Source organism: Tyto alba, unplaced genomic scaffold (assembly GCF_018691265.1).
Source record: "Tyto alba isolate M040663 unplaced genomic scaffold, T.alba_DEE_v4.0 Super-Scaffold_14, whole genome shotgun sequence".
NCBI classification, from domain to species: domain Eukaryota; kingdom Metazoa; phylum Chordata; class Aves; order Strigiformes; family Tytonidae; genus Tyto; species Tyto alba.
Window position 1 is genome coordinate 15,432,678 of NW_024881276.1, and position 72,089 is coordinate 15,504,766.

The 72,089-nt window shown below is 45.0% G+C and overlaps 1 protein-coding gene across 1 annotated transcript; it reads left to right on the top strand.

The window, feature by feature from the left end:
- Window positions 1-12,394: 12,394 nt before the first annotated feature.
- PTCHD1 (patched domain containing 1) lies at window positions 12,395-46,707 on the top strand. Its single transcript, XM_042788716.1, has 3 exons — window positions 12,395-13,039; window positions 26,222-26,882; window positions 45,049-46,707. Exons 1-3 carry the CDS (start codon window positions 12,611-12,613, stop codon window positions 46,701-46,703), a joined length of 2,745 nt encoding a protein of 914 aa, XP_042644650.1. The 5' UTR covers window positions 12,395-12,610; the 3' UTR covers window positions 46,704-46,707.
- Window positions 46,708-72,089: the final 25,382 nt, after the last annotated feature.

Below are 72,089 nucleotides of genomic sequence, written 5' to 3' on the forward strand. Positions count from 1 at the left end.
TTCCATGGCATTACACTTGCCTGTCTTCTCTGCAGCACTATCCACCTGTAGGAAAAATAAAGCGAAGAACAGAACCTGACCCCTTCCTTTTGGACAGAAATACTCTGTTGCTTCGTATCTGATACGCCGGCTGGGTAACACCCCTATGCTCAATGCAACCTCACACCAGCTGCTTTCTCAGCTAAGGAGCTGAAGCGTCCGATCCAGAGGTTTGGACTCATTTTCCCAAAAGGACACACGAAGCCAGTCCCTACAGCCGCGATCGCGCCGCACGCTGCCGCTGAGGCCACGCGTGTCCCCTGCCCGCCCCCGGCGGCCGTTTGCAGGCGGGAAAGCACCGCCCGGCAGCCCGCGCCCCCCCCCCACCCCCCCACCCCGGCGCTCTCCGCCTCGCGAGTAACTTCCACGCCCGCGAACTCAAAGTGGGGGCCGAGAACGGGAGCCGGGAGGACGGCGCTCACGCCTGGCCCGAGCCGCCCAGCTTGGCCCACGCCGCAGGGCCGGGTCACCTCAGGAGACGCCACCCGCCCCCTCCGCCACGAAATGGCGCCTCGGCGCCGTGAGGCCTCACACACACACACCCCCCCACCCCCCTCCACCGCCCGCCCCTCCGCACCGCCGCCCGCCCCGGCCGCGGCCCCGGGCCCCGCGCCCCGCCAGAGCGCTGCGCAACACCGCCGCCCCGTGGCCGCCGCCGCCGCCCGGCCGCCTCCGCGGCGAGGCGGGAGCCGCTGCCGCCTTCCCCACCCCCGACACCCTCCCCTCCGTCGTCTTTCTCTTCTCCACCCTGAAGGGAAAAAGGCGCGGGGGTGCCCGCTGTCGGTGCGGAAGGCGGGCACGGCCCGCCGCAGCCCCGGGCGGCGGAGGCTCTGGGAGCTTACAGGGGGTCTGAGGAGAGGAGGTGTGGGGAGGAGGAGAGGGAAACAGAGGGCAGAGTAAAGGAGAACCAGGGAGGGCGGAAAACTCGGGATCTGATAGAGAAACAGGGCACAACAACACCTGGCACGCCAGCCCGGCCAGAGCGGGGATGTTGCCTCACCACAGGGCCAGGATTTGGCTGAGCATGTCAGCAGGACACCAGTGAACTCTTTCCTGGGCTCCTTCCAAGAACTGGAGGCAAAGGGAATCCGCAACACCAAAGTCAGCGTAGATGGAAGGCACTTTTTTCTTTACAAGAACTAATCGATTTTTTTTTTTTTTTTCCTTTTCTCCCAGGTAATCCTCCACGTTCACAGCCTGTGGTGGCTGATGCATCGGCAGGCTGGTGGCATCCCTGACGACCACTGAAAGCAGCAGAGCCTCAGTAATGGCAAATGGGAAGAAATTACAAAGCTTTACCAAGAGCCAGGGGAGTTTAGCAAACTCTGCCAACCCTGCACTCCACCTTACTGAAGGCTTCCCCTTCTCGTTACTTTTTTTCTCACGTCTGTGATCTTGATTGTGCCAAAGCCTGGCCACTCTTTATATCCTCCTGCCTTACCTCCATTCTCCAGCTGCAGCCAGTTTCACCTCTGCCCAGGCCTTTCCAAGCCACCTGGACCTCTGGCTACAGATCAGTGACCCAGGGATTAGTGTCACTTATCTTGATTTTCTCCTCACTCCCAGCCCTGACAAGAAGACAGATAACAAATTTCAGAAGCCAAGGCTGAGTTCACTCACCTTACTGCAGTTCTTCCCCACTCAGGCCCTTTCCTCCCATACTTTTACCCAGAGAAAATCGTGCTTCCCAGATCTTGAGAGTATCAGAGAGTACTTGAGTATCAGAGTCCTTAGGCAGTCAGATGTAGTAGTGAGAGATAAGGACAAAATCTGATTTGCAAGAGTGCATACAGCTACATAACTCATGAATCTTTCCTCTTCTTTTCCTCTTTCCTCTTCGTTCCAGTCACAGCTTCCTTCCAGCATCTACGGCAAATGACGCAGGTTCTGGCCTCCAGGGAACAGATTCATTCCATATGCAACTCTTGTCTCCTTCCTTAATTGATCCTGGACACCTAAAAAGGAAGGGCTTAATCTTAAAAAAAGCTAATGTCCTATCACGTGCACACTGAGGCCAAATTAAGGTTGTATTGGCATCTCAAATTAGGTGTTCTGAACATTTCAGTGCTTGACTCTGAAACCTGAATGCTCTTTAAATATATATCTGTATATAAATTCTGCAACCCCAGGGGCAGATTTTCAAACAAATTACTTCCCCTCCCCCACATGAATTCCTGCATGCAGTCTCATCTCAAAGGACCCATTGGCAGATTTGAACTCTTTAATATACACACTTTGACCTTACAAGCCAAGAGGGAAACTTTCCATGGGATGATGAAACTGTGAAACTTTACTGTGATTGTCACTATTCTTCTCTGGCAACAGAAGAGACCCGGGAATACAAAGAGGGGTGATGTATGGGTATGGTTACAAACACATCTCTCAGTTCATTTTCCACTCTTGTGAGTAATGTGTTCCCCAAGCCTGGGATTCACTCTCTTACTGTTATATCCCACCTGCTGGTCCTAGTTCCCCTCTGTACCATTATTCCCCATCAGCTTCTTAAGATTTCTGTATCTCCATGCACCTCTGTTTCTCTTCATTCCAGTCAGACAAATTCACCTTCCATGATATCAGGGGAGGATGCATTAAAAAAAAAAAAAAAAACAAAAAACAAAAAACAGTAAAACAACCTCCCTGAATTTAGCTAAATTGCCAGGGACCAGAGCAGCCCCTAGCTTCCAAAAAAAGCAATTGCAAAGACCCAAACTGAGCATGCTAAATACAGTGTGGTTTAAGCAGCCATCTCTGAGGAACCATCTGCTAAGCATGCGCAAATAGTGACTTTTGAGATTATTATGATTTAGTGAATTTGGGAAGAATTTTACAGGAACAGCAAGAGGAGGCTCTAAGTACTGCCGTGACATAAATATTGCGGAATAATGAAATACTGGTTTTAGTCTTAGGAGTAACATTCATTGCCCATGAACCAAAATGTAAGCTTGCACCAGCCTTGAGGAAAAAAAAAATACTCTTAATGACTTCCTTAAATGTATTTTAAATTTAATTGAAATATAAAACAGTCTTTCCTTGTATGATATTCCCATGCAGTCAAAATAAAGTGTGTTCTTTCAGGTGCAAAGCCAAACTCAATTAGTATTATACACAAACTAGAATATACCCTGCATTCTGGTCAGAAGCAAGCTGATGATTCATACTGCCATGGTCTGCACGTTCATATTTGCTAGGAAAACCAGTGTACGGCCTCATAAGGGGTTTTGATCCAAAAATAGGCACATACACGATTTTAAACATTTGCCTTAGAAAATTAAGTTTTGACACTCTGCTTTAATTGTGTGTCATCTAATGCTGATGGGCACTTACCCAGGTAGAACACCAGCTCCTCTATTAAAATGCAAAATAACATGTTACAGTAATAATTCTATATTCATGAGCAGGAAGCACTGTGTGGAATGCAGCTTTCATAGAAAGAAAACCCCAAAACCCTATAAAGATCAAATGTACATCATACTGTAGGATAATTCCCTGCTTCTGATTTTATCTCAGGAACATCAGGAACAATCAGAAGATCGAGCCACTCCTATGAGAAGCATGTAAGAGAAAAAGGAATCTGATGTTTTCTTACTTTGAATACACACCTGCTTCAATATCTCATGCTTCTGAACTAAAAACGTACACCTTAAGAATAAGTGCTCTCTATCAAATGCTGTATGCATTTCACCTGCTTATAAAATGTACACCTGTGACTTACTGCAGTGGGTTTCTTCCAGCACTGTAGATTCCGTGCATCGTCATGAGAGATTTTTAGTGCTTAAAAATAAAACCAGGCAGACTGTTGTCTTACCCTAAACACAGCCCTCAAAGAAATCTCCAGCTACTGTCCCGTGTATTCTTTACATGGCAACATGGGGTAAGCAAGTAACAGGACATTTTTAAGGACTATTCAAATATGGGTGTGGTACATTTTTAGTCATCACATGTAGCATAAGGGATGTATGAATGGCAAATCCCCTACTTTAAAATAATGTGGCTGTTCTGGTTGGCTTGCTTGGTTTGCTACTTAAAGGTCCTAACTGGTCCTCTTCTACTATTTTCTCCTGCCTGTGGCCAATCCCTGACTTCATTCATGGGTACTTACAGCAATGCAGGAGAAAGATGTGTTTGTGACAGACAGAAAGGACAGCAGCAGGTCAAAGCACAACAGAGAAACACCACTGAGGTAGACCCACACTCTTGTCAAGCATGTACCTGGTGCAGTTGCCTGGTGAATGTCGAGAAGGTACTGGGGCAGGGCTGTGACAATGTCCACGCGGGATCCATATTTTTTGGGAAGCTGAAAATGGGCTGGTTAAAGAGTAATTAAAACTCACTTCTCCTTTACTTTTCATTGTATTACTTGGCTCATTCTGACATTTAATAACAGTTGATAAAGTGTAACAAAGATAGCATTAAGAATGATCTTACAAATAAGGGTTCTCTGGTCCAAATACTCTACAATTCCACATTGCTATATCACACTGTATTTCCTGAGTGCTGTTAAACTGCTGAATATACTCATTCCACGCCCAGTGAGATGCAGACAACCTTTATCATCCCAGATTTAAAGATGGGGAAACTGAGGCAAGGGGAGACTAACAGTGAATTGCCTGTGACCATACAGCAGTGGTAGAACCTGATTCCTGGAGGTTTCAGTCCTTGGTCCATTGTCTGTGCTGCATCCTGTAAATGACGCAAAATTTCTGTGATATTGTCTAAAATCTAGTCAATCTGATACCAGTTCATACACACATTCTGAAAGGCTGGAACAAAATTAAGATATTTTTTTTTAAAAATGTCCTTTACTGAAGGTCTCTTACTTTGTAGCCAACTACACTGTCAATATGACTCAATATGCAATCTAGATGCAGGTGGAAGAACGTGACAGAGCAGTATGAAGACAATTCTGAGTCAGAGTGTGCTGTCCCAAAGCTGTACATCTGTAATTTATATTTAGATAATTGTCTTTACTAACAGCTTTAGAGACACAAAGCCTAGCCAACAGCTATAAAGGGGACATAAGTCAGAATGTGAAGAAGTAAAGCAGGGGGAAAATAGGCTGATCAGCCCTGTCTCTACATCTTGGCTGCTCTTCCAGGGACTACCACCAAACCCGTTTTCTCTTCTTGTAGGTGAGCTAGGGAGGATCTGTCCTCAGTGCTCAGTAATAGATGTCTCTGCATCTGCAAATATTTTTCTTATACTTCACCAGATGTGGATGCATAACACCTAACCTAGCTTTTGGCTATATCCTAGAGTCACAGGAAATTGTGCTGCCTGACAGAGACCTCAAGGACACCTAGCCCATTTTTCTACCCCAAGGTGGGATTAGCAATGCTTCCATCACACCTTACACATTTATCCAGCTTGCTTTTAAAATCTTCCAGTACTGGAAAGCCTACGCCCTTCCCAGATGACCCTAGTGCTCCACATTACTATTAGAAAGATGTTAGTCTTAGAAAGCTTTTGTAGGATCTGACTTAAATGGCGCCTGCTTTCATTTAAGCCTGTCTAGGTAAATATATATAAAAATAAGCATTTGCAAACATGCCGTATATGTGTACATGTGTGTGTGCATTCACATACACGTGCATATATGTGTGCATATGTATGTATTTATTCCTAAATTTGAAATTGGATGCTAACCTATTTCAATACCTCCATGGGTTTCCTTCTGCCTTCACTTGCAACTTAACTGTTTTGCCCAGTTTTGAATGAAGGCACATAAACAGGAGAGAAATATTCACACTATTCTAGGAGTTACACTCTGCCAAAGTCCCAGTGTCTCCAGACACAGTTGCTAAACTCCCAGTTAATGTTTTATTTTATGCTAAATCTTGTTTGTCTCTTAAAGCAGTGCTTTACTCTTAAAGCAAAGAAGCTATACATTTCATACACTTAACTGGGATACTTAAATTATAAATTCCTATTTTCCTAAAATAATTTATCCACAAACGATACCTCTTTTTTCTTTTGGTCCATTGACTCCTGAATAATGTAATTGTTTTTCTAGTATCATCAGGGTTATTCTAATAAGAACTTCGTATTGTGTGCACATGATAGCATGTACACACCTATGCTTCTTCATTGGCTTACAGACTTTTTTTCCCAAAGAATAGATTGTTTAAGTCTTTCCTCTCCTTCTTTGGACAAATTCATGATCTTGACAAAATTTGTGCATTTGCTTTTTTTTAGGAAGCTGCATCATCAAGTTATCTGATACAACTGTGTTCAATTAACATCAACCAGACTGGGACACCAGGCAGATTTATTGTGCTGTCTTGTCTGCTTGTTTTGTTTCTTAAAATGTAGTATGAAAGCTGTAAATTAACTCATCTGCTTATATTAGCTGTAACATTTCAGTACATCTGGACCATTTAGACTGCATTTCACAATAATCCGTCTTTCTGCAAGGAAGGACTTTTTGTCAGGCCATTATTGTTTATGGTGAAGGAAGGACCCTTCCCTAAGACTGACAGAAGTGTCAACAATCACTGTGTTAAAATAAACAGGTGAGAGGCCATGTTTAATAATCTGGTCAGTCACAAATATCAGATGGCCTAGCCAAAATATAGCCAGGGAGCAATGATCCAAAGGGTTCAGACTAAGGAGTAAATCTAGATCTAACATAATACGGGAGAACCCTAATAAAAGCAGAGCTGTGTTTTTGTGCAGCCTATGCCAATATGCGAGGGAACAGAACTATCCTTCCCCTCTGCTTTCATACAAGCAGTGAAAGAAAAAAAAAAAAAAAAAAAAAAGCACAGGCTCCGTTACATTCCAGTTTGTTTTTTCAATCTGTTCATGTTAATGGTACAATCGGGGATCTCCAGTTTTTATGTCATCACTGCCAGCAGCAGGCTAATGGAGCATCTCAGAGACAGACCACAGAACTGCAGTTCCAGCCACACAGGGCACTTCCCTCTTTTTATTACACTCTATAAAAGATGTCACACACGCTTTCTCTTAGCAGTCCTCATGAATCAGCAAAGAGCTGCCGAAGAGTGACCATCAGGGCACTCGGGAAAGAATCAGGTGCCAGCTGTCAAAGTATTTCTTGGTGATTTACATTCGTTTTATATATCTCTGTAGCCAGTAGGAGGAACAGGCCAGCAAGGAACATTTACGTATTTGTATTTTACAGGACAGTCTGCAAAAAAAGAGACGTTGTCATGCAGGAGTAGGAGGGAGGCTTTTTTTCTTTTTAGCTGATGCAAAAAGATATTCCAGTTCCTGTGACTTCTCCCAACATCTGCATTAGCAAGTCCAATTAGAGTATGTATGTCCTGTCACGGGTGGCAGAACGTCAGGGCACTGGGGAGTGCAACGCCAAAGTGCACGCACGGCCATAGCTTTGCTTTATCTTTACCTCTCTCTTCCATTCTGTTTGGTGAACACTAGGGGCTTACACATGCTGAAGGAAAAATTTCAACGCGATTGATTTTGTCAGTAGCCTGTTTCAGGAGGTAAGAAATCAGCCATCTTGAATTCTGGCAATGAAATCTGTGGATGGAGATTGCAAAATGTGTGGCCATCCCTTGGCAGGGTATTGCTTCATGGTTTGTACTTTGGGCTAAGAAGGAAGCTGCTGCTCAGATAACTCCACCCTTCATGCCCCAAGGAGCTTGTTCAGAAAGAGATCACACAGGCTAAAAATCCTGCTTTGAACCTCTATTTCATTTTTGCTTTCTCTGGTTGCAGAGTTTAAAAATCACATTAGTTTTGGGGTACTCAAATTGTGATCATGCTCTTCATGCCCACGATGCCCCACTCGTTGGTGCTAGCTAAGAGAAGTTGGGACTGAGGAGACAAAAAGAGAAAAGTGAACATTTTCATTGACTAAATATAAACTCTTAACTGCACTGAGACCGGCTTACAATTTCCCATGTTTGCTTCTAGAAAGCCCTTTTCAGTATAAGCAAATTGCCATCCTTGAGGGAGAAGGGCTGCATGTGTCAGTGTAAGGAGTGATACTTTCGGGAAATCTCCCTCCTGTGATGGGACCCAGGCTGGAAATAAGGAGACCCCCCTCTGCTTCACTTTTCTGTTAACTGCAAATGGACGAAAGCTGTAAGTTGTGAGGTTCCCTCACCAATCAGCAATGGGAGATTAACTTTATCGTTAACCTTGTCTGTGCCCTCACCAATTTAATTGGCATTGGCCCAGGTCCCAGACCTAAGGCCAAGAAATACAGAGCAGAGCTCGGTCGGGTGATGCAATGAGAGCTACTGCTCCTCCCAGCTGTCCTGGGCTGGACACATGTCGTTTCGATCCCTCGGCGCAAAGCACAATGTCTTTGCACGTCACCAGCCAGGCTTTCAGCAGGTATAAATAAGCGTTACACAGAGAACTCCAGTAAAGAAGGTTTTGCATCCCTTAAGAATCTAGCCATAATTATTAAACTCTCCTGGAAAATTTTCTTTTTAGTTCCCTTTAAAAAAAAAAAAAAAAGGGCTTTGTTACCCATCTTCTCACTGTGGGTAACCTCATTCTCTCCAAGCTCCAGCTGGAACCTGCATCACACATTGCTCAGCTCTCTGTTGCAAAAATCATTCCCCATTCGCAGCACTAAATCCCCTGCACACACTCCTAAAATATCTTCTCTGGTTCCTCATGCCTAACTAAACAACGCAAAATCCTGATTCTCTGCATACCTCCCACAGCCATCCCAGCTGCTCCTGCCACCTTTCCTTTCCCCTAGGCCCTCTTCACTCATCTGAAGTTACTCATCAGGAATCCCCTCCTCCATCACTCCTCTCAGCTTTTTCTTTCACTGGACCCCTTTTGGGGAGGTAGGGGGAAGAGGTTATTTTAAATAAAACTTTGTCCACTTCTTCCTCTCACATTAGTTTTAAAAGTTGCCATTGTCACAAGATTTGAGCAGATGCACAGAGAGATGCTCGTTTCTGGCTGTTCACACCATCCCGCTTTGTGCTCGCAGGGAGCCTGCGCTGTGGGGTGCCTGGCCCACCCAGGCCGTGCAGACCCTGGGAGCGGCAGCGTGGCCTCCTGCCAAGCCACCAGACCCCTCGGCCCTGAGAGCTCCTGAGCGTGGGTCAAGGCAGCCTCTTTGCACAGGTCTGCGAGTTAACAAATGTTTCACAGCGGAGAGGTCTGCTCTTTGAACCCTGTGCAAATGCCATCTTTATGAGTCACATCTTCCCCATCTCCCTTTCATGCTCTGTCCCCAAAAGTAGCTGCCCTGAGGCATCTGCTTTGAAAGGACATAATCATATTGTCCTCCCCCTCATTATCCCTCTTCCTAGCATCTGCACCTCATTGTATGGTCATCTCTTCCCATCGTTGTCTTCTTAATTTAGTTTGGAAACTCTCTAGAGCAATGAGACATCATTATCTATTTTGTAAAGAACCATTCAGACCTGTAGCAGAGAAGCACGCTTACGTGATAGAAATCCTACCCTTCCATTTCCTCCAAAAGATAGGCAGAGCTGATTGATGCTCAGCAGGTGAATGCACACCACCCAGCACGTGCTACCAGCAAGAGCTCCCGTTACTGGAGCTTTCCCCTAAAACAGAGGCGAGAGCTCAGCCGTGCTTTGCTCCTCACGACAGAGTATTGCAGGAGGCCTCTGGCAGCTCCACTCCTGACAACTGTATTACCACAGAACATATTTTGATACAACCGTATTACCACAGAACATATTTTGATATGCAGTTTTTAGAGGGCCAGAGCAGTGACGGTCACTAACAAGGTGACTTCACTATCTGCAGAGCTGTGAGTAGGCAGAAGGTTTCCTCTCTGGTTTGGTAACATCCACGTGGCGCTTACGGCACTTTAACGTTCTCACCCAGTGCGGCTACAGCACACACAAGCTGAGCTGTTTCCAGCTGCACATGTCAAGCTGCCTCACATCCCACCCCTGTATGTCCCTCCCCTACGGACAACCCCGTGGTCAAAAGCAGGGCGATTCCCTGCGCCAAGGGGAGGCAGAATTATGTGGGGTGAAAACCCACAACTACCTTTGGAAAGGTATGATTTCCACCACACGTAACAGTCCACTCTATGGCTGGTTACAACAGGCAATGAAAAAGACATCGGTCTGGAAAGACAGAGGAACATCCACCAGAACCGCTGGTACATCGTGTTTCCTCTCTGCCCCCACAAAATGGATGTATTCTTCCTGGGGTCACCTATAGCTTACCCAATATTAATGTGCTGAGAACTGGGCTGGATGTCAGATCCTCAAACTAGTTTTCCTGAGGTATCCTGGAAAACTGCGTATCAGCCACTCGATGGTTACTAAAATAATTAATAATTCCCTTCATTTTTAATAATAATAAAATGTTAACTGGAGATCAAAACAAAAACAAAACAAAAAACCCCCACCACAATATAAGCACAGATGATCCTGTCAGCAGCAATGACAAAAGCTCCTTGCTTGTTGCTAATGACATAAAGCATTAGGCACTTCCCAACGCTTTCCCCTCACCGACAAGGACGTGGCACAGCCCACACTGGGGTCCGTGTACAGCTGGGAACAGGCACAGGAGACCCAGGCTCTGAGGCTGGACCCGATACCAATCCACACCCAGACTTGAGCCCAATCCTCTCCCGTGTCTGTGCTTCTGCTTGTATTTCCATCTTCGAGGTATTCCAATTTTTTTTTTTTTTTTTAACTTAAGCTGATGTAGGAGTGATAGAAGCAGCGGGGTGCGGAACCGTGCAGGGGCACGGCAGTACTCCAAACCCCAGTACCCCTGGGCTGGGCGCTCTCGGCACAGCCACGCTGGCCCCGTTGGGCACCAAACCCAGGGGAACCGGGGGCCACGGGGACCTTACTGGCCGTACCTCGGCACTGCTCCATCAAGCCCTTCGCTCACTCACCCCATCCCAAGCGGTGAAACATGGAAAAGAGTTTAGCATTCAAGCTGCGTGACCTAGCTGCGAGTGAGGAGACAAGAATGATGTCAAGGAGGTTTTGTGCATGAAGCGTCTGTGAAAAAACATTAGCTTAGGTCAGACACTACCGAAATGTAAAAGGAAGGATGACTGTCAGCCTATCGATAACCAAAACAGGGAGCTGCTGCCGCTTCGTGCAGCAACAGGTGTAACAGCTGTCAGACAGAAACTTGCTTTTCGCCGATTTGTAAAGCCGCCGGCCCGGGCAGCGACGGGGCTGCGAGCGCCAGCACCTCCGGTCCGCGGCGGGAGCCCCTCTGCCCGCCGACGCCGGCAGCCGCAGCCCGCACGGCCGGCCCCGCTCGTTTCTGGCACCTGAACCGCGCAAGCCGTGGTTTTTAAACACGAGCCCGTCCCCCCGCGATCGCGCCCCGCGACGGGTGTACCGACAGGTACAGGTGGGCAGCGCGCTCAGCCGCACGCCGCCGTGGGCTGCCGGCTCGCGCTCAGGGCAGCGGCGGCGCGCTCCCACCGCGCGGCCCCGGCAGCAGCGGCGTGGGGTGGTGGGGGGGGGTGAGGACCGGCGGCCGGCCGGGGCTCCCCACGCGAGGCGCTGCCGGGGCGGCCCCGGGGACAGTGCCGGGCGGCCGGGAACGGCGAGGCGGGCCGGGGCAGCCCCGCCGCCGGCTCCCGGTTTCCCTAATGGGCATGTGCGAGCGCCGCACATGCCCACTCGGGCCGCGCGGGGCCGGGCCGCGCTGCCGGCGCCGCCGCGGTAGGCTGCGCGGCGGGAGCGCGGGGCGCGCCGTCGGGCACCCCCCGGGGCGCGTCCCGCCCCCGCCGCCGGGGGAAGCGCCCAGACGTTTCTGGCGGCGGGTTCCCCCAGCCCAAGCGCCCCCCCCTCCTCCCCGCGAAACACGCCCGACACCCCCCTCCACGCCGCTTGGGGGCGCGGGGGGGTGCGTGTGTGTGTGTGTGTAGGGCCGCTCCGCGCCCCGCCGCCCGCCCGTCGGGGGCGCGGGCAGCCTGCGCTCCCCGGCCGTCCCGGGGGCGGCGGCCCGGGCGGGGCGGGGATGTGGCGGCGCGGCGGCGGTGCCGGCGGCGGGCGGAGCCGGCGGGGCGGGGCGCGCCGCGGCGTCCCGAGCGCGGCCCGCGGGGCGGCCCCGGCGGGAGGCGCCGCGCTGCGCCCCGCCGCCCCGTGCTAGGCGCCGCCCGGCGTGGCCCCGCGCCCCTGGGCGGAGGGCGGCGGCGGCGGCGGGGGCGCCGCGGAGGGCTTTCCGCGCCCGCCCCGCCTGCCGCGGTCGGGGGATTAGTCAGCAGTCTGCGGGCAGCCCCGCTCCCGCGCAAACTCCGCGGCGGGGGCGGGGAGCGGCGAGCGGCGCCTGCCCCTTCCCGCGGCGGGGCCGCGGCGGCGGCGGCGGCGGCGGGGCTGCCCCCCCCCCCCCCCCCCCCCCCCCACCCGCGGCGGTCCGCGCCGCCGCTCCGCGGCCGCGGCGAGGGACGGCGCGTTGGCAAGTCGGGCAACGAGGCGGTGGGAAACTCCTCTCGGGCACGGCGGCGTTGCAGGAGGACGGGCGCCCCAGCCGCTCCACGCACGCACACAGGCGCGCACACACACACACACACACGCACGCACACGCACACGCGCGGCGGCGGCCCCCGGCCCCTCGCAGCCGCGGCCGGCGGGGAGGCGGCGCCCGGCGGGGCTGCCCCATGGTCTTGCGGGGGCCGTGGGGGAGCTGCGGGGGCCCCGGCGCGGCGCTCGCCCTCCTGCGCGCCCTCCGCACTAGGATGTTGCGGCAGGTCTTGCACAGGGGGCTGGGGACGTCCTTCTCCCGGCTCGGCCACTTCGTCGCCAGCCACCCGGTGTTCTTCGCCTCGGCGCCCGTGCTCATCTCCATCCTGCTGGGCGCCAGCTTCAGCCGCTACCAGGTGGAGGAGAGCGTGGAGCACCTCCTGGCCCCCACGCACAGCCTGGCCAAGATCGAGAGGAACCTGGTGGACAGCCTCTTCCCGGTGAACCGCTCCAAGCACCGGCTCTACTCCGACCTGCAGACGCCGGGGAGGTACGGCCGGGTGATCATCACCTCCTTCCGCAAGGCCAACATGCTGGACCAGCACCACACCGATCTCATCCTCAAGGTAACCGCGGCGGGTCCCCGGCCCCGGGCACCGACACCCCGCCTGGCCCGGCGCCTCGCATCCCGCCCCGCTCCCCGCCAGCCCCGCACGGACCCACGCGTGGGTGCCGGCCTCTGCCCCCCGCCCGCCATAGCCGCCCGGTCACCCCCCTGCAACAGTTGGGATGCCAGCCCGCCGCGGGGAGCCGGCACCGCGTCCCCGGCAGCGCCACGGGCTCCGCTGCCTTCCCACACATGCACACGCACGCACACTTTATTTTTAATTTTTTTTTTTTTTCCCCCCACCCCGTTTGGGTTTTATTTGCTTTGACTGAGCGAGAAGGGCAGGCTGCTTGCTTAATTTTTCGTTGCCTCTCTACTCGCCTTGCAGTCGTGCTCCCGAGTTAAGGCGACCCGGGTCTTTGATAAACTCAGAACTTCAAAAACAGTTCGGTACCAAGCTGCCAAGCAGCCGAGAATGTTTCTGGGGGCTGCTGCTGTGTCTGGACTGCACTTCTGCCTGGAGAGGGGTAGCACAAAACCTCCTTCTCACTGCTCATGAAGACAAATGACATAACTCAGCTGATTATTTTTAGCGGGTAGTATTTTTTTTTTCCCTTCCACTCCCAACCCACCATCACAGAAAATGCTGTTTTCGTAGATGAAGAAAAATCCAGCTCAGCTGTAGGTTGCAGGCACGGCACAGCCTGTGCTGCCGGTTCAAGTTAGAGCGGACAGCATCCTCCCTGTCACTTGAGCGGCACGGAGAGTGCGAGTCACAGTCTGACAGGACATCTCACCGTACTGTATGTCATAACATGTCGGAAATCTGCATTTGTTGAAACTGGTACTCTAGTTTACACCCCAGTATTTTTGAACGATCTTGAAAGGGAAGACAGGGAGGACAGATGCAGAAACTGTGTGTTAAGAGGCTCAAGTTCACCCAGGAAAAAGGAAAGGAACGTTTACAAATAACCAGAGGTGTGGCAAGCTCAGTCCTGCATGTTTTCACTCTTGCTGTATGGAAACCCCGGAGCCTCAGCATTGCTTTTTTTTTTTTTTTTTTTTTTCCTGCTTGAATGTCAAACTGTCAGGCCATACAAAAGCCAATGTTAATTCTTTTTAATAGTTTCAGGGAGTGTGTCTTCTAAAATGAGAAGATAGATGCAAATACCTACTGTATGTGGGGAGACCTCACTCTTTACTAAAGAAGGAAATAACTGTTACAGTGGATTTATTTATATTTTTTTTCCACTGTAGCCACATACAGAACTATAGTACAAGAGGCAATCAGCATTTTATGTTTTTCTTTTTTTGCTGTTGACATATTACCCAACGGTAATCAGCAAACAGATTTAATGAGCATCGACTCACTAAGTACAGTAACAGGAATGTTACTGGCAAACGAGAAAACTCCAGAGAGAGGATTTTCATTCCTTCATTTTCTTGTACCGTGAATTGCATTCACATCCAGTATGTGCCCATTTACTCAGTCATAGGATAATAATGATAATGGATTTTTTCTCTGTACTGCTTTCTCTAGAGATCTGTAGTTTTACCAATAGCATAGTGACACACAAATAAATGGTACTCAGAATCTTTCCACAAGCAAACTTCTGCATAAGATTTATCACATCAGCGGAAGAGCTATAACTTAGAAAGTTCTGTCAGTATTTAACACTGCCTCATTTTTAATAGACAGAATTTGCTAACAAAATGATTATTTTTCATTTAGTGAGATAATGAACACTATTGCCTTTTGACTGTTTACTCTTACTGTTAATCTGACATTGTCAGGCATATTTGATGCATTATTTCCAACTCTTTACTTATCTAATTAATTCCAGTATGTCTTGTACAGAATAGATTATGTCCTTTGTTCTAATTATTCTTCTGTTTGTGGGTAGAGCCAGACTCAGGCAGCTGCCTATCCAACCCTGTGGATGGCCCTGTGGGTCAAAGCACGGCAAAATAGGAGGGAGGGCTCCTAGATCCCAATATTGTTATATCTGTGGTGATGCAGGGCTACAGCATTTTATGTCAGCAGGGCTCACCAAGGGAAGGAGAAAAGGAAAGGAGGCTATCAGGGTTTTCTTATAGATATATGCAGTTGCATGAAGGGGAGAATAGAGAAGAGGCAGCCCGAGCCCCAGTCCAGAGCCAACCAACTCAAAGTGCTGTGCTTGTAAATAAATGTCATGCGTGAAACCATGGAGTAATCCCACCTACATTCCTGAAGATGCTGCTGTGTAGGCACAGTCAGGGCAGAGAACCTGGTACGGCAGCATTTGCTTACCTTTCCTTTTCTGGAGAAGGATGACCTCCCCGAGGGAGAGGTTTTTGCTGTAGAAGAGGCATCAGGTTGGACACGGGCTCCTCCCGCGTGGTGGTTGCTGCATCTCCACCCCTTCAGCAGGAGGATGGCTGCCCCAGGCAGGTGCCGGCTGCTCTTGCAGCACCTCATCTGGGTTTCCTTACTCACCGTATTCCCCCTCATCAGCCAAGGAGGGAAGGGAGCAGGCCTTGAACAGCTACAGCTACCTTAGTCATGTGGCAAAGGCAGGAGAAGATTTCCTCTGCGTTTGGCAGAGGAAGAAGTCAGCTTCCATTACTGTCCCTTTAGTAAAGGGATACGGAGTTTTGGGGTCTGAGCAGATGAAATTGAAACGTGGCTAGTATTGTCAAAAGTTAATCACTAACACCCGAATCAATTCATTAGTTAATGAAATAACTTCTTTGGTGGCATCTTGAAAATACTGTGGTTAGCTTAGCGCAATGCCTCGTGGGCACGTTACCGGCCCGAGAAACTTGCCGTTGCCACTACTGCACGATACCCCGTTGGCTGGCTGGGAAGAGACTTAGGGAAGGGCTCAGCCCCACGACTGCCTCGTGCCCAGATCTGAAGCGGCGCTCCCAGAGCTGGAGCTGCCGTAGGACATCCCGCTGGCTGCTCGCGTGACAGTGGCAGGTCTTGCTGAGTGTACAAGCTGCTCAACACAAGGTCTCTCCTGCTCATCAGCAGGGAGGCGCGTGGCTGTCTTATATAATGGTTTGGACTTTTATTTTTGTATAAATCTCCATTCGTGGTTCGCATAACTCCCCATAAATGCTTAAACCATTCTAGGCCTGCTATCCCTGTTGCATTTCCAGCTGGCATAGTCATTTGCAGAAGAAAGGGAGAAACCTAAACATATCCTGATCTCTGGCCTCGAATAGATGATCCAATAAAAAGCCTCAGTAGAGTCTCAGATATACAAGAGATGCATGCCGAGACTGAGGTACCGTGGGAGGGCAATAACTAAATTTTACTAGCTACTGTACCTGCTCTATAGCTGAGCACAGTGCACTGGCATTCTATGCTGTTGGTGTGCAGGACCGATCTTCCTCAAGATTTTGCTCTTTCAAGAGACAGAGAGTTAGGAAGAGAAAACACCTAACTGAAGAATGTGTGGGTTTTACCCCTGTATTTCCAAGAAGTGCTTGGAGAAGCAAAGATAATTGGGATATTTGGTGTGGACCATCATGCAGAAGTTCAGATGATTATGTAAAGTCTGTAGAAATCCTCCAAGCCTAGAATCCCACCTAAAAATAGTGTTAGAGCAGCCCCCTACCATTTCACAGTGGTATTTCCGCTTGCAGCGAGGAGCTTGGTAGGTTGAAGGCATACAGACAGACTCACTGGAAATACAGACCTAGACAGATTTTTGAAGCCCAGGAAATATATTCTGATTTAGCCAGAATTTGAGACACCCATCCTCATGAGCCTGTTCATTCCTTTATACTTACAGTGAGTTAACAGTATTACACTATGAAAGGCTTTTTTTTTTTTCTTTTTTTAAATGTAAGGTTTCCTTTTTTTCACAGAATATCCTCTCTTCTACTTACGTTATTGTGTTTATAACAATAACACAGCAATAATATTTTTTTGGCAAAATCTCCACTTAAGATGACAAGATGCAAAGATGAAAAGGGATTGAAATGTAACATGCCTTACTGAAGGGGATTGTATTTGCAGTTTGCCTCTGAAAATCTGTAGATAAGGGTTTGCGTTTTTTTAAAGAAACCTCTCCTAACTACATATTTTCAGACAGTGCTCATACCTTGCCCCTCTCATCTAGATCTATTGATGGCCAGTTTATATAACTGATTAAATATCTATTCGAACATGCAAGCAGATAGTAAAATTGGGTATTTCCGTTTAAGGGCACATTTATTTAAGAACTGCGTAACTTCTGATTACTGCAGAACAAAACAGTTTAACTTCAAAATTTTGTAGACCTCATACTTGTTGGGGTTTTATTTCCTCTCTCTGCTCCTTAATTATTATGTCCCTGTTAATGTGCCTGCCTGCATGCTCTGTCTACAGTCTTCCCAGATTTCCGCACTTATTTTCTATGTGTGAGGAAACTGATGGAGGAAATAACCATATTTATGTTCCCTTGTCTGTGGTATTTCCAGTTGCTTTGGTGAACAAACACGGCATACTTAAGCCGTTATTTTCAAAGTTGGTGGAAGTGGGTTTTGCTGTTCAGCACAGCCAAAAGCTGTGTCTGTTGCCATCCTGGCTAACGCAAGGCACCCTTTATTTTAAAACTTTGACTACTTCTGAATACCTGCACACAGTCAGTCAACTGTGGATGTGTCAATAGATATAGTAGGTCTTCACCTTCTCTAGGTAGCTCCAGCACTAAAAACACTTATAGGGAAACAGTCAACAGAACAAATAGTGAATTCTGCTAACAACAACAACAACAAAAAAAGGATGAAGTCATGTCTTTAGAGCAAAGCTGTAAGATGAGGGGAAGAGTCCTAATACAAGAAAAACAAGGGTGTGAAAGCAGCAGAAGTGCAAGCCTGTTGTCATAGCAGCACAATGCTGCAGGGCTAAAATGTATCTTATGCGAAAACAGATGAGAATTAAGATACGCAGGTAAGATCTGGGCACAGCCAGGGAAGAAGGAAGATAAATGGCACGCTGCAAGGACAGCGCGGAAGCGCGTGCAGAAACCCCCCTGAGCTCCCGGTGTCAGCAGCAGCAGCTCCTCGTCGTGCTTCCCGTGCGCCAGAGGGTTCGATCTCTCCCGCGAGCACCGGCCGGCGGCTGGAGCACAATTCCTGAAGTTGCCTGTGCCTGGGAGGTCGGGCACATCCCGCTGGTCCCCGCCGGGCCGGACGGGGCCCCTCCGCTCTCCCTCCTGCCTCGCGCCGTGGAGCGATGCTCCCCTGTGGCCCGAGCTGCTGCCAGCCGGGCAGCCCGCCCTGGGAGCGCCCAGCGCCCCGTGTTGCGTCGCCTTTCCTGCCTTGGGAGGTCAGACCTCGCCTCCTGTCTGACAGAGCCCCGCGGGGGCAGATTTTCTCCGTACGCGGCTAGATGTGCGTGACGGGGGACGTCACCCCTGCAGGGAAAGCGCCGCAAGCAGGCAGGGCAGGCGTGGGAGGCCAGGGAGCTCCGTGCACCACAGGCCACCCAGGCCGGGCCACCAGTGCCCCAGGCAGTGCCGTAAGGCTTGGGGAGAGCTGCCGGGGCTCCCCAGCGACCACGTTTGGGCTTCCCGGTAGCTGGGGCCGGGCCCTGCCTTTAAGTTGGGGTTTACACCAGAACCCCCTTATCTCCTGTTGGAAGGGAGAGCGAGGAGCCGAGTCGCTGTGAACGCTGTTGAGGTTCCCCTGCAGCGCGGAGGGGACCCTCAGCCACGCTTCTGCTGGAGGAGCCTTTGGCAAGAGCTTCCACCGTGTCTCCAGCCCCCTGAGAAGCAGTGTAAGGCTGGAGGGGTGTTTATGGAGAGGTCTGGGGCACGTGGAGAAGGCCACCAGTAGTGGAGTTGATGCAAGATCAGCCGCAGGAGCAAAGTTTTCCTCTTTTTTTTTCCCCCATCACGAAAAATCAATCTGGGAGCCACACACCAGGCTGTGCAGAGGGGTTTCTGCTGCCCAGGTGTCCCGTCCTCTGGCAGCGGTTGGCCCAAAAACCAGAGTGGGCTTCTCTTGGTGAGATAAATTCAGGCAGAATTACCAGAGCGATTGTCAGAATTAAGACAGTATTGGTTAGAAAAGCTTTTCCACTTCAGGTTAGAAAAGAAAAATCATATCTAGCAATTTTCCGTAGTTACCGAGAAGGCAGATGGAAATGTAAATGCAGGCACATCTGCCACTTCGAGCACTAATAGTTGTCCCTCAGTTGATGACTTGTAGTTCGAGCAGTTTTTAGATTTTATTTACATGAAAATTGTTTGGAGAAAATATAATTCACCATGTTTTGGACAGCTGAAAACATTAGTTGTAAAAATACATAGCTTGCATAATTTGCATCTCAGTGTCTCTTCAGGAAACCTGATTGTAGGACTGCTAGAAAAAGAGCCCAGCTACCCATAGTGATCCTCGTGGCACACTCTCCAGCTGCAACTTCTGATGTTTATCCCGAGCCCATGGGATCTGTTGGCTTCCTCTATCGGCTGCGTGCATGCTTTCCATCCCTCAGCCAGGCTGGCTTGGCCAGGGCCCCGCTGCCCACCAGCCCCCTTTGGAACCTCTGCCCTGGACCCATGGGCTCAGACTGACAGCAGGGCACAGCCCTGTTCAGAGGCTCCCTTGCTTCCCTCTCTGCACCTTCTTCTGGTGAAAAGACACTCTTAATAGTTTAATTCTGCCCCTGTCTGTGGCCCGTACTGTGCTTTCTCTCATGAATTAAGGTGGGAACTGTGCAGGTCTTTTCCCTCTCGTAACTGTTTTATACTTTGACTGAGGCCATCTCTTGAAGTGAATAAAAAAGCATTCGGCAAAGATACAAATTGCCAGAGATTACTGTGATCATAGAAAAAGTGGAGAAATTTATAGCTATCCATTAAAGGCTTTTTCTCCTCTTTGTTTTCCTTGGCACAAGTTACCTGTAAAAATTACCAAAAGAATAAACCAGCTTCACATGAAAATGAAGCCTATATTTAAAATTATTGTCTTCATTCTGCTTTCTAGTTTTTCAGTCTTGAACCCAAACAAGTGATGAGATTTTAAGCAGTAATAGATAATGAGTTCATTCTTCACTTTATTTTTGAGCCTTCTCAGGCTTTCTTCCATAACAATGAGATCAGATTTTTTGGTTGTTCGTTTTTTTTATAAAAGCTGAGGTTTTGGTTTGGTTTTTTTTTTTTTTTTAAATCTCAATACTTCAGGCTCCAGGGCTCAGAGAAAAACCAGACTTGGTGAAAATGACAGTAAAAGAATTGTAAGAGTTGTCAACACTGACTGGAGTGAAACTCATTTTTAATTTGTACCATCAGATGTAAACTGAAGGACTAAATAGAGTCAAATAATAGCAGCAACAGCAACAAAAGTAATATAGCATTGCAAAGAACTTGCTCCTGAGTAAAACATGTCCCTCTATGTGCCAGATCATTTGCAGTACAGGAGGACATCCATATATCTAGCCAGTTTTGTCTGGTTGGCCATTCATCAACTGTATGTCAAGTAACAAAGCATTGTCATGTCCTTACGATGAGTGATGTCCCCTATAAAACACCTCACGTCACTGCTCAGAAGCAAAACCAAACTAATTTTTGAGGATTATATGATAAGCAAGATGTAGTTGTACACATCCTTAATACTAAAAATGGTGGCTGAGACTGATCCAGCTCCCACAGGAGTCGGGATGTCTTTCCATGAGCTAGGAATAGGCACTTGGCAAGACTGAAGTGTCCTGTTGTGTGTTGCTGTTGCTCTCACCGTGGAGTTTCCCTGGGAGCAAAGCTGTGCCGCCAGCGAGGCGAGACCCGTGTGGGACAGCAGTGCCCGTCGCTGGGTCCTCGTGCCTCGTTCCCTTTGCCCGTAGCTTTGATGGGGGTAGCAGTTTATGTAATGTGGGCTTAAAGGATTTCTGGGATCGGACCGTTTTGCAAATGAATCAGCAGTTTCTAAGCCCTCCCTGCTGGGATGGGATCTGTTTGCTTCACAGGGAGGCTGCAGACCTCTTTGTTACCTGATTAAATTGACTAAATTCTGGTAATACCTGCTCACTTCTGAATTAAAGAAAGAACTTCTCAACAAAGCAAAGGGGCTAGAGGTTTTCCTCACCCCTTCTTGCAGCTCCCTCCATCTTTTGCATGGACTTAAAAATAAAATCAAGCTTTCCTTTCTGTCCCGAATATACGTCTCTAAGTACAACCCCTTTGCCTTCAGGTTCAGCTTTGCTGCCGCTGCTGGAAGTTGTGCCAAGCTCCGCAGGGGAAAGAGCTGTCTTGCAGAGCCTGGTGCAGGGCTTGGCCATCCCAGGGCAGCCGAACGGAGCCGACTGGGGGGTCTCTGGTTCCCAGTGCCTGCCTTTCCGTGCTGATGGCAGAGGTAGGAGGACCGGCAGCCAAAACCAGCTTGAAGGAATCGTTGCAGCCACGGCTCTCAGAGGCCCTGGAGCAAGTGGATTAGCCCAGGATAAGTGAAAGGATTTTAGCTTTTGCTTCCTGGCATCCCCGCCTGGGCCCACAGGCAAAACCAGCCGGCACCAGGGCAGTGGGATCCGAAAGGTAGCTTGGTGTAGAGGTGTGAGACCAGCACAGCGCTCCCCTGGAGGTATTTGCAGAAAGGGATTTGTCTGCTAGATGAAGGCATCTTTCCTCTGTTTAAAATAAATAACTGAGTGAACATGGAACTTAGAGTAAACAAAAACCAAGACCAAGATGTTACCAAATGCAAATGGCTAAAGGCTAAAGGAAGAGAAAACTCTGTTCTAGAAATCTCTGGCGTGGTACAGGACACACATAAACACTACTGTCAGAAGGGAAAGGGGAATTGCAAGTGATGGTCACTGTTTAAACAACAATGAAAGAGAGAGGTGGAAGTTATTATTTTTCGTGCCTGAGCGCTTTCAGGGACAGCACGCCACTGTGGCAAGGGAGCTTAGGCGACGCTGTGCAGTTCTCATGCTGCAGTGCTCTGGCATCTCAGCAGTAAACTGCTTTTTGGTTCCTTGCACTGTTAGCTAGCTGAAAAAGCTGTGAGTGATGAGCAAGCAGTGCATGTCTCCCTTCAAGAAAAACCATTCATTCAGCTTTTGTTATTCCTTTAAGTCTCCCCTTCACCTACTAGGATCGGTAAGGATAAGAAAACAGCTGGATAAATGAGAATCTGGTGGTCAGTTGTTTGTTTGTCCCAGTATTAGGTACGAGGTTTATTCAGAATATGGTTACTTGCTATTAAAATCTGCTGCACTGAGGAGTGCAATATGCATTATGCATTAGCATATTGCTAATGTTGTCCCCATCACACAGCAGCCTTTACCATCTCTTGTTAACAAACTGAAGTTTTCTGGGGGACCTCCTGGTGTACTATAGGTGAGCCAAATCACAGACCGTGTAATCCCTTGAACTCGTAGGAGGTGCCCTTGTAACCCCTTGGACCTTCTGTTTTCTGTGGAAGCCAGTCACCCGGGGCTATGGGTGCGGGCTCTGGATGCGAGTGGAAAAATCTGTGTGGCCGCAGTGGAATCCCCAGCATGGCAGCAGAGAGGAGAGTGCCGTGGGACTGCAGCTCTCGGTGGGGAGGAGGCAGCAGCCCCACGACACACACACGGACTGCCACAGGCGAGCAAAGGGAGAGAAACAGCCTGCAGCCATGCTGCAGCACACCCCCGCCCAGCCCTGTGGCGACAGAGGTATTTCTTTCCTAGGATCTGGTCTGAAAAAGCAAAGTGCAGGTAAAGTGACGTGTTTGTCTTGAGGATCAGGGTCTGAGTCAGGCTTCCCAGAGCTGAATCCTTGGGTGTGCTGAGGCAGTGTTCGGCATACTTCGCTGGGATGGAGGGAATGGCAGGTTTTCCTCCTCTTTGGCTGTCTGCCTCCAATTCGAGACCAAACGATGTGGCCACCGGCAAAGCTCAGAGTACATCTCATAGCTGCTCTAAACTGCACGAGCTTGCAGCCGGCTCTGGGGGCTGCTCAGCTGCTGGGATGTGCCAGGATGCAGAGCTGGCTGCCTGCTCCCCTCTCCTCCCCAAAACCCCATCGCTGGGAGGCGCCTGGTCCAGCTCAGCACGGCCTTGCAGGAAGCACCTGGGGCCACCACTGTGGAACAGGCTCCTGAGGCTGAAATTATCATTTCCAAGAAGAAGTGAGTGTTTTAGGTATGACATTTAGCTTCTAGCCTTTCACTAAAGATGAAGTAACAGCTGTGACAGATGAGGTTATTTTATAACCTAAATATTGAAAGAAAGTGCCTCAGATGTAGAAGGAAGCAAATGCAGCAGCGAGGCAGGGCAGGTAAAGAGAAACATGTTATTTGATAGAAGTTGCATGACAGTTTAGTTTCTTCTGGATTGTGTCACTCGATGGATCCTCTCTGAAGGAGTTGTATTGTGAAAATAACACAGGCAGGAAATTCCATCTATTCCTCCTGGTTGTCTTCTATTCCTCCTAGCTGTGCTTCTGTATATAACATCTGATTTTACAACTGCCGTCAATGAAAACCATACAGTAGCTTCTATTGTGAAATATTTAAAATCAGGTATCTGTCTTCGATTCAGTGAATCAGGGCAAATTTTCCCCAAACTGTAATAACATAAATTTGAATTCATACCCCAAAACAGCTCTTGCAAAGTGGAGCTTTGCAGACACAAATGGGAAAGACGGGAAGAATTCCCCAAACAGATTAATTTCTTTGGCATGTTCCTGCAAATCTTCTAAGTAGTTTCATTTTAGAAGAAAGTTGTGCAAAAGCCCCTAATTTTGGGGGCTTTTGTTATTTGTTCTCTCTCCACGTTGGGGAATTTTACTTCTCACCACGGCCAGGTATGGTGTTCTTGCAGTACTGTGAAAAGATTTGTTAGTTCAGTTAATTTCTCAAACCTGTCTTTCTAATGTCAACACTGAACTGTTGTTCTGTTGAAAATAAAAGCTACTTAAATGTGGAAAAATACACCTCCAAGCTGCTAGAGAAACATTTTGAGAACATAGGAATTTTGTAATCTTTGCCTACATGATGTCATATCATCCTGAGGAACAGAGGCAACATAACTAAATTTATGCCCGTCACAGTGTAATGGGTGTACATCAAACATTATGCAGTGTAATCACAAAACAATCAGATTCATAGTATCAAGTAAATGAGGGTTTTCTCTGCAAATAGGTCTGAAATGCCACACAAAAGTCACTGTGGCTGTTTAATTTCAACAAATGCAGGATTTTAGCTGTGATTATTAGACATTTTGTCCATTGTCACTAGATGAGTATATAAGCTTTACTGCTCTCGTGTACCTTGTCTTCTATTTTTTTAAACAGTGTTTGTCTTCAGAAAGGAGCTTGTTCCATTAAATATCACCTATCCCAGCCTCTTTAGTAGGCATAAGAGCCTCCTGCCTTCTTTGGATTGCAGCAGGAAACAGCATGTGCAAGTAGGAAAGAAAAAGCAATCGTGTCCCCGTAGCCAGTTCTCTGTGTCTCCCTCAAAATCTGAAGGCAGATAAAAACTATTCCTCTTTTAAGGAAAATAAGTTAGAGTTGTTCTTAATTTGGCTTTTCAGCTCCCTGGAAGAGCTTTGCAAGCGAAGGAGGGCTTCTCCTTCCCTTTCACCAGCCCTGCTTTTGTCACACCACCTTTGCAGTACTCCTATGACCATTTCCCTCAGTGTAAAAGGGACCGAAGGATGAATCTGTGCAGTTCCTCAGAGCAGATCCGGTGGTTTGCTCCCCCCATGGCAGCAGACGTGGCAGTCCACACCGCCCAGTCGCTGGGGCGGCCGCGTCCATGGGGTCGTGGGGACCAGGCAGCAGGAGGGGTGCGCACCCCTCTGCCGCGTCCCTGCTCACACCTCGAGAGCATCGTGTATCTCACCGAGCCGTGCACAAAGCACACACGCAGCAGTGTGCAGGGGCCTCCGGCATTTGGGGTGTCGGGTACCCCCTGTGCCACTTAGAAGAGCAGAGAAAGCCCCTTCCTTAACTTTGTGGCTACCCACCATGAAGGACATCACAGCCACAGGGGAAGTCTGCTCAGACTTTTGGCAGTGGGTAAGATGGTCTTGGCCTCAGCAACATCCTTACAGAAGGTCTTGATACTCTTTACACAACTAGAGCGGCACAGAAGTTAAATGGTGATGGTGGTGGGTAAGGCCTGCACATTTTGCAAGGAAAATTTGCAGAAAAACAGCTTGGACTTTGCTAAGGCTCCCAACATAAGCAGACTCAGTATTTTGCTTCTGAAAGATACTGCAACCCGAGCCTATTAGGGCCATTTCCTTGCCATCTTTTAGATTTCTTGTTACTTCTGTGTTAACTAAAATGGATCCAGAAAAGTTTGCAAGAGTTTTCTATATTTTTTCAAGAAGAGAGGGTAATTTTTCTGCCCTTCTGATTTTAAAAATAATTGCACTTTGGGTCAGAGCTCAGGGATGGCAAATTTCAGAAGGGTGCAAAACAACTTACACAGGAGGCTGCACTAAGAGCTGCTAGACCAAACAATAAGCGGTAATAACCTGCAGGCCCTAAAATTAGGGGGCCTTCCCTGATTGACAGAACATCTCAGAGAAGGAGAGAAAACCAGTGTCAGTCTCTGCCACTGCTTCCCGCTCTCAGACTTGCCGAGGATTTGATGGGGAAAAGAGGGGAAAAGAGGTCAAATTAATTAATGCCAGCCATCATATTACTGCTATGCCGACAATCTCTACACTTAGGAGGTGCAGCTGTGGCTCGTCCTTTACTCTGAGCGAGTGCTAGTCCCCCACCGCTGCCGGCTGCCAGGCTGCCGGTGCATCCCGCAGAGGTGGCATCCCTGGTCACCTTGCTCTTCTGCCTTCTGCACCTGAAGTTTATCTGTCGAGAGAGTAATTTGGCAATCCCAAGCGCAACAGTGTCCCCAGACACGGTTGGACTGTTGCTCTCCCTTTTATGTTTGCCCAGATCACTTGAAAGTGGAGGTCCAGGCCTTTTGAGTTTGCTTATACATTAGAGAGGCCAACGACAACGACAGATGCATGTGGCACAGATGCAACTCGCAACACACCCAAGTCACCAGCAAAGGACGTAAGGGAATAATACTGCTATTTTAATGCATGTTTCCTTTTTTTTTTGTTCAATGTGTGCTATTAATACTGCAGTCACCAGAACTTTTGTTGTTGTTGCTGAGATCAACTAGGAAAGGAACGGAGGTGAGGAGCCGCTGTTGTTCTGGCTGCTACTGTGCGAGATGAACTGATGAATAACGTGTGTGATTTCTCTTTCCCTTGTAGTTGCACTCTGCTGTGACCAGGATCCAAGTTCAAAGACCTGGTTTCAATTACACGTTTGCCCATATATGTATCCTGAACAATGACAAGACATGCATAGTGGACGACATAGTGCATGTACTGGAGGAGTTAAAGGCTGCTCGTTCTTCTAATCGAACTAATTTTGCAATCACTTATCCGATTACTCACTTAAAGGATGGCAGGGAAGTGTATAATGGGCATCAGCTTGGTGGGGTTACTGTGCACAGCAAAGACCGGGTGAAGTCTGCAGAAGCCATTCAGCTCACCTACTACTTGCAGGCAATCAACTCCTTGAATGACATGGTGGCAGAGAAGTGGGAATCCATTTTTTGTGACACTGTTGAACTTTTCCAGAAATCCAACAGGAAAGTCAAAATGTATCCTTTCACTTCTTCTTCGCTGAAGGAGGATTTCCAGAAGACGAGCAGGGTGTCAGAACGCTACCTGATCACAAGCTTGGTCCTTGTGGTCACCTTGGCCATTCTCTGCTGCTCCATGCAGGATTGTGTCCGCAGCAAACCCTGGCTTGGCCTGCTGGGATTGCTGACCGTGACCCTTGCCACCCTGACTGCAGCTGGGATCATCAATCTCACTGGTGGGAAATACAATTCCACCTTCCTGGGAATCCCCTTCGTCATGTTAGGTAACTATCTCCTATCTCCTCTCTCTTTTGTGTGTTTGTGCCTCCCTGACGCATTTCCCAGCAAGCAGAGAAGCATCACTGCATGGCTCCTGGTGCCTCCTCCCTGCAACGCTGCCCCGTGCCAAATCCACATGGCCTCTTTTCCTAAGATGTTTGTACCGTGCCAGGACATTAAAATCATGCTTGGGGCTCCGGTGTGGCGTAGCACCCTGCCGTAGGACGTGGTGACGAGCAACATGGGCGTGCAAAGGCCGTGCCTTGTGCAGAGGGGGAGCCCAGCTGCTGCTTTTTCGTGGATGTTTGATTCTGGTTTTGGTAGCCAGCGTTGGAGGGAAACCTTTGCAGAGGTCCCTGTGCCTCAGTGACGGCGTCAGCCGTGATGGCAAATCAAAGGGGCTGCGTGCGTTGGGCATCCAGAGAGCGCTGGCTCCTTTGGAGAGCAGCGCGGTGCTGTCCCGGCTTGGCGGGCGCCCGCCTGTGGGATCAGGGCCGTGCTCGGTTCTGGGTTGCGTTTCCCCTGCAGCCCCTGGGTTGGCTGAGCGAGCGTAGGGAGGGTTTCACAACCCTGGGGGGGCAGAGCTTTGCCTCCCCCAGTCAGGGACGGACCCGTCCGGTTTGCGCCGGTGCATCCCACGGCCGACGACCACGGAGGGAAGCGGCTTTGGCCGCTCCCTGGCTCCGGTGCCGGCAGAGGCGCCTACATCTCCCCGGTTGTCGTACCGCCTGCACTCACTGTGGGGTACGGGGTGGTTTCGTTTTGTTTTGTTTCCCTCGAGGGTAGGAAAGAGGAGGAGAGAAGGGCGGTCAGCTTGCTCCAGACCCAAAATCAGTGCCCTCTCCTGTTGGCACCAGGGCATTTGTGGGGATGCTGCGCATTGTATCCAAACAGGCAGGAGGACTTCACAGGAGACAAAATGAGAGCTCTGGAGAGTTCACAGCCTCTTTGTTTGTGTTTGGTTCATAACCAGTGTGAAAAGCTTTGTGCGCTGTAGGTGTTTAATATGTCCTCGTTCATGCCATTATTCATTTGTGGAGAATAATACATGCATTGATTTGATCACAGCTTCCCCAGCTGAAAATCAGTGCTCAGTAATACTTCAGGTTTCAAGCGTCAGAGTGGCTCCACTGACTTAGTCACATTGTGTAGTGATGGGGCAGGTTTCAGCACAACTATTTTTACATCCAGCGCCAGGTTCCTGTGCCTTGCCCGTACGGTTAGCTGTGGTATTGTTGCACTTTAATTAAAGACTATGCTCCAGTGCATCGCACCACCAGTTAACGTACAGAATACATTCAGTGACAAAGAGAATTCAGCTACATTACATCGGCTTTCATTTTCAGGTGACATCCATGAAAATTAAACTGTTTCATAATGAGGAAATGCAGCACAAGAAAGTCAGAGTCAAATGAAGGCTAGCTTTCTGACCTGAGTCTTTGGTTTCTTTTGTGGGTTTTTATGCCTGTGCATGTATTATAAAATTCAGTTCCTCAAACTAAGTAGTGTGTATTACATATATTACATAGGCGGGAATTTCCAGATGTGTTGCAAGAGTAATAGAAAAGCAGTCTGAAGTCCAACCATATGAAAGCACCTGTGGAAAGCGACTCAAAAGTATGAAATATTAGCTCAGTGTAGGGATCAAAGCATCTGCTTGCTGGGACAACCTTTCAGATCTTTAATTCAGTAATAGTGTCTATGCTGGGACTTGAAATCCTTGAAGACGTACAGATAACTATGAAAAGTTTCACACTTCTATTTTAGTGCTCCTTTAACTGCCGAGCTGTATGGCCAACTGCTTTTCTTTTCTTTTTTTCTGGTTTTTTTTTTTTTGGTCTTGCTTAGTTGAAGTATTCCACTCTTAAAAGGAGTACATTTCAAATATGCAGCTCAGCTCTCACTGTGAACAAGTCAAGACAGAGCAGCCAAGTTGCGTGTATCTTGCCTACTTCCCCAGCTGCATAAAGTCTCCCGAGGGACAGGAATATCACAGGTGAACAGAAGGCACTAAAGACATTCTGGAGTTTTTAATGAGAACTGTTTTAAACCATCAGATAGCTAGAAAGGCAGGGTTTCCTTTTTTTTTCCTTCAGTACAACAGAAAGATTCAGCATGCGTTTCAAAATGTGTTTCATGTCTATGTGTTGTTTTACTTATGAAGGATGGTTTAACTCAAAGTAACTGAAGGCTAGAGACACAAACCACCCTCCGTTATAGCCTGCTGAACTGTTTCCACTTAGTTTCAGTGACCAACAGATTAGATCATAGATTAACTGACCTTTAGAAAGCTAAAGGATCTCTGGCTAACAGGGTAGCCCCATAACTATTACTCATGGCTAAAAGCAAAAATGAGATAGAAAAAATTGTTACACTGGACACATTTCAGGCAAGGCCCCTTTACTGGTAGGAATAATTAATGAAGTTTCCCCTGTTTATAGCAGCTGAGGATTTTTAACTTTTCATCTGCATCACAGAGCCAGGGAGGGGACACTCTCCAGACATCATCTGCCCTCTGCCACAGGACAAGATTACGTCTTTCCTAACAGATACTTCTCACTCTGGACTTTGTCTCCTCCTTGGGCTGCTTCCCCCTGTGTTTCACTGCACTGCCACTACAGTATTTGCATCATGTCTAACCTGAATGCTCCTTTTGCAACCCGGCTGTCCTCCTTATTTATCCACTGCATGTGGAAAACAATTTATTTTTCTCTGTGTACTTGGGACCGCTCTCACTTGCCCAGTCCTTTTCCCTTTCATCCCAGGTTTTCTCAGACTATGCTTATCAGACTTCCAGCAATCTTCTTGCTTTTGGCCGCTGCACATCTTCCGTGGAGTGCAGTGCCTAAAGCTGGGCGCAGGACTCAGTCTGAGGCTTTCAGCAGCAAGTAGAGTAGGAGGATGATTTCACACATCTTGCATATGGCACTCCTGTTCATACATCCCCATATGACATTCATTTTTTTCTCAGCAGCATGAAATGGCTGGCATTTGGTTGGTGGCACATGGTAATTCACAGGTCCTTCGTGTCACTTTCCACCCTGTTTGCACAATCAGTTATTCCAACCAGCATGTAGAAGATCACCCTTGTCCTTGCTGAATTATAGCTTTTTTATCTCACATAATTTCTCTTGTTCATTAAGTTCATCTTGATACCACCACTGCTTTTCCAAGATGCATTAACTAAAGTTGGTCAGCAATGTTTTGCAATTATCTGCTTATTCATATTTTCAATAATTATTTCCTGAGTAGTTTAAATACTTTGTCCAGTCACAAGCCTATTCTCATCATTCAGGCAATATGTCCAAAATACTCCATTCAATGTGTTCTTTAATATTAGATTTCATTCATCCTGTTTTCTGTAACATCCCTTCAGCATCAGCCATTTCCAAGGACAAGCAAGCTACAGCGAAATGTACCAGCCTCTGTAGGTGTTGAATCCTTAGCTTTTGCATCAGTAGGACAATTTTGTTACTAAATTACCATGGCTTACCAAGTTGCACTCTCAAAGATCAGATTGTGTAAGTATAGACAGGAACATCTTTAGTGTACCCCACCTGTTAAATATGATGTACTGGTTTAAACACTTCTTGCTTTGATTTTAATCACCTTTGTGGTAGTTTATTCTAATTTATTTTACTCTATAGTTAAGGCAGGTTACTGTAGCCCCACTCACACACAAAAGGTAACTTGTTAAGTCCGAATAACTCGGTCACTGATGACTGTACGTAGCCTAAGTATGTCAGTGCTGTTATCAGACATCAGACGATTTTTATGTCGTGGCAGGTTTCTTTTTAGCCCTCTCAAGTTGTGAACTAAATGGCAAAAATTGAAGCCAGGAGAGGTGCTGCCAGGGACCTCCTTCCCCAGCAGGTCCCAAGGGAGCAGGGGTCCCCTTGGGTCACCAGAGGCCGAGCTGTGAGAGCAAGGCGGGAGGCAGCGCCGGGGGCTGGCCTGAGCCCCCGCCGAGGGAGGGCAGGCTGGCTGCGGCCGCTCTCTGCTCTGGGAATATCTTGTCAAGTCAAACTGGGAACTTTTCTTCTTCGGCTCTGGATTTGCACAGGTACTTCTAATGTGAAAGTGAAGCCTAAAACCTGTGAAACTTGGCAGGCTTCCACTATGCGTCTGGGCATATTTTGAATTAGCATATGCCTCTGTGGTTTTTTAAAACTATCATTCACATTTATCAGTGTGTAAACAAGTAACTTAAGGACAAGGTTACTCACGTGTCTAGTTCATGTGGAATACTTTGCTGAACTACGGCTATTGCTTTTTGACCCTAAGAACCAAAAAATTAAATTCTTCAATTCAGTTGAATTTCAAATAGCTGATTTATATTGTTGGCTGAAAAGCAGAATTAAAATTCTGATTTCCTATTGCCTGCTCCATTGAAAACTGCAGATGTTTGGTCTGGCACAGATGCTAACATATTCATCATAAGTTTCCCTTGCGTATTAAATGCTGTTTAATAACTGCCAATCCTGTAAAAATACCAGTTTCCTCAGAAAACCCCATAGTGTTACCAAACAAACCACTGGACAACAAGCAGCCCTGTCTGAACAAGTTTTTGGCGTGATTTTTTTTACTTCCCGGAGGTGGAGCACAACATTTAACTTCGGGACTCAAAAGAAAATTGCAACATTGCCCTTTGCACTGAGGAGAAAACTAGCAATCTGTTTCCTATTCCTTCAGAAACTCCTACAGCTTATTCGGGGAGAGGCAGCTCTCTTCAGCTGCCAAGTTCGTGAAAAGCATCAGCTCTGTGAAATCGCGGTGGAATGCCAGGCGCTGCCAGATACGGGCAGGGACGCGGGGCCGGCTCCGCGGGCTTATATTTAGCCTCCGATGCTGGCAGGGGAAAGCCAGTTAGCAGTTACGAGACCAGCTTGAGCTTGCAGCTTGCTGTAAACTGAAACGATAGCCAGCCTTGTGTGAAACTCGGCAAAACAGGGACGAATGCAGGTACCTCTGCTTACTGCCTCCCTCCATCCTCCCGTCACGTCCCACCCTGTGGGTACACCCTTTCTGGGAAGAGAGAAGGGGGAAACGGTCAATAGAGCAGGTCTGGGGTGGGAGTACTGGGAAGGGGCAGGTGGAAGTGTCAAGTAGGACCCAGTCAGGGTCCTCCTGAGGTTCAGTCACGGGTGGGGGGAAAGTCCGGGGAGAAGGAGACCGTGCAGGGCTGCATCTGGCAGGAGGGAGCACAGGAGCAGGAGGGGTGCAGAATGCTTTGGGAGGTACCGGGAGTTACCAGGGCTCGCAGGAGCACCTCACAGAGGCAGAGAGGCCGACTGCTTCTCAGAAGCACAAACATGTTGGATGCAGACATTCCATGTGACTTGCCCATGGGAGAGCCGTGCTGGTGGAGGAGTGAGATATCTGTACAGGGGCTTTATGAATGCAAAACGTTGGAGCAGCAAAGGTGGGATCTGAGGTCAGAGAGTTGGGGAAAGACCGTCATAAGGAAAACATTAGGGAACAGAAGAGGGGAGGTCAGTGTGTTTGATGATGGGAGTGAAAAGCACAGGAGGGAATTGCTGAAGGTTAGGGACCATGAAGGCAACAGGTAGCTAAACCGAGCAGGGCAGCACAAAACCCCTGGTAGGATGAGTGTGCTGGGGCCAGCACATGCCAGCACACGCAGCTCACTGGATCTGCATCTCAATGCCAATAAGGCGCCCAGCCTGGCTTCTTCTTCAGTTTTCTGGAAGAACATGCTGGTAGGGAACTGCAACGTATGCCAAATTTGTACACCCTAAAAGCATTCATTATCCTCCCTATCAAGCACACAAGTGTTTGCTATATTCAATAAAACTGAAGTGTCAACACTGATTACATATAGAGAGTTTCAAATAAGAGAACCAGCCCCTGCACAGGTCTCCCTGGTGCCCTTCAGTCCACACACAAAGGTAACACATAGAAATGTTTGACTTTGTATAGTACTTTTCCACCGATTTTCCTGTTTTCAGTTAATAAAAATGTGAAGCTTACTGAGTCTCTCTTGTATTTATTCCCCGAGCTAAGCTTTCTCGCTCTCCCTCTCCAGCCGCCCCTCTGCCATCTCTTCGTGCTGGGAAGGAGCACGTCCTCCCTTAGCTGGCTGCCTCTGCTTGCTGACACCTGCCCCTTTCTCCCATCTCATCCATCTTGTTCGCCATCTCCAGCAGGTCTCACCCATATCGCTACTCCAGGCCATGGCATCTCCTTCCTGATGTCAGCACAGCTCTCAGCATCTTTTGGTCTCCCTGAGCTTCCTTCATCTTTTCCCCTTTTTTCCCCAGCCCTGCCAGTGTGTCCCCTCTGCCATTTTGTTGGGATTTTTAAAATTTCTCTTCTTTCCTATCCTCCCTTTTCCTTGGCCGCAGCTGGAACTATTGCTCCTACTGTTTTCCCTACATTCTTGAATAACTTCCTTGGCTCCCAGACAGGTTCCCACCACATCCTGCAGTTGTATCTCAGCTGCTTCAGATTTCCCAGCGATTTCCACCATTCATCCTTTGCTTTTTTCATGCTGCCAAATGACTCCAAGAGTGCCCTGGAAGTACGCTTGTTTTTTTGTCACTCCATCTGCTCAGCTTTCCCAGTTCAACCCTGTGCACTTCAGTTATACTCCTAAAACATTTTGTGTTTTGTTTTTCATTCCCCTTCTAATAAATAAATAAAATTATCTGGTTTTATCTACCCTGATCAGAATCCCAGGCATTCTGGGGATTCTGCCTATCATTCCTTTTCCTCAGTGCCTCAGTCTCTTCCTGAGCTCTCTAAGCAGTCATGCATCTTCTGCAGTCCCTCAAGCATCACCTGGCATTTCAGTTCTTTAAGGGCAAGAGCAGAAGTAGGCCCTAGGCTACCCCTCCTCATTCAGTGTACTGAGTCCACTCACCAAAGTCAGTGTTTTTCACCCAAAGTCAAGGTGATTCACCACCTCTTCCACCTGCTGGTCTCCCTCTCTCCAGTTCTCCTCCTGCAGGATGATGCCCCAAGCCCCTTTAGGAACTCAAACACCAATAAGCCACTAATGCACAGGAGGGAAATAGGTTTAAAATGTAAGTGGTGGCAGAGTATTTTAGGCACTTGTACCAGCCCTTTCCCGTGCGGTGCAAAAGCACCAAGTAGAGCGTGAAGCAGGCTGCGTGTGATGGTGACACAGCCAACATGTGTCCACGTTCTCTCTTCACCGCCACAGACCCTGGTGAAATCCTTGAACTCACATGTGACACTCCTTGGCTTCAGAAGAGTGTCAATGACTCAGTAAATATAATGCTTTTTGGAAAAGAGGAGCTGTATCTGTAGGAAGTCAGTCCAGAGAACAGTTTAATATTGAAACCAAGTATTGTACAATCATTAAGATCAGGCATTGCCTCTTGACTGGTGGTGCTCCAAAATGCACTTATTTCATATGAAAAGTGTGTTACAGGTGATGCAGTGCCCGATGCAGTGCATTTAATGAGCATTCATTTATGCAAACGGTAGCAGAAAGATGTTACACTTTTACTGTCTTATTCTTTTAACTGCAGAGAAGTCAGTGCGTGCAATGGTTTAATGGAAGGGCTCGTGAAGTCCCAAACAGTCAAACGTACTGAGAGTTTGACTCTGACATCCTGATTTTCTTCAAGTAGTGAAGTCCCTCAAGAGAAACTTCCACATATATGAAATTATACTGGAAGTTCACAGTTCAGAGAAAAGAAACCTTTTACTATCTCTATATATACTCGTAGAAAAAAAAAAATATATATAATAATAGGTAGGAAATATATATATATATATATGTATGTTTGTGGTATGGTTTGTCTACTGGACTCAGATGGTCAATGCAGACCTGGGGAAGGTCAGCAGGATCTGATAGGACTTTGCATTTCAGGTCTTTCTGTGAGAGAGATGGTGCACCTTTTGTGCATCTAATAAATGACATCCCCCAAATAGGCAATAGCCAAGAGGCCTGTGTGGCAGAGAGGGGGCCTGCCATTGTCAGGTCATGAGACCTCTGCATTCTGGCAGGGAACACTGGCAGAGATGGGTTAAATTAACTAGAAATAAATTAAGTCTGGCTCCTTGGTGGAAAGCCCAAGCTGAGTTCCAAACTTGCAATGATTTTTCTTTTTTTCCTTTTTTTTTTTTTTTTGGTCAGTAAAAATAGGTCTTACGGGCTTTAACTGAAGTTTTGCAACTTTCTGAAGATTGTGTTTCACATATGGTTGATCTATATATTATGAGTAAGAGTAATGACAAACACTGCTTAAAGAGGAGAATTTAAGGGTATTCCTGAAATATTTTGGTTGCAGCTTTCTCACCAGAAAAGGGGAACTTGAAGTGTGGTAAACTAATCCATATTCCACTAGGAAAACACTCCTAGAAGCAATTGATATTTTGGCTTGTGGGTTTAGAAATTTAAAACAGATTTAAAACACGACTTTGCCCCAGATATATTCACTGTGTCTTGCTCTGTCTTCAGGAATTGTCATGTACTATATGTCACTTGGCTATTCTGCAACCTGGGAAAGATTAACCTTGTACAGGTGGTTGCAGGTGGCTTTCACTTACCTTTAAGCAATCTTTTTTACAAAAACTGACTTCGTGGGGAAAATCAGTTTGCAGTTTTGGCTGCTGATGCAAACCTAAGCATGTCATATGCGAGACGAGCCCAGCAGTACTTAACATCTAACTCTGCATCTGACCACCTCCTTGGCTGCTGAGACTTGAGGTACACCCATCATGGGGGAAATCCATCTTGTTGGCCACATCTGTCATTCCTTCACTATCCTGGCATCCCGTCCTGTGTGGCTCCCCTGATGCAGAGGGTGGTCCTGGCTCCCCCCCGCACACCCTGGGGTCTGTACCCCACAGCCCTCCTGTGCCCCCCTCCCCTTGTCATCCTCCGTGGGGCAAAACAAAGCCTTCCACCCTGTCTCGCGAAATAACAGCTTAGGGAGGGAGATGGGCTTCCGGGGGGATTTTCTGGTGTTTCCGAGTTAGAGACGGTGGGGAGGCATCCTTGGGAGGGGTGGGGGGCTCCGGGGCAGGGCCACCCGTGGAAGGTCAGCAGGAGTTCGATGCTCGTCTGCTGTTTGCCCCGGAGCCACGGGCTTGCGCGCGCAGCACAGGTTTGGCTCGGATGCTTTCGGTTCGGATCCGCACAAGGTCTGGGTAGTCAGTAAGTGAGCGCGCCACGCAAATATAAATATTCCAGCAGCTAAAACCAGATTTCGCTAACGCTCGGCTCCTTCTGCTGCACTGAACGAAATATGACTTTTAACTTTTGCCAGGTCTTTCATGAAAACAGAGGAAAGCAAGTCACACATTTAAACAGAGTTGACAGCCTGCTCTTTAAACGCTAAAACAAGCCTTTACTGATTCTTAAGTGGAATTTAATATTCAGTTTATATACAAAAGTAATTTTGAACTATAACTTGCTTTGCTTATCTTTCTCAAAATAAAAGAGCCACTCAAGTTTTCTCTCAAATGTTTCTGTGGTTTTGAAATGTGCTTATCTGACATTCTTGCTATCACTATAACAAAATATCAAATATTACATTGGTTCAATACTAAAAAAGGGTGATCCAAGCAAAATATCCAGCATTTTCCCCAAAATCAGTAATTTTTACTCTACTGAAATCAACGGGACTATTCAAGATTAACCACATATGTGCTGAATCACCCATATATTAATTATAATAAAAGGCTATTAATTTAAACTGAATTTGGCATAGTTTAAAAAAAATAATTTGAAAATGCAATATTAAGTGAGAAGATGTTTTTTTATAATGAGAAGCTTTAAAATACGCATATTCCAAAAATAAAAAGTGATGAACCATGTTACTGCCATTGCTAATTAGGGATTGTGGTAAAAACTAGGACTATAAATACTGACACATTGTTTAATTCTACTTATTTAAAATACTTCTCCTACTCTTTGCTTCTTTTCCCCCTATATAGATAGAAAAATTAAAGGAATGTCTACATGTGTCTTGTGTATGTGTATGTATTTCTTCAGAGCTAGGGATTTATATATAGAATGATTTTCATTTCAATAGTAATATGCAGATCATGCTCTTAAAATTAGCTTGTGATCTGTACCGTTTTCTAAAACATCAGCTTGCTTGTTGCAAGCAACATCATTATTGCTTGTTTGCCACGATAAAAGATAGTACTGGGGAGTTTATAATTGGGATGCATCATGTACCCCAAGCATTGCTGAGTGTGTCCCAACCATTTAGGGTGAGACCAAAAGCACGAGGGTGATTTCTTTTTGCTAGCGCATTCTTGGTTCAAATGTGTACTTTTTAGTATAACTCAGAAGGGGCTACACCTGACCAAAACAGACTGTTTCACGGGAAAACAGAGAGCTAATCCTATGCTGCATTTCCAGAAGTTAAGTTTAGAAATGTAGAAAATGTAGGGTATTATTGCAGACATTCATTGCCCGAAGACTGGGATCAAAGTGACTCCAGTGCAGCAGATCCAAATGAGTCTTACAAGGAACTTAGCCCCCTTTTAAGTTGTGCTTGGCAGCGCTACACAAGACCTAAATGAGGCATAAACCTTGTGCTGGATTTCCAAACGCACCCTGTTTTCCTGCCTGTGCATTAAGCAATTTGAGCGCAGGCTTAACGGCCCAGAGAGTCGCTCTGCAGGATCTGCGACTAAAAATAACATTGTGGACTCACAGCGTGAAGCACTGAGCACTAGTTGAAGAGTTCTGCTCTGCATGCACCAACCAATACAGTGTGTTGTACGGGGACACTTTCTCTTCAGCAGTGTGCTTCTGTGGGCACAGACACCCACAGCTGTGAAACACAGCAGATACTGGGACCGTATTATTAAACATTTCGGTTTCTCTTATTTTGTTGCCAAGTAGACGCAGCACAAAATACAACTCTCCCTCTCTGGAGACTGAGGCAGATTTTTATTTATTGTGAATGTGCCAAGACACTCATGTTTTTGATCCCAGTATTAAGCTGAGGAATCAATGGGCATGCCTGGGGCTTTCTGACTGGGGTGGCCGGTGCGGTTGTAAACGGGTTGGAGAGATCAGCCTCACAATTGAGGATGAATGGCTAATATTCAAATGTGATGCAATCCCAGAGATTGATCTGCTGGTATCATGCCTAGACGCCTCACAGCCTGAGATACACAGTTTCAGTATATTTCTCATTTGGGAAGATCTTAAGTCAGCCGTTAACATCTGTAGGCATAGTACACCTTAGTAATATATGTGTAAAATTCAGTAGTCTTTAAAACAATAATTGTAAATTGTACCTGACAGCACTGTTGTCATATTTTTGAGATACGTTGCCATACCTGTAATTCAGTTGCAATACAGACATGTAAGGTCTGTGTGACGGGAGGTAAAGAAGGCATTGCTATATGCACAGCCTGGGTTTATACCAGTACATCCCATCCCATATTGCTCTTTGTGTGTTCTTCTTAATCTGGGTACCACGCCTGCACATAGTGGTCAGGTTTACTTGCCCTTCAAACCTGTGCTTGGAGGTATGAAGTGAGGTCAGGCTATGCTTGGGTGGCTGGGACTTCACTCTCTTTGCAAATGAGAATGCACTTAAGAAAACTCAGCTGTCTCCAACTCTCAGTCCCCTTGCCACAATTCTGCTGAGATTAACACTACTGCCTGGAAACACAGTTGATCAGATGAGTACCTTATAGGATGTTAGTATCCTATCAGATTTTACTCTACACTGTGAACTGGGCTCCCAGCAATACTAGGACAAGTGTCGGGAAAGCAGGTAGGATTTGCAGTGCATTTGCTTTGCTCAGCAGAAATGTTTGGGACGGGCAAGTCTGCACACCGTGGGATGTCCAGCGACACACACCCACTTTGAGGTCTGACATTCACACAGCAAAACTGTAGCGTTGCAGTGCCATTTATGGGCCACAAAGGTGGACACTGGTTAGAGTAACCCACAGTTTGTTGCAACAGCATGCAAACAATGATTTAACTGTTGGGCTCAACCCATGCCATTATATTGCTATAAACTCAGTGAAAACTGTTGTATAAATTAGGCTCGGTGCTAATTCTATCTGTGTGCTGAAGGATCTTGGTTAGCTGTAGTATTTTATTATTTTAGTAAGAACAGGGTATGAAGCCAGATGTTTGCTTCAACTGGATGCAAATTCTCTTGCTCTGCCTGCATATTCAGTAGCACTTTGAACCTGCTATATGTTCCGAGTTAAAATTGTGCCTGCTAGGAGAGGCCGCATGAGGTAGGTCACGTATTTAGTCAACAACTGGTTGATTGCAACTCCTGTGACAAAGGGGAGTTTGGATTAGCAGTTTCACTTGGCTTTTCAGAAGATGGGAGCTGATGAGCTCACTGATCTAACTGGAAAAAATAAGTCAGCAGGGGGAAATTATCTCAGCCTCTTTGTTGACATTACTGTGGAAAGCAATCCCAGAGTTGAACAGTGTACATTGTTATTTTTAATACTGTCAGCTAGGAAAATTCATTGCACTTTCATTATATCATGTGTTATTACAGGTATCGTGTTGGAAAGGGCAATTCCTGTGGTATGATTCTGACCTCCCATGTACTAATTTTGCACAAGTGCAGTTCTTGAGACCTTGCCTGCATTGGCAGCAAGCTGGGATATGAATTTATAGCATCCTAACTATTTCATGTTAATTTATCTGGTGTTTGTCTCTGAAGATGATATTTCACTCCACTTTGAATGTGAATTAAGCTGTCCTTCACAGATTTTCACAAAGAAATCTGGTGCAACATAGCTAGCCCCCTGTAAATTCACACACTTTTTCACAGCACACTAAATTCCTCTTGCAGACAAGTGCTTCTATTCAGTGGGATGATTTCAGGCTTAAATCAACCTAACTGAGACAGCATTCATCCAGCTGAACCGATAGTGTTACAAGGATGCAGCTATTACAATACAAGCAAAAACCTTAAATCAAAACCCAGACTTAACCTCAATAACACAGCCAGAAGATGCTTCTACTTCAAGTTTCTGCCTGCCCAGTTTACGAGGCTCCTGTACACCCTATCATGACTCATTACCAATTCCAGCCATTCTTTTGTGCCACCAGTGTCAGGAAAAGATTTCAGATTAAAAAGTAACCCTCAAAAAATAAAAGGTTGTTTATGTTTCTAATCCTGACTGTTCCTTTAGTCCAATTTCGACTAGAAAGGGGTGAATTGGTAGCAATGAGGGAACAACAGACTTTGGTTGGGGAGGGGAATCGGTGCCTGAGAAGGGGGAAACACCTCTTAACCCAGCTTTGCTTCTAGAGAAGTCTGCCTCCTTACGAAGACAGTGTGGTGCTTTATTAGTCTTAATTCTGGCAGTAGGTACTGGTGCAGCATTCAGCCTCACTGAGGTGGAGATCAATCATTATCAGCATTTTGTGTGCTACTGCGTTAAAATGGGATGAATAAAATTAATTACCCCTAAAATGCAACCTTCCACACAGAGGGCTGGAACTTCACAAGCTGTAAGTGGTACTTTATTCAGAGAGATTTTAGTCAAGTATCAAACACACACAGGGACATACAATCTTCAGAACAGTCAGAACAAAAAAAAATGAGACCCACAGCATACTATTATTTGCTACTTTAATAGATGGGTGAAACTGCAAGAAGAGGAACCAAAATCTTGTTCTCAGTCATTCTCCTTACTTTCTCTTACAGGATAAATCTATTTGAATACCCAATTCACGTGATTTTAGTGTAAAATTTAACATATCCCTTAATCTGGGAGCAGGCAGAAGCCTTTGTTTTAGGGAAGCAATTACGCCAAGCGAATAGAGAGCTGGTATGTGACTCCTGTGACCAAGAGGTCACTTCGCTGCCCTCCCACAAGCTCTGGGGCTGCTTTAAATCCCTTCGCCCCTCTCTGCTTCAGTCTCACTGTTTGCCAGGCAGGAGTGGAGCCAACTTTAAGCCTAGGTTGCCGATGCCCATTCATAAAAGCCTCTTGCTTGAGCAACCACTTATCAAGGGAAAGGATGCATCTCCTTTTTGATATTTTAAAATGGTACTAAAAAGAACAGTTTAAGTGCCTGCACATAAGTAGTGTTCAAAATGAGGTAAATAATTTGATAATTTTAAGCAACAGAAAATTGTGCCTTAGTTTTCACAACTTCCTACAAGTGCTTTTTTTCTCTCATGCATGCTCTGCATTGAATTTGCAGAGCATGTGTAATTGCAAGACTTGATCCTGAAGAAGGCAAATGAAACTTTTTATAGCATTTTCAGGCTACTCATAAAAGTGCCATATTAAGATGAGCATAATTTATTGGTTTTATTGCTGGTATTGTTATTAGTTTCCAAAATTAAAGATAGACCACCTCAGTCCGTAAAAAATTTAAGTTCATCAGAAATAACAGTGACTATCTTCTTCATTTTCTTCAGCTACAAAAGCCATAATTTCTGTCCTCAGTCATCCAAGACATGTGGTAGCAGTATCTCCTACAATGCAAAATAGTAGAAAAAGAGAATAAGGAAAAAAAAAAAACAGGAACAGTTTGGTCCCCATTTTGTCCAATACCTTTCTCCTATTTTGCTAAAATTTTCCTTTGCCCTCTCAGAACATCTTTTCCTTAAAAAAATCCCATATTTCTATGTATTCCTTCTTAGCTCATGGTTGTAAACGCTGTCTGTAGGGCATGGCCAGTGAATCATAATAGCAAATGTCAACAGGAAAAGATCTCCCATAGCCCATTAGCTGTTTGAGTTCATATTTATTATTTACTGAATGACTGTGAATAATGAACAAATTGCTCTAAATCATTACAGATTTGTGGCTAAATCTTTATTAAACAGAGAAAATCAGTTAAAGCAATTACAGAATTTATTTGCAATGAAAAATTTGCCTTCTTCTTGTTAATATTATATAGAATAGACATAGCACCAATGAGAGGAATAGAGGTAATCAGTGGAAATAAGTTAGGGATGCAAAAAATGGAACTCTGAAATGACAGAGAACTGAAAGAAATTATCACAAAATGTTTCCATGGAGCTATCTGCCCTAATCAATGTGGGTTAGTTTTATATGACCATCAGTGAGTTAGACAACATTGGAGATTGTCACCCCGACTTGTGCTTGTAGTCAGTATCTACAGGAGTACATTAAGTTACGTAAATCCCATTCTAGCTAAATAAGGCTAATCTTTGGACTACTGTGACTAATTTGTGCATGAGTTTGGGCTTAATCTTTTTCTCAGAGGATACTGGAATCAGGTTAGGAGTGCTGCTGATGCAAAAAGTGTGCAAGTTTGTCATTTAGGCTTGTCTTCCTAAAGGTAAATGAGAATTTTGTAGCTGTTATACAAATGGACAGAGGAATCACAAATTGTACAACTGAAGGAAAATACCAAGTCCTAGCACACAGATTATGTAGCAAACAACAAAGGGAACCTATCCTAAAACTGAAGAGTATCTAAATGTTTTTCTGTTGGCTTTGTGGAGCACATGCGGTGATGCCTCTTCATGCATTTACTTGAGCAGTTCTGTAAATCAGATTCCGTTTTAGGGCAGTCTTGAAGATTATGTAAGAGAAAATTGTGGGCTTATGTTTCCTACTTAAAGAAAATATGTAATATCAGGAGTCATGTTATCAGACTTTATCCAAAATCTTACAGCTGTTAAAAAGTCATGCGCAGCATCATATTTAATTAGCTCTAAATTCTTTTTTTCATTGTGAAGTCTAAGGCTTTCCAAATTAATGTGGCTATTTGAGTATTTTTAAGCAAGAGCCTATTAACGCTGAAATTTTTTTTACAAAAACATGCTATAGCTAAAGCTCACAAAGGAAGTAATTTGTAATATTCAATGACCTCATTTTATTCTGTTTTGCTCACTCAAAGCTAATGCATATGATGCCATGTGAAATTCTCAGATGAGCCTGTCTGCAGGACTTATGGGAGCCATAAATGGATTAAACCTCTCACTCCCTGCTTTGGCAAGTGATCAGTTACATTTAAATAAAGGTCAGTCTGTCTTTACAAAGAACACACTGAAAGCAAGTGTAATAGCTTTGCCTACTGAGCCTAGAACATAACTATTTGAAGCATAATTAGCAACGGGGTGCCAGTCACTTGTTGTGCTTTTTGCTTGATTTTATGCCTGGGGAGTTCCAGTATTCCCCATTAGCTTTAAGAGGGGGCACAGTGCTAGTTATCAAATTGACAGTCTTGACCTGGTCTCTGAAAGCAGCTGTAAAACATTGTTTGGGAAAATTAAGATGAATGCCAAATGCCATAACAAAACCAGGATTGTAATATTGCTACAAATTGGACATTCGTGGCCCATGCCGTGACGCCGAATAACAATGTAGGTAAGATATCTGATATACACAAGAGCACGGTCTTTGTTGTTCTAAATGCCAGGTGACCGTGATAAGGAGATACACCAGCTGTCCTATTATCTTATCTTATTAGCTCTGTATTTTGAAATCTTTATTAAATACCCCATACCTATTATTTTCAGCATTAACAGAGTGACCAGCTCAGCCATCTGTTAAAATATAGGTAGGATATTCCTTGCAGAAAGAATGGAGTGAATCAGCTGCAGTTGCCCCTACAGTAAAAGGTACGGATCACAAAAGGGTTATTTTGTCAAGTTAATTAAATATTTAGCCTACATGAGGCATTTAAGAATAAACGTGATGATAGAATCATAGAATGTTTTGGGTTGGAAGCAACCTTAAAGATCATCTGGTTCCAACCCCCCTAATATGTTTTCTGGTTTTCTGGTTCTTCAAAATACCTCATTTGTTTGGGGGTTTCTTGACCAATACTTATAGCTCTTGTGGCAAAAGTGATAATCATCTACAGGTGGAGAGAACAGAGTCGATAACAGCAGTTTTGGTACTCAGCAGACAGCCTGAAATTCTAACAGAGGTTTGTAAATTACCTTGACCTGCCTGACTGGAGCGTCAGCTTCAAAAGACCAGTGGTTGCACTCCAGTGTCATCAGCAACTAATTCAGCACTGATTGTTTTATCGAATGTTATCAGGGAATGGGTAAGAGCAAAACACTGTGGACTGGCTTTTGGGAATTTCTGGAGATAATGCAAGAGCAGACCAGAGAGATAGGCAGGGGACAGCAAAAACAGCAGTAGAATAAGGAGGAGGAGTAATTAAAGGACAGCAAAGAGGGTGGGATTAGATGGAAACAATCTATTAAATAAAGATGAACATGATATGAATTATTATGAGAAAATATTACAGTCTTACACTTTAGGTGTGATACATAGACTGGTTTTCTGTTCATCTCTGTGTAAAACATCAACCTACTTTTATCTCAGCCACTCTCACATGATAGCTGGTCGATGGTTGCATTCCCAGCTCAGGTGCTCTATGACCAACCAGGGATTAAGATAAAACCATGTACTTTTCCTGATTTACCTGCACTTGTGGGATAAACACAAGATTTTAGGTCTGCAGGTTTTCATCTCCTTTCATGAATGCTATATCCATTTTAAGAGTTAATTAAATACCTTACGAAATGTAGGAACTGCCAAAAAAAAATAGAGCTGTGTTTGGTTTTACAAGCCCTTAGATATATTAAAGTAAGAAGACCAATGTCTTAAGCAGTTCTGTATCAGTTCTACCATTCTGCATCTGTAAAATTTATCTGTGCTTCTTTTGTTTGTTATTTTTCTAGGATTTCTTTTTCCTTACAGAAAATTTGTATAGAAAGTGGAGAAATCAGTGACTGATTTAATTGACAATTTTCAGCTTATATGAAAGTTTCATTTTTTTACAGATTTTCTATGAAGGAGCCAACTAATGCTCTGCTTCCAGCACAGGCACTTCAAGGTCATATTTCTTTGTTTTCACCACAGGTCAGATTCCATCACCAGGAAAAACTAATTTCAAAGCATCTTCCATCACAGGCACTCCGAAATAATGAAACGAAACAGCCAACCAGAAAAAAAAAAATCCTTTTTCTTTAACCCATCAACCCTGCGCCAGCGATGCAGAACTCTCCTCAAGCTCTGGCAGTAAAGTTTGCTAGTCAGGTAGCGAATGCACTCCTGTGGCTTAGACCTCCATAATCACTTCTCTCTTCTGCAGGACGTTTACTTCAAGCATTGGTAGCGGCCAGCTGTGTCTCCTTTCAGTCTTTTAGCATGTCCACATTACATTTTTCCACATGTCGTTTCGAGTACTTTAAACACTCGCTTTGTTCTCTATTGTAGGTCATGGGTTATATGGGACTTTTGAAATGTTGTCCTCCTGGAGAAAAACTAGAGAAGACCAACATGTTAAAGAGAGGACTGCAGCCGTATTTGCAGACTCCATGCTCTCGTTTTCTCTCACCACTGCCATGTACCTGGTCACTTTTGGAATAGGTGCCAGTCCCTTCACTAACATTGAAGCAGCCAGGATTTTCTGCTGCAATTCCTGTATTGCAATTTTCTTCAACTACCTCTATGTACTCTCCTTTTATGGTTCCAGCCTGGTGTTTACTGGCTACATAGAAAACAACTACCAGCATAGTATCTTCTGCAGAAAGGTACCAAAGCCAGAGGTATTGCAAGAGAAGCCTGCATGGTATAGGTTTCTTCTGACAGCCAAATTCAGTGAGGACACAGCGGATTCAGAGGAAACGAACACTTACGAGAGTCATCTTTTGGTGTGGTTCCTGAAACGCTACTATTGTGACTGGATAACAAACACTTACGTCAAGCCTTTTGTAGTTCTCTTTTACCTTGTTTATATTTCCTTTGCCTTAATGGGCTACCTGCAGGTCAGTGAAGGGTCAGACCTGAGCAACATCGTAGCGACTGCAACACGGACCATTGAGTATACAACTGCCCAGCAGAAGTACTTCAGTAACTACAGCCCGGTGATTGGGTTCTACATCTACGAGTCGATCGAGTACTGGAACACCAGTGTCCAGGAGGACGTGCTGGAGTATACCAAGGGCTTTGTGAGGATATCTTGGTTTGAAAGCTACTTAAATTACCTTAGGAAACTCAACATATCTACTGGATTGCCCAAGAAGAACTTCACTGATATGCTGAGGAACTCCTTCCTGAAGACCCCTCAGTTTGCCCATTTTTCAGAGGATATCATCTTTTCCAAGAAATACAACAATGAAGTCGATGTGGTGGCCTCCAGGATGTTCTTAGTGGCCAAGACAATGGAAACCAAGAGGGAAGAACTTTATGACCTCCTGGAGACCCTGAGGAAACTCTCTCTCACCTCCAAGGTGAAATTCATTGTTTTCAATCCATCGTTTGTGTACATGGATCGTTATGCCTCTTCAGTGGGAGCCCCCTTACAAAACTCCTGCATTAGTGCTTTATTTCTGCTCTTCTTCTCTGCATTCCTGGTGGCAGACTCTCTGATCAACGTCTGGCTCACTCTAACTGTTGCCTCAGTTGAATTTGGAGTTATAGGGTTTATGACCTTGTGGAAAGTGGAACTAGATTGTATTTCTGTGTTGTGCTTAATTTACGGAATTAATTATACAATTGACAACTGTGCTCCACTGTTATCAACCTTTGTCCTGGGCAAAGAGTTCACAAGAACTAAATGGGTGAAAAATGCCCTGGAAGTGCATGGGGTAGCTATTTTGCAGAGCTACCTCTGCTATATTGTTGGTCTGATTCCTCTTGCAGCTGTGCCTTCAAATCTGACCCGTACACTGTTCAGGTGCTTGTTTTTAATAGCATTAGTCACCTTCTTTCACTGCTTTGCCATTTTACCTGTGATACTGACTTTCCTGCCACCGTCCAAGAAGAAGAGGAAAGAGAAGAAGAATCCTGAAAACCGTGAGGAAATAGAGTGTGTCGAAATGGTGGATATGGATAGCACCCGAGTGGTTGACCAAATTACAACAGTCTAACTTGTTTGTTTGTTGTTTTTTTACACTAGGTCTTACTGAGGAAAAAAAAAAAAAAAAAAAAAAGAAACCAGTACTGGCTAAATATCTGGGGAGAGGAAGGGGTTTGGAGGTTTTCCCTCCCCACTCTAAGCTAAATCCATGAATATTCAAAATTGTGGGAGAAATTGAAAATAAATTTTTTAAAAGAGCCAGGGATTGTAGCTTGCTCAGCTCCTGTAACAGGTATTATGAGAGAATTTGCACACACATGCAAAGAGGGGTTGAATTTTAGACGCATGAAGTAAGATCTAATGGGAGAAGTTGGGTTCCTAAGCAGACGTCTGCATCGCCTGTACTGCAGATGCTGCTATTATTGTGGCTAAACCCAATCAGATTGAAAGGTCAACTGTCAAGGCTGAAGTAGCACTAAATGTTCACTGGATGTAAAGGCTTTACAAACTTTCTGCACAGCAATAACTCAAGTCAGTGAGTCAGCTCTTATAGGTCTTAGCCATCACATTTAATTTTTCCTTTCTCCCCTAATCTAAACATTTATGCAAGACTATATAACAGGAAGCAAACTGTACTGGGAAAGAAGGCAGTACACAGCAACCAAATGCTTTCCAAACACTTTTATGTTATAAATCTTTTTTTCTTAATACTATCATTATTTTAAAATTTAAATCATCCCTTGTAACATTTTTAATCATGGTTTTATAGCTGTTTCTTTTTCTTATAAAAACAAAAAAGAACAAAAAAAAAAGAAGAAAAAAATCCCAGTGACTCTGTCACTCTAGAAAACATGTAATTCTATTTTATACATGTCTCGCTACTAGTTAAACATGTAATCTGCTTTACAAACTGTAATTTTGTTAGCACTCTACTAACACATGTGAGTGGATCTAGCAGCAGACAGAAGATGGTGTACTGAATATTTCAGCACCAAAATCCATGAAACAAACCTCAAATACTGAAATGTCATCAAGAAAGTGAATGTTAGTGCTCTTTTAATGAGAGCCTATTCCAGGCCATTCACTGGTAATGCACACTAAGAGGATTAGTGGGTAGTTTTACATAATGTGTAACTTAATCCCTCAATCTTCCTAGAGTACCTGTAAAGCAATAGACCTTGCAGCTATGGGCTCTTCCAACAGACAGTAGACTGTGAGAGTTATATGGAACAAACTGAAGGTTGGGACTGCAGTTTAGCAGCAGCAAATTCAACAAAATCCCCAAAGAGCCCGTATCTAAGGGGCCTATTGAAAATATCACATCCGAAGGAAGATAAAACAAAGAACAAACAAACAAAAAAACCCCAACAAACTTAAAAAGATTACATTACTGAGTCTTTTTGGAGCTGTGAGTTCTAAATCAATAATTCTGTCAGCATCTGTGATGTGGAGTAATACTGATAAAGCAGCATCTCTTTCCTCCTCCACTCCCTCCACCCTTAAGAGCTACAGGCTCATTACTGTAAGGTTTTATCATGCAGTTGAACCCCAGTGGGGATATGTAAGCCAATTCTTTAGGTTTTGCTGAGAGTATTCCGACTATACGTTGCCTGTGAAAGCCCAGTTGCAGAAAGCTGACTGGTGTGTCGAGTGGTCTCGTGAATATACGGACTGTTACTTTGTGCTGCAAAGATGAATGTATTGCAACTGGACTCCTTTTTACAGCTCGTCCGGAAAGTAAGAGTACCTGAAAAATTTTCAGCCGTTGGCACAGCGTTTGCCTCAATGACAGTATCTGGGAGGCAACGGGAAATTGCAGGAGCCACAGGGCTTGGGCACTGGGAGCGCGGTGGCTGGGGAGGCCGCCTGTGTCACCCGTACGGTGACCAGCACATCTGTGCTCACAGACCCAGGCTGTGCGCCACTGCATGAAGCTTCTCTTTAGCATCCAATTCCAGTGACCCCCCACATGCCCCGTGCAAAACCCGCAAATGCTGCCTGGAAGATATTAATTCTCAAGCAAAGAAATACTTCTGAGGCTTCCAACCTAGCAGAAAATAAGATAACCAGATATTTTGCCCTGAAGCAAAATGTTATATACAGCAGTGCAGCTGGCAACGTTTGCTTTCCCCTGGATAAGTCCCTTCTCTGACCAGAAGGAAAGGAAGCTGTGTCCAGGAATGCATAGGCTCTTTGCTTGAACAAAAACCATTTGCTGTGGTAGCAGCTGAGAAGCTGTAACAACAACTTCAGCCTTGGCAGAAATCAGACACCTTGAAGACAGCCAAATGAATGTGAGGTGAGGGGAAAGATCTGTGTTGCCTGTTTTCTTTAGACTCAGGCTTGGGGCTATGTTTTCCAGCCAAAAATCATTCCTTAAATATACTTTCACTGTAGATTTTCTATGACCATCATTCTTTCATTTAAGTAACAATCACCCTATCTTCTGGCTGTTCAACAGGCAGGTGCAGTGGCTTTTAAACTTCTGAGGGCATTAGCAAATTAGTTGAGAGTACAGAGGAATCGCAAACCACTCTTGGCAGCAGCAGCAATCTACTGGCTTGTGGGACACCTGGAAATGGGAGATGTGTGAAAGAGGTTGTTTGTACACTGCAGAGAGGAATACATGGCAAACACTGATTTTACACCTCTGTTATCCCTGATGCTGTCACTTGCAAACACCAGGCGCAAAGATAGCTACCATAAACCTCTTCACATCTAATTGAAATGCATAGATAGGAGCATCTTTAAAGAGATGTCCAAAGACAAGCTTGTAGTTTCATAGAACTCTCATTAAATCTCAGCATGTGCGGCCTTCAGAGATCTTCAAGGAAGGTGATAAAACCAGTGATAAAATTACTCTTCTGTCTCCAAACCTGTCAGAAAAAGGATGTGGAGGCACTCCTATGGCAAGGTGCCACAGGACGTGCTTGGGTGTCCACAGAAGACAGGGTGAGAAGTCATGCAGCTCAGCCCCTTGCCCCAAGGCAGAGCCAACGACATTTAAATAATTCCTGAAGGATGTTTGTCCAGCCCATTCTTAAAAATCTTTCTAAGGGCAGGTTCCTCCTCTAGAAGTTCCCCCCAGTGCCATGTTATTGCACCAGTAACTCCTGCTGGCCACCCAGGGCTGGGAGGGGGAAGAGGAGCCATGCCCCTCTCCACACAGGGAAGGACAGGACAGGCAGGAGGCAGTGTCTGAAGCATCCCCAAAACAAAGGAAACCCAAAACAGAGCCAAAACCAACTTATGTACATTTTTCATTGCGTTTCACCTCAAGCCGCCACTGCTCCACACTTCCAGGCTTGGTGAGGTAAAGCCATGGAAATGTTCAAGGCATGCTCAGCCCAAGTCTGTGAGATTTCTGCCTGAATCCTGATGTGTCCGAGAGATGCACCAAATACTCCTTCTCTACAGGTAGCTTGAATACCTCAACATGAACCAGAAATGGCATGTTCTCAAGGTTTCAGACTATGCTAAGCCACTTTGGCCTTCCTCCCCTTTGACTTTTTCCTCTGGAGCAATTATCTTCACCAAAGTCAATTGGCCTCACTGCGCCAGTTGATTAATAGGTGCAGATGCTATGCTCTGTTCTCAGTCCAAAGCACTTCCAGTGGCTAACTGTGCATAAGATTTTACCCTTACTGATGAACCTCCATTTTGGAAGACTACCTAGGCTTAAGCAGTTTTTTGGCATACTCTCAAGTGGCATTTTAGCCCAGGTATCACTGTGGTTTTGTTTGCAATATAGACGACTCAATTTTTGTATAAATTCAGTAAGTAGAACAGAGTACTATACACTGTCAGGCACTAACTAAAATCTAACAGCAAAAATTTTAGCTAAGGCTAACAAGACTATAGAGGACTGTGGCTCACTGAGCACATCTATCTTCTACAAACATTAAAATTTCCATACAGTAAGGTATGGTGTACAGTATATTTTTACTACAGGGTAAGCATGGGGGGAAAGAACCAACCTAAGTGCATATGACCATCAAGATCAGTCCAGTTTTCTTGTAACATAATTCCTAATATTGTCTTAGCACAAGTTCATTTTCAGTTTACAAGAATTCTAATTGGAGGAAAAAATGAAGAGAGAAAAGTTGGTATAGCTGGAATAACTATGCTATAAAACTTAATTGATGAAGAATTTTCTGCCCAAAGCTTTAAGTGAAAATGTTCTTGTTAGATTAATATTAGAGCTGAGAAGGTTGAGAAAAACCTGTCTGGCAAAGAAAAACAGCTTCTTTTCCAAAGACAAGCAAACACACTTACCATGGTCAACTGCATGAACCTGGAGGGAAAACAGTACCTAAGTGGCCTGAGGTTATGTTGGGCCGTGTGAGAATTCGCATCTGCTCTCAGAAGCTTTCTGAGCCAGCACTGAATTCAGGTAAAACATGTACTTTAAATTGAAAGGTGTACTTTTAAATGCTTTTCTCTAGGCTGACTGTCCTCCTGTGAGCCACCAAATCCCAACCCAGCCAACACGTTGTTTATTTTTATTCAAAGAGAAAATACAACGGAGTGGCAGCACAACTGGGCAGAGTTCAGGAGAGTCAGAAGGAAGACCGCGACTTCTCTTAAAAACAGTGAGAAAGCTAGAAACAGCTCTTTAGCAAGTGGGTTTTGTGGGAAAATAACCGGTTGCTTCAAAACTTAGCAAAGTGGTGTTTCTCCTATTTGTTAACTTTGGAAGCGGGCAGCGTGTTCAAGGAGACACAGGGCGGGGAAGCAAAGCTAACAGGGGTTACCCCTGGGTTCGCTGTGGACCCCCCCCCCAGTCGCTGCAGCTGCTCTCGCGTGGTCAGGACAGCACTGCTGTGGGGGCACTTGGGGTGCCAGACTGCAGCGGGGTCGTCCCCCGTGTCCCTGTCCCACAGCCCAGCGGCTCACGGGGGTGCACAGCTGGCTCCTCGCCTGCCTCACGTTACGCTCGGGTTTGCCAAACCAGAGCTTGTGTGGTAAGGCACGAGCCCTATGGGAAGCCACTTTTTGGAAGACCCTGGTCAGAAGGGATTACCCAGAGCCTTTTCCTCCCCTGCCTTTGTGGGTGTTAAAACCCCAATCCATACAACTCGAGCTGAACGATTAGCTACATAGGGGCAAAGTATTTCTTCCATGGCTTTATCACTAAAACTATTTGGCATTTATTTTCTTATCAATATTTTGAAATAAGTAAGCCTTCCTGGGGTACACACAGGCCTGATAAGAAGAGGGCGTGGAGAGGAGAAAGCACCTTCCTCTCCCCAAAGATGAGCAGCATCTTCCATCCATGGCCAGGCACTACACCATTGCAGCAGGGCACACCCAGAGACCCCAGCCCAGTGCAGGGGCAGGGGAAAACCTTATCCTCCCTCACCCCCTCCCCAGTCTCATTAGAGAACAGGCAGGAGCTTTAGCTCCAAATTGTGGTTGGGATGGGCCCCAAGGAAGCCCTTGTGAAACCCATCTCCTGTCAGGAAAGCGCAAGGGAGAATTTTTAGTTGGTTGGTTTTTTTTTTTTTTTTTTGAGAAAGACATGGCAAAGGCATCCCAGGAAAGGATTCAAACACATATTCGTGCCCATGGCACATAGGTTGGGGCAGAGCGGAGTGCCCCAATGTGTCCCCACTCATCCCTTCGTGGTCCTGGCACAGCTTCCTGCCTGGATAGAGGGCACCTCAGCATCACCTGCGGCTGCCTGGGGCAGCCACCTCTCAGGCACGAATCGGTCTGATGTCATTGGCGTTCTGCAAGTCATCACCTTTTTTTAATTTGGGAAAAGGAAAAAAAAAATATCAGCATAAATAATTCTAGGTTATTTAAGCTCCAAGAAGTCTTAATCTGTGCGTCAAATAAATGGCTTGCAAGATGTCAGGGGTTTTCTTTTGGGCTTTTTTTAACCTATTTTTACTATTTTTGTATTAATTTAGGGAAAAAAATTGTATAATGAATATCAATGTATAGCATAAGCCTGAAATAAAATGGCTGTCTCTCTCTTTGCTTCCTGTGCTCCCAAACTGCTACGGAAGTCCCATGCCATCACCAACCTAACAAACTGATTTACGTGGCCTAACCCAAATAATCAGGCTGTGTGTCCTCTCCAGGTCCCATCAGAGAGGGGTAGTGGAGCAGTTCAGGGGCACCTGCTACAATGCGGAGCCAGCGACATCGCAAAGACATCTGCTTCTCCCGTAGCCCCTCTTGTCCTGGGCTGCACACTGCTCAGCAGCAGGCACAGGGAAAATGCATTCACTTCACATCTATTCATGTCCATGTTACTGGGATCCAAGTCCTTTTTTAGGGGACGTTCCTTGCTAATCCAGCAGCAGAACCCCAGCCCAAGCAGGCAAACCAAGAGATAAGGTAAAAATCTCAAACAGATTTGATAAAAAATCTAGGGTTATCTGCTCAGATGGGAGCTAGACCTACCAAGATCTCATAGGTAGACCTGGAGTATTGCTATTGAACAGAATTGTTACTATTAAAAATTTTCTTAGCAACATGTTAACATCCACAAACTTAGGAAGTCCCATCATCACTGAGAGACCCCCCTCGCCCACTCCCCAGCAGAACCGCATTTGCTGCCCCGGGATCTTCCAGTGACTGTGGTCCATCATGCTCTTCCCACACCCAGGTAGACCACACATTTACACCTTTTCCCAATGTTTTGGGGAGGGGGAGCAGCACCCCTAGAGGCCCACCTGGACCAACTGCTTTGATGGAGAAGCAAACCACCACACCAAGGGACGAAGGTGATACTTACGGCTGCTCTGTCGCACCTGGTTGCAGCAATGAGATAAGAATAAGTTTACTCTAAAAAGCAGCTGAGCCAGACCCAAGCCCGAGCTGCTGTAAACAGTAACAGGCCTGAGAGCTGGTGGGTTTTGGCTGCCAACGGCTTTTGGCCACTTTAGTTTAATGGGAAGTTTGGGTCTTCAATTTAAAGGTGACTCCTGTCACCTATTACGGCTCCTGGCATTGTCCCTTCCAGTCATTCTTTCTCACGTTGCCTTCAATTCAGGATCCACAAGCACTGTTGGCAAAAATTCTGGCTGAAACAGAAAATCAAATTACATCTATTTTCTAATTGCTAATCTAATGTAAGAGAGGCTACATCTAAGCACGGCACAGGAACTCAAAGAGCAAAGCTCCCACACGAAGCTGGCATGCCTCATTTGTCTATATTAGCGAGAGCTCCTTTATGCAATTCTCCATAGATCTAACTTACAAAAATCAGGCTTTCCAAATGTGTAATCAGTACTTTTTATTCTGAAAATTCATCTCTATGTATACCTTCAAAATAGAGGTATGTTATGTCTGATTCTTAGGTTATCAGGGAATACAGTTGAGCCCAACATGAGTTCATGAATGGCACGTCTGAATTCCACATGCAATTCTTACACTGCTGCATACAAATTAGAATATTGTCATTCCAAAATGACACATTTCCTTATTTGTACAACTTATTTGCACACAGAAACATGGCAGGATTATGGACTCAAAACAGTGAAGTGTACTTATGTTTACATTCATCCTGTAAATATCACTTAAACATGTAAAGGTTAATGGTAGTATAGAATTTATTGAGGAGAACAAGATTTGTTTTGCTGATTTCAGTTTACTGGCAGAGAATAACTGAAATATATGTCAAGCATCTAGCTAGAAATAGCTGGGGACATCTAACAATCCTTCAGCAGAAATACATATAAAAGTCCACTTGAAAATTTATACATATGGAAAATGTAAGAATCATGTTAAAGACCTTAGTAACTGGGTATCCAGACTATGTACAAAAGTATGTTATAAATGAATGCAGAACATTCTATTCTGATTCTCTTCGGCCACATTCAATCCCCTTAAATATGCTGTATTCTGTGAGCAGACATACTTTTGAGCAAAACTAATATTTATCTTCCTAGAAATTACTGAGTTGCACAGGTGAAGTTTGCTGGAAACAAAATTTTAAATGTATACAAACAAATTAATGCCAGAAAACACAATTTGCAAAAAAATATGCCTTCACATACTGATTATATTTCATAATAAGCAATCTGTTCACTGATGTTACAAGTAAAAATGATTTTATATTTGTCAGCTATATTCAGAAAAATTAGATGCCCCACAAATCTATATATAGTGTATACACCCCCATACCAATTATGTATTTTTTATATGCCCAACTCAAGTTGGCTTCATATAAAGAGGAGGAAAAGCCAACCCAGAAACGTAGTCAAAAGCTGGTAGGAAGAATGGTTTAGCTGTCCCAAAATTAGTAATGTATCAGCAGGGGAGGAGCAACAGAGAAGTTGGTAAGGAGTTTAGGAACAAAGAGGATAGCTGCAGAAATGCAGAGCTGTCAAGAGAGGATAAAACTCGGGTTTTATTGTGTCAGGTGAATGGGAGAGAATGATATAAAAACTTCTGAGTTGCAAGGGGAAGGAATGTCTGAGGTAGAATGAGAAGTGAGCAAAATTACATGAGTGATGTAAGATTTGCAGCTCTAATGTATATTGAGGCTGTCTAATAAAAGACAGTGTCTGTCCATGTACAGAAAATAAAAATTCACAGTTGTCTAATTATATGAATTCAAATATAGATTAAGTACCTCATTGCTTTGGAATAAAAGGTGGATATCATTCATAACCTAATCTGGAGCCCAGAGCTGGGGACTTTAGCATGATAGACATACAATATCATACAGAAAAAGAGATCAGTCAGACGGATTCTGGCTCACAACTTACTGAAAAATAACAAATGGACCCTCACTCTTTTTTACTGCAACTCTTACTTAGAGAAAAGCAACTGACTTTTAATGTTTCTGAAATAGCCATACCTTCCTTATAAAATACTCATGTGTTGGAGGGATATTTTTTCTTTTCTTTTGAAGATGTGATCAATTTTCTTTCTGGACAAAGTGAGCCCTCAGGCACATTACCTACAGTGAGAAGTGGGAAATGCTGGCTCTCTTAAGGTGATTCCTGAGTCAAGAACATCTGCAATTGAATTTCCATCTTTTCTTTCCTCTCAGCATGCTATCACAAGCTGTTCCAGACTTGCCTATTGACAGTTTTACCAATCAGTATACCATACCCCTGGCTGCAAGAGAGGTGGGATTCTGCCGAGCCTTTCCCAGTGTCGGCTCCAGAGGCAATGGCTGCATTATAATTTCAGAATTATTCCTGATCATTAGCGCCTCTGATGGGAGCCATTTCTGTCAATAGCTTGGATCTTACTGGAAGTGTGGGCACAGCAGCTATCACGGGAAAGCCAACAGCATTTTCTTGCTCTGACATACTTCTAATATATACACATGACATAACATGTATTATCAGATCTAGAAAGGAGAAGAATTCAAAGGTCAGTGTCAGAACATCATATTATATTTAATATCACCATCTAGATCCATATTATACAGCAGATTCATAATAGGGAAGTTGCAGAAATGGGGAGAGTAAAGAGAGAGAGAATACAATTTAAACTACTCTCCAAACCTCCCTATCAAAGGAAGAGTTATTGCCTCACAGTCAGTGGTGACATCAAGCCTGAAGAATCTAATTTGCAGGGAAAGGTTAAAAGAATTGGGTTTAGAAAGGGAAAACCTGGAGCTGAGATACGTGACTTCAGAATTATGGAAAGGATTGCTAACATCAGTGAGTTCCTTTTTTTGCCCAGCATGTGCTTCAAAAGCCACGATCTCACAATGCAAAATGTTTGAAGTGAGAAGCAAATAATAAACATATGGAGAACATTTCACAGGTAGCAATGACAAATACATATTGGAAACTGGAAAGTCAAGGGAGACAAAAAGTTGACTCAGATGAGAAATGCCTAAATTTATTGCCAAGAACTCCATAAAAACCTGCGCAGAAAAACTCCCAAATGTACTCACAACCCTGTAGAGCTCTTTAGGTGGCCTGTTCCAGCACCAGGCTGAAAATAAAGTAAGAGTTTTAAATTATTGACAACTGCAACCAAGTGAGCTTTAAACTGTGGAGCCTGGGTAAGGGAGAAATGGAAAAAATTATGGCAAAAATACTTTAATGATGTATTCTTTGTGTACATCAGCACCTATCCACAGACTTCCTGGGAGTTATCACTAATAGCAGTTGTTTAAAGCACGGTCCATGACATTCCAGATGACACTTTTCCTCTTCTCCTTGAAGCCAAAGCCTGAGTTTTGTTTTGTCAGTCTGCTTTCTAAGGCAGACAGTCTGTCTGTCTCTGCCTGAGTGACCGAGGACCCGGGATGCAGAGATGAGCACAGACCTGCATGGGTGTAATGGGAAACAACTCATACCTGAGCCACTGCAGGGCAAAACTTTATTACTCCTTCATCAGAGAGCTGTTCAAAAGAGGGCACTCATATTTCTAACGTTCTTTAAAAGCTTATAAGAAAAATTGGCCTCTGTAGTACTCTGTAGCTGCGCTAAGATGTCAATGTGCTATGGATGCCATCCAGGCATACTTACGCTTGCACTTTTCGAGTGCTTGGTAGCCCTCAGCCTTTGGCTTCATGCCACATAGCCCATCCGAGGTTTTATATTGCAGGTTTTATTGAGATAACTGTTTGGTGAAAGAGACTTTGTTTAGATCAAACAAATCTTTTCAAATACAAACTCTTCTATTCACCCCAGAAGGTTTTCAGCACCTGCCATCACTATCCTCTGTTAGTACATTTGGAAATGAAGGTGGCCACAGTGGGAAGGAGAGAATTGGAAAGCAAGTAAAAGTCCCATTATTTTTGTTAAGTGGCAGCTGATTTTATGAGGCTCAATTACCCATGATTTTGTGAGCCTCGTTTTCCACTACCAAGTTTTCAAAAGGTGCTCAGTATTCCACTCTTAAGTCATGAAGAACTATGGGTTTGTTTTCAGTATACTCCAAGCAGAGTATAACAGCTGCCTTTGAAACATGTTGCCCAGTGGAAATAAAATATTGGAAAGGGGAGGAGAGGAGGATAGAGTTGTTGGATTTGAGATTTTCAGCAGAAAATATTAGGTTTTCTTCTTAAAACAAAAGTTCACATTCTTACCTTTGTTGTGATAGGAAAAACTTACTGATTCTGCATATAAAATCATTTACAAAAACTTCTGTACAGGAAGGGAGAGGCAGAAGGTGGGCTGAGCAGACACATACCTTTTCTGACTTACTTCTATAATGTCTCAGCCTTGTTACAGGCCCAGGTAACTGCAGCATGTCCAGTATCAAAGCAGTGGGGTATGTGTGTTTGGATACAATCATTTTACAGAACAGAAAAGTGGTAAATAGTTCCCCAGTAAGGCAGATACCCAACAAGCTTATTTCAAAATGCTGCCGAAGGGAAGGAAGGTGTTGAGCTCTAACTCCACTGGCTGGGGAAAATGGGGCAGATGAACCGCAAGTGAGCAGCACTTCACAGGAAGACAACAGCAAATGTGAACAATAGTAAGTGTGGTACTTGTATGGAAGCATAGATTTGAATGCAGAATTGGCTAAATGTTACCAAAAATCCCCTGATCCAGGAAAAAAAAAAGTCAGGGAAAGATCATCAAAGTCCAAAACCTCTCTACAGTTTCTAACTTGTTATGGCTTGTGTGTAATGTCACTAGTTTTCTGGTGCTCACACAACATTCAAATCCATAATTGTTTCTGTAGACATAGTTCCCATTAATATATATATTAAGTAAGCCAGTGAGCAAATATAAACCACATCTAGCTGGCCAACCATAGATCTCAAGTAGTCAAGGGTCATCCTTCAGAGCCAACCCCATTCCTAAAATACATATGAAATATATGTATTTCATAGAATAATGGGAAAAAACTATACAAAATCCTAATCTATCTAAGAACAACAATTTGCTTTAAACAGGCCAAATAGAATGCAAAAATTGTTTCCAGCAAATGCTTTTATAAGCTCTAAATGTGAAAGTAAAGTAGTTCTAGTGAAGCCTTCTGAAGAGAGAGAATAAATGTGTAAAAGCACATGGAATGCAATTTAAAGAAGCAAGCAAGCAAATCATGACCAGAGTATGTCTATAAAACCTTGGCAGTTGACCTTCACTGGGTGAGGATGGTAAGAGGTTTGGAGAATCAGCATTTCATCAAGTAGTTGAGTATATTTTTACCCTTATCGAAATATGAATCAACTCTTCAGGTAAAAATTGATCATGCAAGGTTTGTCCATTTGCCTGCTCTCAGTGAGCATGAAGAAAATCATATTCCTAAATGAACCTGTGATCTCTGCTGACTTTGATTACTTCAGATATATTCCTGTTAACCGCTAAGGGGAAGAAAATCAGAAATAAAAATGCTCCAAAACTTTGATACTTTTTTGTTTCTTGAGAATCTATCCTACCCCTCCCATTAGCTTCTTCTTTTGCTATGCCAAATCTCTCTTATGAAATTCCCCAGTTTCAGCCAATTGGCTCAGGCGCTCCCCTAATACACTCTTGCAATTGTAAGCACTCAGGGGTTCCACTAAAAGGGTGGCTGGATGCAGCTTCAGGACTAATTGTATCCTATGAGTTATAGAATTATGCACCAACAGCTAAAAGGACACAATTACAAGGTGAACTATTGTGACACACACTGTGTAATGTCATACAATCAAATGCAATGTTTAGTAAACATGAACCTCTTTGTCATTTTGTATTTATTTATACAAGTTTAAAAAAAAATAATAAAGCACACATTTAAAAATATCCCTTTCTCCATTGTGTCTCTGCAGCATTATGCAACTTCCCAGCAAGGCCGATGGGCAGGCAACAACTCAGTCAGTGCCTGGGGGACTAGGCAGTGACTAGTGAGGAATATACAATGGCTGTTTGATTGAATTACACCTGCAAAGAGAGAGCTACAGCCTTCCAGAGAGAATGGGAGAGAAAAGGAACAGCTTACCAGGGGTTAGCTAGGAGCTGCCTAGGTGGGAAAACCAAATTTCTGCAGACGTAGGAGCCTTAACTAGGTCACTGCTTAAAGGACTGCATTTTTCCAGCAATGTGTTTATGGCTTATTGTGCCAGTAATGAAACACCAAAGGGTTCTAATGCCTGGGCTCTTTCCTTGGCCACAAAGCCCATGGGACAAGAAAAGGGGAAAAAAAAAGTCTCCCATATGCATTTGGAAAGGGGGTAAATCTCCAGCATGCCCTAAAACCAGGGAGGTGGCACGGTGCTCTGCAGAAAGCCAGACTCCTGCCAGTTTGCCCAAGGATCCACGGATTGTCCCACCCGGTGTCCATGACATGCAAAGGCACTGCTTCACAGACCCCCAGCAGGACTGTCCCCCTCTCCTCTGGGAGTGACAACGCACATTTCCAGACAGCTCTGTCTTTCTTTAGAGGAAGATTTTCCTGGCACCTTGCCCTCCTGCACTGCCATCCTCCTTCTCTCTCCTCATTTATTCTCATCCTCATTTATCTCACACACACGCACATAAGATATTCCAATGCAAAATGGTGATCTCAGCCCATTCCCCTCCAGACTAAGCCAATACAACTTCCACTGGCAAAAGAAAGCAATGTGTAATTCTGGCAAAATGAACAACTTTCTGCTTTCCTCACTAAACCACAGAAACAGAGAAAGATGATCTAACGACAGATACTCAAAATACTGCTGAGGGAGCAAGGAGCAAGCATGCTACTAATTTTACGAAAAATGTACTGTGAGTCTAGTGTAAGTACAATGAGTGCTAGAATTAAATCATATGTGGAGAGGCCATATCATTATTTTTTTCAATGGTTACGGAATGATAGTATTTTTTGTGGTACTAGTTTTGATTTGTGCTTTGAATACAAAGCAATTACAGTGTCAAATGGCACTATTTGGGGGGAAAAAAAAAAAAAAGAGAAGTGACTATGACATTTAATTGTGTTCAAATCCCAGAGTTATTGTGGCACAGTAGGAATTATCATGTCAAATTTCAACTCCATCTCTGCACTCTATTGCTACACATTTGCACTGTATGTGTGTGTATGCATATATTTTGCACACTCGATATTACCCTTAGCAGACATATGAAAAGGAGTTCCCCCATCGGCTGTCCAGGGCCAGCTCTACTCAATGTTTTCACTACTTCCAGCATGGACAGTAGAAGGGAGAGTATATTAATAAAATATTGTCGGTCTAAGTCAGGAAGGACTGCAGAATTTCAAAGGATGAAAGCAGAAGTCAAAATACACTTGACCCATTGGAAGAATTATGTGAAACCAACAATAAGAAATTCAGAAAAGGCAAATCCACAGGGGAAAGAGAAATCAGTGGTGCAAACACAAGATGTGAAAAAACTGATTGAACAGCAGTTCTGCAGAAGAGTATCTGAGGTTGCACTTGGTCACTGCTTCACCATGAGTAAAAACTATGGCAATACTACAAAGCCACCACACCTAATCCTTACCCAGTTTATTAAAAGAATAACATACAGAAGACATGGAAGACTTTTTTTTTTCTGTTCTCCTTGGAGCTGATGAATCTTCAGCTGAACACTTGTGGGCATGACACTTGGAAAGAATACAGAATTGAATGAGAATGAGGAGTCAGGAAAATGCACCTTCTGCAAGCAAGCCGACTTTGTCCAGGAGAGAAGAATTTGAGGAGAATCGCATTAACACTTTTCTGTATGAAAAGGATATATAAGAAGGACAGGTATCAAATGTTTCTTGCGTCCCCTGAAGGTGGGACAAGACAAAATCAGCTTAATTTGCAGCAGATATAATTCAGTTTTCATATCCTAATTCCAAGAATAGGCATGCACTGGGAATATGCTGCCTAGGCTGGCTGTGTAGCCATCTTTAGCAGAAATTAAAGAACAAGTTACACAAAAAAATGCTTGAAACAACCTAGATACTGATTCATCCCCTTTTCTACAGGAATCCAGTGGTTTCCAACTCAAGTATTGTATAGCAATTTAGGTTGCCCCAAGCTACGTCCCTTTAAATTGGCTCAGGTTGGGTGTTCAGAAACAGAGGCATCTAGAATTGCTTCTCATATTACTTAATGTAAAATCTGGATTCTTGACCTGTAGAGTCTGGGATGTGTTTAAAAAAATGGGAGATTTATGTATCTGTAGCTAATACTATTAATTCTGACAATTTAAAAATTTGTAGCAATTCAGCAAGTGGAGAAAATGTGACGTCTTCTACTGTTTTCTAATGTACTTCAATATGTAACTGTGCTCTTTGGCTCACAGAAAAATTCTGATGTAAAACATTCAGTAAGGATGGTCCAGGAAGTACAGAATAACAGCAGAAGGAAGAGACAAATTCATTTGCTGGATAGACAATTATTGGAAGTTTAGGAAAAGATAAATACCAGACTAAAGATTTTCTCCATTTCTTTCTTGCAAATCAGTCTTTCGGTGTTTAATGAGTTCCTATCAGCCTATGCAAATAAACCTCAGTGAATAATTTATCTGACGATTTTTTTCTGTTTGTGGGATATCTAAAAACAAATTTGTTTCCTCTCACATATTCATTATTCAAAATTACATTAGCACAACTTTAGGTGAATGCATTTTCACAGTAGGTGTTTTTTTCTACAATTGAGTATTCATACCACCTACCTGAAGCAAGTGTCCCACCATATTCCTTTTATCCTCAATGCAGATTACTTCAAGCTGAATTAAGGTCCCACTTTAAACAGGCTCTGCAGCATCCCTCTCTCCACTGATGCAGTGGAGGTGGTTAACCTCCTAACTTGAGCATCTGAATTAGATGTGGGCACCTGGGTTAAGCTGGCCAGTGGGAATTACTGTTGGTGCCAAACTAGGGACTCTCTTGGGCTCCCACTTTACAAATCATCTGGCTGAAGAGAAACAAGATTAACCAGGGAAACAGAAGCAGCACTCCTCCAAGCACCCAATTTCTGCCACTTATGTCTGCCATATCTTCCATAGTTTTGGCTGAGATGTTCTCATTCACCATTATCATAGAATCATAGAATCATTTGGGTTGGAAAAGACTTTTAAGATCATTGAGTCCAACCGTGTATTATGCATATGCTTACACTTGTTTTGCACACAAGTGGTAGGAAAAGGATTATGACCTTAGTCTCAGATCTCATTATAATAGTCCCTATCCAAAGGAAACTACTACCATACTGGAAGTCTCCCCCATTTTGGGTCAAAGAGGATGGTAGGGTACAGTACATGCACCAACAGGAGGAACTCCCCTTCTGCTTCTTGGAATAAAGAATTAAATGCTTGTGTGAAGAACTTTCAATTCACTTCTGTCATGAAATTTAGGGATTTCAGATCATCTAACACAGCAGGCATTGTTTCTGTCATGTAACACACTGAGGACACCAAATGATGGCAGAGAACTGGCAAAGCCCTTCAGCAAGCAAATTTTGAAGAGAAAGGAAAGCTTAAACCGGACTACAGGCTTTTTTTCCAGATGTACCCAGATCTTATGATGATTGTATTACATGGAGGTAGTTCTATAAATTTCCCTGTGACTTCATTGTAGACAGTTAAGGGGTTCAGTAACTAAACACTATGAAATACTTGTGTGGCAAGCAGCAGTTGATGGCAAGACCCACTGTATTAGATATTGAATGTGTCCAGCTCCACCAAATGCCTTCTTTAAGCTTGTCTAACTTTTCAGAACACAGAATATCATATATATCACAGCATTTGGCTTTGCAGAACTGCCTTCCTCATAAGCCCACCTCAGACTTTCTCTTTCACCATTTCAAAGTGCTAGAAGAAGCCATTCAAAGTTATTGAGAACACTTTTATTCACAAATGGAAAGGCTCGTTTTCTTTAGTGCAAAAGATAGGTCATCTAAAACTGCTGATTGTTTGTGGCTGACCTATTAATGTATAAATGGGAGAGCTTGCATGGTGGAGATAAAAAGCAACAAATGAAAGAACAGAAAGTATTCAAGGAGACAAAAGGGATTAACAGAACAGGTGTAAAGAGAGGCAAGTAAATAAGTGGAATGGGGAAAAAAGCAGAAAAGGAAGGGAGAACATATCTTAGTGATGTCCTCAGTAGAAAGGAAAAAAAAATAAATAAAAAAGATATTGGGAAAATGCAGGTATGACACCAGATCTTAAAATAATTCTGAGAAAGTAGAAAGCATTGTCAAAATCCCAGTAATTGAAGTTTTGCCTTGAAAAGCCAGTGGCAGCTCTGCTTAAATGTTTAGCCACATAAAATCAAACACCATGTCTCTGACTGCATTTATTTATCAATGAAGTCAGTTAGAATCAATAGCAACAGCAGCATTCAAATCTATGTTGTTTTCATCAGAGCAAATGTAAACACAATACTCTTTCCATATCTACACCATTTTTCTGACTCTTTGTAGCTTCTAACATACTCCTAATATATGTCCATCCCAAAACCACTGATGTTAGCCTTCTTCTATTGATGGCATCCAGATGAAGAGGAGCTAGAAAGGGAGAGCTCACATATTGTCTGTTCTTAATAAATAATCATTAAAAGATAGATTGGCAGCACCACAGCGTTCTCCAACACTTAGTCTATTTGCCTTGAGTCAGCTGCTCTGTACTTTCTCCCTATTCTTGCATAATTGAATACTACATCTTACCTTTTTTTATTTTTTTTTTCCTGCAGAAGGACTGCTCTTATCTGAAAAATATTGTAAACTCAATAAAATTTCATGAATCCATACTGGACCTAATGCAACCTAGCCAGGAAGTGGTACAAGAAACTCAAATAAATGAGTAAGCTGACTCCTCTCTACTACCCATCAACAGTTCTTTTGCTGTTTCTTTTAACTGCTCCCCAGGCCTGCCTAGCCTTCTCCACCCTCTTTGCAAAGGACACTGAGAAATTTATGAGTAGCCAAAAATTTACTCAGTCATTTCATCCTCTTCAGACTTACAACATGCTGCATAAAGTGAGCATTCAAACACTTGAATCATCACACTGAGACCACGTTTCTTGGACCGCTGATGTTTCCATCCATCTACCTGATGGGTCTGGTAAGACAACCTGCAAACAGGGGCCAGACAAGGTAGCAATAATGTCACATAAGAGTTAGAGAAATGCTTCGCTGGTGGCACCAGTTCAAAGATTTCTTGGCAGTTTAGACAAAAACTGAATGTGTCTATCAGAAGAGCAAATGAGCAAGTAGGCCTCCTTTCAGACAGCGTTGAAACTCAGGTGGTGGTGGCAGAAGGCTGTGGGTAAGCACAGGGGGACACGGGGCTACAGGGGCTGTGGACAGGGAGCTGATGAGGTCCGTGACAATCTGGAGGGGCTGGCAGGCGGCCAGAGGGTTTCTGGGATTTGTGGGGATGCCCATTTCCCACCTTCCCATTGACCTTGCAGACACAGGCGCACAATCTCCCCACTCATCTCATCCCTCTGGTGGGGCTCTGGTCTACAGTAGGGGCACGGCACAGCACCAGCACCCCAGCCATGCTCCCTCAGGAACCTCAACCCGTGCCCTGTGATGGAGGGGGTCAGGCTGCCAGGCTGCCCTTGCACTGCCCCATCCCAATGGTGCGGCTGCCAGAGGGGAGCCCCGCTTCTTCCCAGGCATGTGGTTTCCACCAAATCAGCTCAGGTACCCCGTGCTGAGAAGGGGACAGGCAGGGGCACTGCAGGCACCGCTATCTGCAGGCTGCCTGGGCGCCCTGCCTGTCTGCTGGCACGTGAGGACATCAGCACACCCTGAAAGGTAATAGGCTTGGGTCTTCAGGATGGACTTGTCAGTGCAAGAGCCTAACATTTCTTCATTTTAACTTTAGTCTAGATACCAGATCCATGACAATCCTTAGGGAGCCATCAGGCTTGTACGTTTCTCTATATGTGTCATTTGGGATGGGAAGACAGATAATATACAATCATGTTAATTAGCCAGAAGGAGTGACTTACAGACTCATGTACTGTGTGCTTTGAATTCTGACCAGAGACAAGCAAAGGAACAGAGTCAGATATGTTCCTGAGTGACCTAGACAATCAAACATATCTATATTTAGGCCCTAAAACAGGAGGAGAATTTGTGTCCCTTTTAAAAATCAAGGTACTCAAGCACATAATATTGAAGGAAAGAAAACTTAATATTTCCCTCTAGAAGTCTTTTAGCAAAAAAAGTGTCACAATGATGTACAGCAGGCAGGGCAAGAAGACAAATTTGATAGAATAGAAATACTGAATCAAGATTATTTTTAAGGACACTGTCCCACAATATTTCTGGTTATGATGCAAAAGCCTATCTTTGATTTGCACAATATGAGCCTTCCAGAAATACTGCATTAGTTGTAAAATGTCGGGTAATGAAGCAGAATCATCCATCAAAAAGCAGAACAAGCAGGTTTCTTATTTAGAGAGGGACAGAGTTCACCAAAGCTACGAGGTCAGGTGAAATGAATAAGCAAAATCCTCTGGATTTTTTCAGTCACCAAGGCGGTGAGAAAAACTCTTTCTGAATTCTTCCCATTTATGTGCCCATTATGTACCTGCACAGCTCCAGGTTTCTTGTACACAGAAAGCAGGATACATTAATCACGAGGAATTAAGGGCATGGAGCTGTAGTGTGCCACTCCACAAGCAAAACCTCTAAAATATGCTGGTGATAGATCTGCTTGGGCTGAAAATTACGTACTGTTCATAATGTTGCATCTGAAAAGAGTAACATTAGTTGTATGCCCTCAGAAAATTGGCTGCACGTCTATTCCCAATTTCTTTCCATTTCTTCCCTACCAAAGCACTGTTATTTCAATCTGTCTTCAGCGTGCTCCTCCTGTACATTTCACCAGACCTACACAGGTCCCGCCTTCCTTTCTCATGCAAGTTCACCTCACTGAAATTACCGAGGTGTATAAGGCGAGCAAGATTTTCCCATTACCTCATGGGGAGTTTGTCTGCTGAGGCTTCATTCTCTGAAACGTACGGCTTCTGTTCCTGGCCTCCTCCACCTAGGCACGATGATAATCTGACTTTTTCATGCACTCCTTTCTCTTCGTGTACACCTGCCAGATGGTGGTATGTATTAGCTCTGAAGGCAAGCTCTAAGCAATAAAGCCTGCTTGTTGTCATACTGGAGCAGGAACAGCCTCGGCCACGTTCCCAAGCATTTACTCTTTGTCTGGAGTTCCTCAGATATTTCGGTGCCAGCCATACATCACAATTTTAAGAGTTGAGGTGACAATTCAAAATATGAAAATCATTGCAGAGTAAATGAAGCAAATGATCGTTTTTGACAAATACACATGAGTGTGGCACTCAGAAATCTGGCTTGAATGTCTCTAAATAATTAAATTTATCTACCTCAGTAACTACATTTGAATTGCAAATTAATTCTCCAACTCAGCCTTACCGCATATGTGCATACCTACCGGCACCCAGAGCTCTCACTGGCTGCTATCTCTAAGGTAAACAAGCACCTTTGGGCAAATGCATTTCAGTGCAGAGAGCGCCCAAGGGTGAGGACACTTGGCACTGCTTGGCAGAAGCAAGTGAGCACCGCGGCACGACTTGGCATTCTGTTGTTTGCCCTCCTTGCGCTTTCTTTTGGTGCCTTTAACTGGGCTCTGCGCTGTGCAGCACACCCACCCGTAACCCAAGGAGTGGCTGGTAGTGCCGAGCACAGGGCCCCCAAAGCAAAGCGGCCATTGCAAACCTAGCTTAGCTCCTTCACGTGTGTGTTGTGGTACCCTTTAGCTGCCCGGTCATACACCATCCCCTCCACAACGCTCCTGTCCTTCCTCTTCTTGCACAGAATAGATGGGGCATAACTTCTCACCTGATATTCCTCGCTGGAGGAGTGGCAAAAAGAGCATCCAACACTGTTGGAGTTAATTCCCTGTATTGCTTCCATCTTTGTTCGGTGCTCCAGCAATGAATCCCTTATTACAAGCTACTCAAACTCCATTGTAGATACAGAATAATCCATCTCCCTATGTAGTTCTCAGCACATGAGTATTTTCCCCAAAATGATGACTTTGTTCTCCAAAATGTCCTGGGAGATGAGGAGACTTCCTTACATCCATTTTACAAATAGAGGCTTGAGGCACAGAGATATTAATGTCAACAGGGCTAACTCATTTGAAGCATTTACAGTTTGACTTTTTTAGGGAACCTGGCATTTTATTGCACTATATTTCTCCAGAGCAAAGCAGAGCTCTCCTGGTCTCCATTGGAAACTCCAAGTGTTCTTCATTTCATTTCAACAAGTCAGACTAAAAGGCTCAGATAAGAAATACAGAAACTGAAGAACACACAGGCATCACCTGTGAAAAATGTCAGTGGAGTGATGTGATTTAAATCCCCATGGAATTTGGGCAGCATCAGGAAGAAAATCAAGTTCTCTCAGGCAGTATTTAACAGCCCATCCCAAGAGACTTCCTCTTGCTCCATCTTATTCACTGCACACTTTCCCAGTCCCTGCAGCAAAGAATGCAGAGGTCCCAGAGGCGACAGCCCCCATGGCTGTGATACATCCCCCAGCCCACATACCCTGAACTATTTGCAAGTCTGTGGAAAATGTGTGTGAGCAGGTAACCCAAGATTGCACTTGTTACCATTCAGGGTAGTAAAGTCAGATTTGCACAGGTAACTTGAAAACTGTTATTTTTTTCTTGTCCCATGTTTCCCTCTGGTGCTGTAAGCAACCCCTTACAACAAGTGAGGAAAGGGCTAGGGAGTTCCTAGGTTGCATGCTTGCAGACCCAAACTGCCCGATGAGGCAGGAATAATCCCCTACTCAGGTGTCACAAAGATGCCAATGGGAAATGACCACTCAGTTTCTTGGGAAAAGGAGACACACTCTGCAATGGCAGTAAGTTAATTTTTACCCTTGCACCTCTTACCCTGACCTCTTCTATGCCTCAGGCCAGGTTCAACCCTCCTGGCAGCTTATGACTCCTGATGCCTCTGGCTTGGTCCCACCTGAGCCCTCTCCCCAGCCCACAGGGCTCAGTCCTGCCTCCTGCTCCTGCCTCCTCATTCCCACCCACCCCTTACCCGCTCCCACGTCCCTCACCACCACGGACACACGCACAGTGAGTGTGCACAGTCCCGTGCATGCAGAATGAAATAAGACAGCAGAAACTGCAGTCTTTCAGGGGTATTTTCACAATGAGAGAAAGGGACAAACCCAGGCACTAGCCAAGTTCCTCACCCAGCTTTCCAGCCCTGCTCTACAGCTCTACCTGTACTAAAATGTTTGGAGATTTTTCACTGGAGCAAAGCAGTCATCTCTTTCTTGCAAACAGCCAAATTATTTCAGAGAACAGAAATTGTGCACACATTTTGACAGTGAAAGTTTTAAATATAAATGCTCAAATTTTGCCTACAACATAGAGAAACAATTATATGAATATTGCTCTATCCTAGAATGAGTTTTGCTTATCTGGCTACATTATCTAAGGAAAGCTTTTACAAACAGAAAGAATATGCATGTGGGCTCTGGATAACCAGATAGCCTCAGCTGACAAAACAGTAAGTAAATGACTGCACTATTTAGTGTAATTTTCTCCATCAGGTGGCCAATCTTCTGCTAGTCAGAGATTGTGGGGTAAATTCTCTCTGTAGTGTCCTTTCTCTGTATCTGAAAGTAAAACCCAAATCTTTTGAGCAGCACTTCCCATTTATCCTTTCGACTAACAGGCAGTACCCTCTCCAAAATCTTTTCATCGCTCTCTAGTGTACTAAATTACACAGACCTAATCGCAACTGAATCAGATGATTGTGCCCATCTGTACTGGGGAGGGACTTACAGACAACTTCACTTGACGTAAACAGCATCTGCTCTGCAAACATCATACCTGCTATCCACACCTAAAAGCGGTTATGGCTGACTGAGAAGCATTATTTTTATAATGTTAGCATATCTGTATGCTCTTTATTTATATAATCTGTTATTTATTTATAATTAATAAATAAACTATTAGAATAATATAATAATAAATCATGTAGTGCTTTTTTTATTTATATAATCCATTTATAATCTGTTAGCCTAACTACACGTTTAGGTGTATCTAGAAGTATGGGGCAACTATAGGCTACCTGGTACTGTCTGCCATAGTTACTGATACCACAGGTGCTACAGAGATCACAGAGAGCCCTGGGGAGGGGAGGAGGTTCGCATGGGCATGCTCCGTGTATTTTTAGAACCAGTTTTGTCAAATCTGTCAGATCCATTGAATGAAGAAAGGATGTTATACTGATTCCAAGTGATTCCATTACTGCAGCTGGATACAAAATGCTGGGTAGCCACACTGTTTGATCACGGCTTGCAGTCCTATGCTAACTGGGTTGCTGCATCACCTTTCAAATGCAGACAGACCCGGCTTTCTACAGCACAATGTAGATTGCCATTTAGGACCAAGCCTGAGGTCGGCGACCAGAAACCAGCCTGGGGGTGGCTTGGGGTCCAGAACCTTCTGAGGTCGGGACCAAAAGCTCCTGACCTGCCTCGCTGCTGCGACAGCCAAAATAATCAGCACAAACTGGGCTTAAGACAAGCTGGTGTGCTGGCTGGACCCCATGCACCTTCAGCTCCAAGGTGCCCCCAGCAGTACAAGGAAAGTTTTGGAAAACAGTTGAAGGTGGGCAGATGTTCGTTCACAAAATAAGATGTAAGAAGTTGAAGGAGCTGCTGTCTCAACAGGGAGATCCCTCTCACTCAGCCAGGACAACACTACAATCACTAAAACAGCTCAAGCTTCTTAAACATCCCAGAGGGAAACTGAGCCCCATGCAGCTGTTCACTCACCTTTTCCCCCTTCAGGAATGGGAAAGAGAAAATAAAGTAAAAGGCTCAGGAATCGAGATAAGGATAGGGAGGGATGATTCACCCTTTACTGTTAAGGGTAAAAGACAGACTCATTAGGGGAAGAAAAAGAACATAAATTTAATTCAAATACTTACAATAACACCACCGAACAGGCAGCGTAGGACAGTGAGAAGTGTCACCACATCCTAAAAACACCTCTCCCCACCCCTCCCTTCTTCCTGAGCTCAGCTCTGCTCCCGATCTCTCTACCTCCTCCCCAGAGCGGCTCAGGGGGCAGGGGATGGGGGGTGCAGTAGTCTGCTGCTCCTTCCTTCTCAGGGGGAGGACTCTTGGCAATCCTCCCCTGCTCCACGGGAGACAGTCCTCCACAAACTCTCTCTGGAGTGAGTCCTTCCCACGGGATGCAGCCATTCCCAAGCTGCTCCAGCGTGGGTGTCCCCCACATGTTGCAGTCCTCCCAGCACCAATCTACAGCAGCGGGGGCCACTTCTCCCCCCAGAGTTCCAGCTTCCTTTGGGCTCGATCACCTGCTCTGGTGTGGGCTCCTCCACAGGCTGCAGATCGGCATCTACTCCACCACTGACCTCCATGGGTGGCAGGGGGGCATCCCTGCCTTCTCACCACGGGCTGCAAGGGGGGTCTACACCAGCACACCTCCCCACTCCCCTCCTCCTCCTCTTTGCCACAGACTTCAGTGTTTGCATAGGTGTCCTTCTTGCAACTCCTCCTCACAACTCCAACTCCTCCTCCCAGGTTCTCCTTCTTAAATACGTTACTGCAGAGGCACAGACGCTGTTGCTAGTTGGCTCAGCCTTGGTGTAGCGGTGGGGCCCACTTGGAGCCAGGGGAGCTTTTGAGAAGCTTCTCACAGGGGTCACCGCTGTAGCCCCCTCCCCTGCTACCAAAAACCCTGCCATTCACACAAACACAGCAGAGACCTCTTTCAATCACCAGTGCCTGTGCCCCAGGTTAATTCACGGCTGGTGGTTAGTGCCACTGCGCTACAGACACAGTATTTAAGGAGAGATTTCAAACTCCCTGTGTGCCACCAGTGGGGCTGGTCCAGCAGCAGCTTAAAGGCTTCATCCATCCAGCTAAGACCTGCAGGCTTGGACAGACAGTCTCAAAAGGAAAACAGATGTGGGGTCTGGCACCTGCTCCAAAATTCAGGACAAAATATCAGTATATATTTCCCTGAATGATTAATGTAGCAACCACAGAGCTAACCAATAATGGGCATAACAACACCTCATCTGTGCTTACTGTATACAAAAAATACATGTTCCTTAAAGCTGGCCAGCCCTGGCTCTGCCATGTTTCTGAGAACAGTGGGGAGGAGGATTTTGTCACAATCACAGTAGCAAAGCCCAAGGCGAGCCATGAACGCAGAGGGTGTCCCATGTACCCTGGCTAGGCACATGAGGTTTCAGTGCAGTCCTGACAGAGACAGAGGGTTGAAATCAGGCATCTGGAGCTGCCAGTGCTCTCCCGAGATTTGTGACTACCTGTCTGGCTCAGGGAAACAATCCCAGCAGCCCTGCACCTGCAGAAACCGTGCATCAGACCACATAAGATTGTCCTTCAGAATTACAGGACTTCTTAAATAGAAAGCACACATCATCTTTTACGCTCCAATTTCTGAGTATTTGGAGTCTCCCTGTCCAAGCTTGTCTCTTTGACTATGAAAGCCTCCTAATAATGCAATGTAATATCATGACTTCGGATAGGGGAGCTTCAAGGAAAACACCAAAAGCAGGGACTCCCGCAGTAAAGCTCCCAGAG

What these genes read in the sequence shown, in the direction of transcription:
- PTCHD1 (XM_042788716.1), top strand. Translation starts at nt 12,611, where the DNA reads ATGGTCTTGCGGGGGCCGTGGGGGAGCTGCGGGGGCCCCGGCGCGGCG. An exon ending in ACACCGATCTCATCCTCAAG is followed by an intron (nt 13,040 to 26,221) that starts GTAACCGCGGCG and finishes TTTCCCTTGTAG; the next exon opens with TTGCACTCTGCTGTGACCAG. An exon ending in AATCCCCTTCGTCATGTTAG is followed by an intron (nt 26,883 to 45,048) that starts GTAACTATCTCC and finishes TCTCTATTGTAG; the next exon opens with GTCATGGGTTATATGGGACT.